Raw genomic sequence first — 72089 nt, 5'->3', positions numbered from 1 at the left:
TGGGTTGTGCACTTACTGGTGTTGATGGGGTCCTGGTTTCCTTGTCCTCTTTTGCTTTCTGACTCATGATATGAAAGTCCAGCTCTGCCGGAAGATGCTCTCTCCAAAAAGACCTCAAATAATGAGGCCGTTTAAACTTAGGTCAGGTGGATCCAAAACTGTAAGTTGAAATTAAGCTTTGCTCACTGTGAGTTAATTGCCTCAGACACCCTGTGGCATTAGTGGACCGCTAAGAGGCAGGGGAAATGAACTGGAGAGAGGGGGCTAAAGGTGAAGAGCTGACTCAGAGAGCAAGCAGGCTCTTGTCGGTTCTTTAGCTGCGCCAGAATTCTGTTCTGTGGGAGAAGAATGACAGACAGAGTTACCCAAGCTCAGATCAGTGAGTCTAAAGGATCTGGAAGGATGACAAATTACAGTTAGAACAGAGCATGTGGCCTTCGCCAGTCCTTGGAGGGAAAGGCAAACAAACAAACAAAAAGAGTTCCGTGTGTTTACAAATGCAGGAAGCATTCTTTCTCTAGACCCCTGAGCCTACAATTAACAAGACAAACTGCCAGCCTTTGAACTGAGCTGACCAGGCCAACTGAAGGGGATGCTGTCCTGAATAACGCGGGGCACAAGCCCACTGGTTTCTGAGTTCCTTAGCCAGACTCTGTTTTTCCTTCCTAGGTTGAAGAGCTATTTGTTCCCCGGGGGAAGCCTTTGTCTTACATTCCGTAATAAAACCTTCAAGTTGACGTTTCCTTGGGTTCCCAGTACACTTGAGGATTCTGCCTCTCCAGAGTCCTGATCAGTAGAGACTGGAATGCCAACTGTTGCCGGATGCCCACACCCGAACTGGAATACCAGCTGTTGCCGGATGCCCCACACCCGAGCTGAAGCTTGAAGCTGCCTTCTCTTCACATGTGGTTTTGACAGCATCTTCTCTGCCTCCATGGAGGGTGAGTGGAGGCAGGAGGGCTCCAGGGGACACGCCTGGCCGAGTGGCCATCGCTGTCCACGTTCTGCTATGGCAGCATGCTGCTCAGGATGGACCTGCGTGCTCGCCCTCTCCCCTGCGTACAGCGGGTGCTAAGGGGTACACTCGGGCTCTGCTTTATGCAAAGAGGCCACACAGACTTTCCTCTGCATTTGGGTTCAGTGAAAACCTGCTCTGCTAAGCCGTTGCTGTGTGTCTCAGGAGGCTACTGTCTTGAAGGTTACAAGACAAAGTGCAAGAAAATGTTGCATAGTGTAGAAAATAATAATATTCTTCACCTTATTTTCCAAGAGTGTGTCTCAGGGCTCTTTCCTCATTTAAAATAGGGTCCAATTTAACTGAGGCTGGACTTGAACTAACTGCTAGTCAAGTTGTCCATGAGCATCTGGCTTTTTTACTTCTACCTTGAAGTCTTGGGATCACAGATGTTAAGTCTCTATGCCTGAGTCCTCCTTGATCCTGCCTGTATAGTATTTCATCCTCTCATAGCTTCAAATATGTGTGTAGAGATATGCACAGGTATATTCTCAGTCCAAACTCTTTCCATGATTATAAAGTCCACAGAAGTTTAAAATTATCTTCTTACACTAACAGACACCCGAAAACCACTGTCTCTAGGAACAGGCACCCCTTCCTCAGCTTCCTATGCAGATTCCACTGCCAGTCTCCCTACGTATCTCTTGCTCTCCACCCAGGCAAGACTGTCATGCATTCTCAATTTATTCACAGAACCAATTCCATCTGAGAGTGCATTTTTGCTTCCTGTTGGTGCTTTTAGGCTGGGTCTCTAACAAAAATACCTGTATTCAAAAGCTCTCCTATTGGAGAAGGCCGTCAGATGAGCTGGGCTGAGACGGTAGCTGTGGCCATCTCTACACTCACTGGAGATTTAAGCCACAGGAGGGGGTGGAATATTATACAAGAAAGATAAAGATAGATTCAGGTGTGGTGCATGACACCTATAATTCAAATGCTTCAAAGTAGAGATAGGAAGGCCAGACACTCAAGGCCAGCTTTGGCTACAAGTGAACTCAAGATGTTTGGAGAAACAAACAAACAAGATTATGTAGATGCTTTGTATGTACAGCGGGAGACGCTGTGCTGTGTCTCCTGTAGGCAGCTTGTAATAGTGCACAGGGGCCCATTGTCAAACATTCCTTCAGTTATCAAACATAGCTGTGTTAAAGCCAAATGAAATCAATTCAAATTAAATAAACTTTATTAAGATGAAAGTAACCAATGCTCATCTCTCATCTCTAACTTACTGCATTATATCATTGTCCAAGCTAAGGCTGTTTATGGCACCTGATGATGGAAATACCCTCGCATTCTGACACCATTGTTTGAGCTATGAGGTCACCGTATCTGATAGACACCTTTGCACAGTGACTCATCTTTATCCTACTCTGCATCCTGCATCCTCTCCACACACACAGCCACAATGGAAGCGTCTGCTCAAGTGTTGTAAATCAGCTGGTCTTTCACTGGAGATACAGTTGTGAAACGGCTACCAGCATACTGCAAAGACCATACAAAGGCTGTCTTTGAAGGTAGAGATCCGTATAGTTGGAGTCAGGAGGACGATCCTCAGAAATAGTCACAGTGGGTTCAAATGCACAGGAAGGGTCTAAGTGGTTGCAGTGGATAGATCAAAAGCTCACAGGAAGAAGTGGGGCCCATGCCTCGACAGTGCTTGTGTGTGTTGGGAAATAGACTCTGAAGGAGGACATAGGCTTTATCCTGTAGGAACAGACACCAGTCACATGTGTAAGCTGCTCTGTGGTGTGAGAAACTGAAGGCATACAGCACACCCTCAGCAAGGATGCCATGAAGAAAACTGAAGGAAGGCTCCCACAATACTCCATGATCCACCAAATCTACAAAGAATTGGAACGATCGTTCAGAACGTGTGAGCCAGAGATGCTCACACACAAAGTGATGTGCTTCCAGGGCCCACAAGATTACTAGAGAGTAAAGGTGCATGCTGGGTACTCAGTCTGGGACTCAGTTCAGTTCTGAGGGCCCTGGGAAGGAAAGAACTGACCATCTGTGCTCTGACCTCCTCCCCACCCCACCTTCCACACTAAATAGTATAATAAAAATATCTTAAAATATAGGCTGAAGACCCCATATTTTACTTTCTTAGCAAGTCAAGAGCATTTGGGCTCTGGCAGGAGACTTTGGTTTGATACCCACAGCATAGCTCACGAACATCTATAATTCCAGTTCCAAGGGATCTGAAGGCTTCTACTGACCTCCTCGGGCACTGCACACATGTGGTGAACAGACATACATGCAGGCAAAACACTTATATACATGAAATAACAAAGTAAAACTACTTTTCAAAAATACATTGAAATGTGATATCAGGTAAATTTTACCCCTACAGGCTTGGGTGAAGTATATGAAATTAAAGTGAGCTATAGTCTGAGAACCTCTGGGCCTGAATATTAAAAACGCATGAAAGAGTCAAATCAAAATATAAAATAAAGGTGATTCCTTGATGAAGTTCAGTACAATTAAATCTCCACAGGAAAAGAAGAATCCTCATGAACCCCCCAACAACGCCCCCTCCATTGACCAAAAGCTCCCATGAGCCTGCTCTTACGCTCTCTCCACTGAGCTGAAAAGGAGTTTGCAGTGCATTCCCTTCAGGATGCGTTCCTTACCACTGTTGAAGCTCATTAGTTGCAGCTGAAAGTAATTAGAGGGCTAATTAAAACAGAGTAATAAGGTGGTTCAGCACTAATGATAGGAGACTCTTTGTTACCCACTCAATGGAGCTCTTTGTGTCTCCTTAACTGAGAGAAGAGCTTGTGTTCTGCCAGATACAGGGGTCTTGCCACTTTCATTTTAACCTCGAAATTATGAACACAGGGGTGAAGTCACAGAAGAAGAAAAACTCCATACTTGTGTAAAGCAAACAGTGCACCCAGCATGTGGGTGGCACTGGGCTGTAATGGCCAGACAGAGACCTTCGCACAGCATGGAGTGTTGTTGAAGGAGAAAGGACCAGCTCCAAGGAGAATGTAAGACCTTTGTCCAGAAAAATAACTGTAAACTACTGAGCACTGAAAAACATTTCTCGGTGGTGGTGGTGTTTTTGTTGTTGTTTTGGTTTGGTTTGGTTTGGTTTGTCTTGAGTCCTTTTGGTAATATTAATCTGACTTGGAAGAAAATGACTATATTCCAGGGAAAACAGCCCAGGAGCAGAGCATTTTGACTGCAGAAAATGACTATGTTGTAAATGTTATTTTTCCTGGAGTGAGACATCTAATAGAGAAAATGATACCATTAGTGGTTCAAAGCAAATGTTTGCATATATACTCGTAAAAGCCCACAGGACTATTTGAAGATGGTGATATGGATGTCTTATTATAATTTCTAAGAAAGTATAAGAATGTGATCGAAATACAGATGCCTGCCTGTTTGGGGACTGATTCCAAACCAGTTGACAGTACAGATAGGAAGCCTTGGGGATAGAAATGTCAGTGCCCTGCCCCAGTTTATTGGGAGTTTGTTCTCTAACAGAACTGACTATCATGGTGACCCAGGTCTACTTGTGTCTGTCTCCAGTGCTGCCATGAACACTTGGCTTTCTGGTGTGACACCCAGTAATCTGTCTGTTTCCATGGCTTGGTCAACCCCAGGATGACTGACTGAAACCATGAGTAAGAATAACCCCTTGACAGTTATGTTTTTCTGATAAATATTTGGTCACAGAAATGAGAAAAATAACTCAGATGTCCCTAGTGGTTAGTTTAAATCTCTTGCCCTATCTAGAGCTAATGAAGTGAAGAAGTTCATCTGTTTTCCCCAAGATGTTCTTTCTGCCTTGGCCTCTGAACTCTTTGATTATAGAAATGAGCTGCCATGGTCAGCTCAAACCAGGCTTGTGTATGATACAAACACTGCTGAGACTTGAAATCCTGTAACCACGTGTTGTTCAGTGTACCGTATGATGTTCAGTAGCAGACCTGAGGTTCAGCAGCGTCTTTGGCAGGATTGTTTAGCATTGCTGCTCTCAAGGAATGGTGATCATTAATATCTCCAGTCACTGCCAAGTGTTCTTTGGGAACAAAATCTGAAAAACCAGCGATACAACCCCCCTGCGTTTGTCAGCAGCAAGGGCTGGGGCCCTGTGCCCAAGTTCTTTGTCAGGCAATTAACAAAGATTGTCACTCTCTGGTCTTGCTCAGAAATATCGAACAAAGAGCATCAGCCTCATTTACACCTGGGAGCAGGGTTGGTAACTAATGCAAGGTCAAGCACTGGGATGGTAGAGAAGTCCTTCTGACTCCAGAAATAATACAGGTAACTCCAGCTGCCAAGGTTGACCAGATTCCTACCAACATCAACTCACATCACTCACGCATATCACCACTTGGCTTCTCTTCCCTGCCAGGAGCAAGAGGTGTCCCCATGTTCACGGGGGCACCATTATTGTGATCCCCAGAGACTCTAGGACCTGTGTCCCCTCCTCATAGGCTGGGTGTCATGTCCTTGTGTCTCTTTATGCATAGGAATGCCAAACGAGTCCTGTGCCATCCTCTGTCACCCCTGCCTAGGTGGTGGTCCCCACCAAGCTTCCCAGTGTAGGGCATTTACCTTTTTTCTCTCGGTCTGCCAGCCAGCATGGTGACTGCTTTCTGAAATTGAAGTGCCTATGATTCTTTTATCTTTTATTCTTGTTGTTATTGTTATAAAGAAATTCCACACATGCACAAGAGTGTATTTTGATCATACCCACCCTGACACTCCCCTTCCAACTCCTTCCAGATCCCTCCAGCCTCCTGCAATTTCATACCCTCTTTTTTTTTTTTTTTTTAATAACTCACTGAACATGAGATTAGTGCTATCTGAATGCATGTGGGTAGGAAGCTATCCAGTAGTGTCATCAACTAGCCCAGGACCATATCCCTGAAAAGAACTGACCCTCCATTAACAGTAACTGCCAGTTGTTCCTCAGCTGGGGAGTGGAGCAACTTGCCAGCCCACCCTCACCCATCCTAGGGAACTCACAGGCTTGACCTTGTCCAGATCTAAGACCAGTAACCACAGCTGCTTCGAGCTCTGAAGGGCAGCAGCCTGTGCTGCCCAGAAGACACTCAGAGAAGTCCCCAACTCTGCCTCCTACAACCTCCTTCCTCCTCTTATGCAGTGCTCCCCGAACTTTCGGGCATCAGGTGAGATCTCCGTGATTCATAATTGTTTTCTCCTTACTGTTTAATTAATTAATCAGCATGTCTTTATACCTAATTAGGGAACATTTGTATTGTTATCTCTCTTATAGAAACAGTTGACTTGATTCTCATCTCCTGGTTGAACCCGAACAGCAACAGATGCTGGCTAACATTCATGAAGACCAATCACTGAACATCCCTAGAGGCAAAAGACAGGGCTGATGACATTTATTATATATGACTTAAACGATATGCATGCAAAGCTTTGCATGAAGTCTTAGACATTGTTAACATGTCTGACCTGTCCATGTTATACTCATGAAAGAAAAGAAAGCAGAGTTTGCCACAGTGGTGTGATAAAGACTTACCTCTAGCTTTGACTCCACTTTCCAAGCGAAACAGATTAAAATCTCTGTGCACTAGAAAGAGCAGCAGAGCGCATCTAGTAAACTTTTAAAGAGGAAGACATTAATAAGGCAATAAGATGTTGGAAGGAAATTAAATTGAAATGTGAGAACAGGAGTCCCCTGGGTCAGTGCTCTGGGGAAGTGTTTGAAGAAAAGAAGTCTGTGAAGAACAGAGTTCTGGGTGACAAATCCCAATGCTTCATTCTGATTAGCAAATAATTTTCCCTCTTAGACACAGAATGTGAGCAGCAATGAGTTTTAATCCCAGGAAAGACATGCTTTTGACTCATATCCCAGCATGCAGCTCTAATGCCTTTCCCAGGTACTATTCTGTGACGTACATTCTGCCTCCAAAGTGTCTAAGGGCTCTCAATTATGCCTCTTGTAACAAGACCCATCTTGATTCAAATGTCTAACCTTCCATCCAAAGCATCCTTAGTTCATTGCATTAGTTCTAGACTACCCTTGGGGTTTCCATTACCTAGCCAGGAATAGCAATTATGTACAGGAGATCTGAAATCTGACAAAGACAGCTTCCTGTAGAGACTCCAGTCCCTCTAGCCCGAGTTCTAGAACCTCTGCCAGGACCCCTGCAGTCCTTGGAAAGACTGAGCTACCACAAGGGCCTCTTCCTGTTTCAACCACCACTCAGACTCCTACAGGGACCGTCCGTTGAGAAATAGCACATCCAGGCGAGGTTGCCAATGTCCTTCTGAAATCCTTTTGGGTGCCTCTTTTCCTCCATAGTAAGATATCCAACAAGTTTCAATGTTTATAATCTCATGATTCTCATAACAATACCTGGAAGTCGATAATAAAGAATTCTGAAGCCCGGCTGCCTACTTGAGATTTCTTTTAAATTGTTCATTATACTTTAAAATATGTGAGAAAAAACTTTGAGTGGAAACCATTTGTTCTTCTTTCACCAGTGAAGACTGGAAGCTGAGATGAGTTTCATATTCTGGGTTGGGCCGAGTTTGCTTTTTATTGTTGTAAGAAATATTATGACCAAAACAACTTGGGAAGAAAAGAGTTTATTAATCTAACACATTACATTTCATCATCCAGGGAAGCCAAGAAAGGTAATGAAAGAAGGGCCTTGAAGCAGAAACCCTAGAGGAAACTGCTGACTGGCCCGCCCCCTGTTCATGCTCACCCCCGATCTACATGCCTAGGGATGGTACTGCCTGTGGTGGGCTGAGTGCTGTCACATCAATCAAGACATGGCCATAGGCCCATCTCAGCTGTCCAGTACCTCGGTTCAGACTCCTTGTCAGGCAACACTACATTGTGTCAAGGTGGCAATAAAAACTCATAAGTACAGTGACAACCCTGTCATTCTCCTTGGGGGCATGGCTGTCTTCGGAGCTGGAAACATCCAGAGGTGCCTGGGACATCTTTAAACACCAGGAAAGGGGAAAAGTGTGCAACAAAAAGCCTAAATTGACAGGGATATTCCAACAGAGCAGTCTAGGCATTTCTGAGCAGCAAATAAAGTGGAATTAGATTAAAGTCCAACCTGAAGAGTGAGTTTACACTTGCATAAGTAAATGGGTGTCAAAGGAGAAGCAAGAGGCAAATCCTGCCTGAGAATTGCAAATGATAAGTGTAAACAACAAAATTTGGCAACTTAACAGTATTTAGCAAAATAACAATAGTTGGTTCTACCTCTGTGCCCTGGACCCCCAGCCTTGGGCTTTTGATCGGGGTTACAGTACCAGGCATAGAATCCTCCCCTGTGTAACAGACCTAACAGAAAGCTGTTCCTTATTCCTTTATAGTCATGCCCGTGTTGTCCCAGTGGGTACGTCTTGCCTGGCAGGTAGGAAGCATTCAGAGACCAGCACTGACTGCTCTTAACCTGGCTGCAGTGAGTATGGAAACAGAAAGCTGGTACGGCTAAGAAGACTTGAGTGTTCAGCCCTAGGTGGGACATGTCTATCAACAAACCTCCTACCATCTGCCAAGGCTCGGGGACTGTGGAGAACATTTTTGGCACCTCTGAACAGTTGATGGCGGAGTAATATTAATATTAATATTATCCCAGGACATCTTGGGGCTGGCCAAGGCAGGAATCTGGCTTTTGTGCTACTCCCTGTAAGGGCTAGTATCAAGCACATTGGCATCTGTAGCTCGAGGTAGGGCTCTCAAGAATAAGGCTATAAGGAAGTACATATACATCCAAGTTTGGGGCAGGGCTTTCAAGAATGTGGCATAGGGAAGTACATTAGTATTTGATGCTCCAAGCAGTATCATTAGAGATACAGCTCAGGGCTGGGCAGATTTCAGGATGTAGGCACAGCAGTATCCATTTTTGTCTCTGACCTTTTTACCTGACCTCCAGTATGATGTTTGCAGTATCTTTGGTTGTTATCTCGATTGATCCCTGTCTCAGAACTAATGTTACCTTTTTGCATGTAATTAAAATGATTTAAAAAGAGGTGAATTAAACCAAGCTTTGCTTCAGCCACGAGGCTCAGGCCTCAAGTCCAGCCAAAGTCATGCTGCAACTTTAACTAACTTGTGTTTTTTCTTTCAATCCTCACTCTGGCTTCGAGAGGACCTGTTGGGTGTCCGAGCTGGCCTCGGACAGGGGACTATCACAGAAGGCAGGGAAGAAAAATTGGAAAGCAAAGAGTGTAGTGAAATCCTCTTCTGAACATGACTATTGAACTCATAAAATCATACTAGCTGTGATTGCCTATAAAAGATGGAGATCCATTTAGCCAGAACCCCAACGTAGATGGGATAGAAAATCTGCAAGCCCCACCCTTTACTTAGGAGCTATTGTCAACTGAAAGGGAAATGCATTTTCTTTGAGGGTTTGGCCATTGAGAGGCTTCTTCCCATGCTTCTGTGAGTGAGCCCACATCCAGGCACATAAGAAGCACCAGTTGAACGTAGGAGTTATCTAAAAAAGGAAGACATAAAATTAAAAAGTATTGGTGTAAATGGAAGTGTTGGAGGGAACAATAGGGGAATATGTAGCCATGTTTCATCGTACACATGTATGAAACTCTACGTGAATTTAAAAGTGAAAAATCAATGTTTGTGATTACAGACACCTCCAGTCTCAGTGTGTGGATTTCGTGCTCCTTCTGAAGAGTGTTTGTATTGAGAGCAGTTGCAAGAACTTTTGTCATTATGAAGAAACTCAAACCCCACTCCAGTCAAGCTGAGCAATCACCATGATTAGTCATGTAAACATCATGGCCCCTTTCATGATTTGATAACAGTGACCCTTTACTATGTTATCTTCTTCCTAAGAATCATTAGCCTTAGTTAATGGAGAGAAAGCCAGAGGGTGCCTGCTGCTTACAGCCTGTGATTTGGTGGGAAAGGGACGGATGAAAATGTGCAGAACCTAGACTCTTTCCCATTGATGTTTTCTTCTTCAGCCTCCACTCTGGGGTGCTGAGAAAAGTGCACCCTATGAATCCTGTTCAGCCTAATTCCCTCCAAGAGTTATTCTGCATTAAATGTACTCCCTTTTTAAACTGACTAGGGGAATCCTAAACATGCGTTGTCAGTAAAACTTGAAACTGCCCCAATCATCAGAAATGTTGAGAGACCATCACAGCCAAGAGAAACCCAGGGAACTGAGGAAATCCAAGGCAATGTGTCTCAGAATTTTCTAGAATGGCAAACATATTTAGAAAAAGGGAATAAGTAAACTTTGCCCTTGAATTAATGAAGTATGGGAAATGGGGTGAAGGAGCTAATTAAAGACTCTCTGTTACCGTTCATTTTTCAAACTTAAAATTACTCTAACAAATAAAATTTATTTTTAAAAATCTTCTTAAAAGATTTATAAATCACTCACATAAAATAAACCTCCTAGCTGAATATAGAGGTGCACATCTTTTAACCACAGCAGTAGGAGGCAGAGGCAAGCAGATCTTTGTGAGTTCAAAGCCAGCTCGTTCTATGTAGCCAGTTCCAGAAGTGGGGCAATACAGTGAGACTTTGACTGCATAATAATCCAGAAATGGCATTATGCCTTCCTTTAGGTTTTCTAAGTATTAAAGAAAAATACAAAGGTTATGTAGCAAACATTGAATTACTTATCTAAAGCCATGGTTCTTTCTTTTTTGTCTTTTTGTTTTTTCTTTCTTCTTTCTGTTCTAATAATTTTGTTCAAGATTTCAACATGATAAAGATCACAGAGCCAAAGCCAGAAGCAACTGTTCTGAAAATTCCAGCTTCATCTTTGCTCAGGGGGAAAAATATCTACTAGCAACAAGGCTCTCTTATGAGAAGAGAGGGAGGAGAGCTTTTGGCTTCCTTGGATTCCAGTTAAATACAGTCATTCCTTTCACAAGGGCACAAGCTGGTTCTGATCACAGCAAAGCAATTGGTCAGTTCTGTCAGTCAGAACAAAGTAGGAAACATTTGAACTAAATGAGCCAGGTAGGTCTGACATTTACCTCCTCTTCAATCCAGTCTTCGATAGGCTGCTACACTGGAGCCTCACACACAAGGGCAGAGCACATCAGTGGGTGGGAAATGCTGCAGCCAGCATCACACACCACAGCCCAGGGCTTCCTCCACACTGCCATCTGAAGAGCTTGCAAAATGCCTTTCCTTCTGATAATGGGATCGCCTTTCTGCCTGGGCTTCCTGGAAGTTTAGAACAAAATGATATGCTAATTACATTAGCCAGGCTATTACCAGGAATTGCTAATGGTCTTTTTCCCTATACATTTTTTTTCCTTTTCTAATTCCATTACCTAAAGGAATGTCTTTTATTATGAACTACATTAAGATCCTTTCAAGTCCTAGATAGACTACAAATAGCATTGCTTTCTGTCCACATAGCTTGGGTCACAGAGCAAGCTCCGGCAGGCAGAGCTTTGAAGGCTAAGTTACAGTCACAGAAACGAGCGAGCGCACACAGCTGCCCTCCCAGGCCATCTGTTCACTCGTGTTTATAATTCAGGAGACAACATCATAAACGTCTCCAGGAAAGTCAGGCAGCCCATGGCTCCCCACAGAGAACAGCTCCAAGGCTTCCATGGGTTTTCTAGAAAACAAACATATAGGAATAGCAAAAGGGGAAAAGCCATTTATTTTCCCGACTCAGGAATGAACCCATTGCCTGGTTGTTTTTAAGTTGAGCAAATTGTCAAATGTTGCTTCAAATATCCCTTGATCCTCTTCTGTATCTTTTTGTACTGTTATTTTTCACCGTTTCCTTGTTTGGAAACAAGACTATAAAGTTTAGCTTTGGGATCCGTGAGTTAATTTTCAAGGCGACCATATATAGACAAGTGTTGACAGGGACCATTATACAGATGAAGAAACTGAGGCGTATTCCAAGACTGAATATTGTTGTAGTATGCTTTCCATTGCTATCAAAGACACTTTCAGAGGAAAGCATTTGCTCATCACGGCAGGACGCAAAGTAGGAACCTGGAGATGAAGCAGAGGCCATGGAGGGACACGGTTCGCTGACTTGCTCTCTGTCTGCTCAGTCATATACACCCCGGGACCAGGGGTAATAGTGCCTACGGTGGCCTGCAGTGGCCTGACACCTCTTACAGGAAGGGAACATCAGGCACAGGTGACATAAAGGGGAAAGGGGGGAGACAGACTGCAGCTTTAATTAGGTGGAGGGAGGGGTCAACGCCGAATGAAAAGGGAGCGGAAAAAGGACAAACAACACTAAAGTTGTTTGAAAAGCTTTAACTCCTATTGTTTTATATTTACCGTATAAAATTCACACACACAGACACACACTCACACACACACTGAAAATGTGTCTCACACGAAGCTTAGTTTTACAAAATCCCCATTATCAGGCATGAGGAACCACCTTTCAAGTTGTAGATCAGGATAGTCCAAGAAACTCTCAAAACAGTCGTCCTTGGCTGCCCCCCAGAGGCTGAAGGTCAATCCCTAATGCTGAAGACACCGCACACTTAGGATGTGGGATTTAGAAGATTAGAGCTGGATGTGACCTAAAAGCCTCGTTCTTCAGGTCGAGCTGTCAGAAGGTGCCAGGCAAGATATCAAGGGCGGGAAGTAATCAACAGTCCCACACAGCCGTGTCGCTATCTGTGAGCGACAGTAACTAGCATGCAAGACATCAGCAAGGTGAAGTACTGTCACTCAGATCTCCATGGTGACCAAAAGCAAGCTGTCTCTGCATTTAAGGCTCACTCAGCAGGGAGGAAATCATGCTTAGTACTAGCAATCTCCGTGGAGTTAGTGAGGTTGTGGGTCTTAGAGGACATACTATTGCCACTTCAGCAGACCAGCACAGTTCCTAATTGGGTATTCCTATACTCACACGTGGTTCTGCATTTTGCCCAGCTGCTGGGGTGTGGGAACACCCCTAGACAAACAAAAAGCAGAGACACTAGGCTGCATTTATCCGATACCCACTGTTGGGTGGCTGGCTTAGGGAAAGCACAGATACACTGCTCAGGGAGTAGGAGAATGCAGTCTTGGATATGCGAGGCCAAAGCTGGGGTTCGCTGAGTCCTGGGTGTCCAGTCGCCTCTGGAAACCATGCAGAGGAATTGGGAAGTAGGGTCAGGGGTCCACAGACCTGAGATGAGGAGCCCAGGGCCAGGGCTTCCCAAAATCCTGGACCCCAAAGATGCTGCTGGGTCACAGGGAGTTGGGAACAGATGAGGCCCACGGACTGAGGAGCTCGGGGCCCAAGAGAGAAAAAACTCCAGCTCAGCTCCTCAGAGATTGTTCATAGCTTAGCACTGTCTAGAAGCATGGAGGACCCTTCTGTCGGAGACTTGGATATATCGCGGCTCTGTACATGAAGGCTTCCTTCATGATCCCTAGGGTTGTTCTTGACATGAAAAGGTCCCTGGTACCAAACTGTTAATTGATTGTTCATTGTGGAAAATGGGTGCATGCCACCTTCTGGGTGGACCAGAGATTAAATACCTTTTACAAGAAGAAGTGTCCAGAAAGGGAAGCTTATTAGGTAACTCTCGGGACATCTAGATACCTCATTAGCATGGAGAACTCAGTTCTGATCCCACTGCCCACACCCACAGATCAGTGTAGCTCTCACCCTCTTTGCAGCAGACATTCTCTGAAAATCGTAACTGCTCTAAATGCACAGATCATCTGCTCATGGGATGCCCAGCTGCAATGGATCCATGAAGCTCAGGAAACGAGGTAAGAATGGGGGTGAAAGGACTGTAGGAGTCAGAGAACCGGGAAATCTGATGTGAGATTCTGAGTTCTGGAAATTACTGGGAAGCTATACCCATAATATCTCATCCGGCACTCTACAACGACAACACAGGTGGGGCAGCCTTCTGCACACACATCAGCTCCTCACAGATGTGCCTGCTCATCGGAAGACCCTATGTTAGTTATCATTACATTTTTACAGTCAGACTCAACACTTATCCATGGACAGTGTATTTTTTCCTACCCTTAATTTCCATATCCACAGGAACTGAGCTGGTAGTACTAGAGACTTTATAAGATAATGACTTTTAGAGGAGACCAGACCTTGAGGAGACTATTCTGCATAGGAGCAGCTCCACTAAAGATGTCTTCCAGAGGACAAGCCAGTCTGAGGCAGTCTTACTTTTCTTGGACTCTGCACATACCTAGTTGCCCCCAGACTTGAAGATTTCAAGGACGAACAATATTTCCTCTTGGTGTATTTGTTCCATAGGTTGCCACAGCTTGGGATAAAGTTGTCTACAGACTAGAAAATCTGTTTCCTTCTTCCCCTCTCCCTTCCAACAACACCAGGTACTTGTTGGCTTATGGATGGCATGAAACCCTGATGAGCAGGCTTAGAGCCCTTGTAAGAGCAGACACCACTACCCTCCCATCTCCTTCTCCCCTCTTCTCTCTGCCATGAAAGAATATAGACACGAAAAAATACTCAAACCACAACGACTTCTGAGCCTCCCAACCAATATTTGTTAAGTCACCAAATCTAGAGCAACAGATCACGGCAGCCAACATGATGGGCTGGGAAACCCTGCAGCAAACTGCTCTCTCCAGCGGGCATCGCGTTCCACTGCCATAGGACTCCCAGTCCACTAACACACTGCTGGGAAAAAGCTGCTGTCTAAGCCATGCCTTTCTCCTCTTGTTTTTCTTCCTCCACGGTGGTTACTTTTAATGTCTGTTCCATTTGAGCTTCTCACACCTTCAGGACAGATGAGCTACTTGTGGTTCTGAAGCAGCTTGTCTAAGCCAGTGCTCTAAGGTCAGCGAGATTGCTGCCTTCATCTTAGAAAAGGTGTACTTTACTAGTTTATATAGCATCATTTAATTAAGGAAGAAAGTAATAGAATGTGGCCTATGGGTTGCTGCCTGTGAGAGTCTATTTGATCTTTAGATATGTATTTTCATCTTGAATACATGTCTTTTTAATGAACTCTGGCCACAGAAAATATTTGCCAAATTATTTTAATTTTTTCCAGTATAAATGTTAATGAAAAAGCAATTCCTAAGGGAACTCTTCTTTGGATAAATCCTTACTTCTTCATCCTACTAAATCACAGACTGTGGGTGTGCTCCATAATTTAAAAATAGCTGAGGTTTTATGGCCAGCATTGCTCAGCAGGCCTGTGGCATGATAAAAATCTATATCTGCATTTGGTCTTATGTTTCTATCTGATTCCTAGAATCAAAATGTATTAGTCTCAACTTGGGGAGCTCATTTAGAGTCTGAGTCATACTGTTAAGGTAATATTATAAAATCCATCTTATATAGTTCTTGTAAATACTGAGTTATAGATAAAACCAAACCGGAAATGGGTCATAAGCTTAAATACTATAGATAAAAGAGTAATACTCAAGACTCTATCAAAATCATAAAACCTTACATTGTAATTAATGACATTAAGAAAGTGGAAGGTGGCTCCAGGGAGCAGCTTGTTACAAAAGCCTGAGGACCAGAGTTCAGATCCCCAGACTCCAAGTAAAACCTGGGTGGTCATTGCAATCGACCTGTAATTCCAGTTCCTGAAAGATACAGAGAATCCCTGAACAATCTGACTAACCAGCTGACCAGCCAGAATGACCAGCTCCGGGTTGGGTGAGCAATCCTGACTCAGTATATAGAGTATAAGACAATAGAGACAGGCACCTGGCACCAACCTTGGCCCTCCACATAATGTGTACACATATGTGCACTTGTGCACATATCTATGCCTCAACAAGTATGAACCCCCATATACAAATATATACATATACCCACACACAGAGAGATACACAAAAGAGAGGAAAAGAAAACTATCCATAAGAGAATAAGAACATTTTCAAGTCATAAATCTAATAAGACACTTATCCAAATACAAAAGAACTCTGTCCTTCATATTCATACACATTCAAACACATTCAGAAAACCTTCCACGAGAGTGCTCAGAACCAGTTAGGCACAGACAACCATGCTTATGATCCGAGAACCTCGGGAGCTGAAGCAGGAAGATTAAGGCCAGCCTGGGCTGCACAGCAAGAGACTTTCTCTAAAAGGGGGCAGCGGGGCTGGAGAGACAGCTCAGGTGCGAGCGTGTGCTGCCACTGAATCACGGTTTCTAGCGCCAGCATCTTATCAGGCAGCTCACAACCACATGTAACTCAAGTTTCAAAGGATCGTACATCCTCCTGGGGCCTCCTCAAGTGCCTGCATGCAAGTGGCACACACACAGACAAGCAGGTAGGGGCACACATGTGCTCACAAATAAAAATAAAATGAAAGCAAACAAAGGGTGATTGCAATGGAATCATTTACATAGCTAAAACATAAAGAAGAAAATCCCAATCAGCTTATCAGTGGGCAGATAAAATCCAATATGTCTCTGTAATGGAAGAGTGTTCAGCCATGAAAAGGTCTGAAATGCTGACGTATGCTATAATGTGCATAAAAATATGATACTAGATTTGTTTAAAGCCAGATGTTAAAGCCAGGTATTACGAAATTCCTCTTGTATAAAGTGTTTTTTGCAAAGGGTTAGTATATACAGAGACAGTGGGATTCTGGTTGGTGGTTGCCAGGGCCTGGCTGCCTGGGAAACAGTGAACGGAAAGGAAACTGACTGGCTGGGAGTCTGGAACTCCCCTGTGCAAGGACTTCTCTAAAGTCAGATCACGGCTGTGGCCATAGAAGCCTGGTTTGTGCACTCGAACTCACTAACCTTCAGGTCTATGCATGGTGTTCTGCTGAAAGAACGTGTAAATCATTAACCCTGCTAGCACTTGAGGTTCCAGATAACTGCAAGGCACTTCTCCAACTAGTTCTTCCCTCTGGACTGTTATGAAGCTACTTGAGGTAACCTTTTCCTGTTTCATTAGCTTCAATTAATAACATCCTTATTCCCCAACTTGCTGTCAATCAGTCTTGCCTGAAGTCCTGAGTTCCAAGTTAAGAGAATTTGTTCCAAACAAGAACAGGGAGAGTGAAGAGAGATTGATAAAGACACTTGGTGTCCATCTCTGACCCTCCCCCCCCCCCCACACACACACACTCTTAAACACAAGCATGTGCAGACAGACTTAATAAGAGAAGAAATGTACCCACGAGATGTAGAATTATACATTTTTTTAGGAATTTAACAAATATGAGAAAAACAAGGCTTAGCCCAAAGGACAACCCAAACAATATAGTGCCTTGGGCATCTGATCCCAAAGTTCCATTACACGTAGGAGACAGCTGAAGCTCCTGGTGTACTGCCTTCTTCTGATAGGTCCATCTCCCATCTCAACAAGCAGTACACCATCACCTTCTATGTGTTGTGGGCCACTGTCTCTACTGCCTGGTCCCAGCTAAGCCGTTTTGTGTGTGTGTGTGTGTGTGTGTGTGTGTGTGTGTGTGTGTGTGTGTGTGTAGAGCCTCTTCTCCCATTGTGCTCTGATTTTGAGACATGTTTCATAAGACTACTAAAAGCATCTCTGATTTTTATCAAATTAAATTTAAAATTGAAAGTAAATAAATAAACTCCCCAAACCCACCACTTTACTGTTCTTGTGTTATCTTTATCACTCATACATTTTTAAAACATGGCTGCTTTCATTCCAGAGACACTGTACTAAACACTGTCTATGGTTACTTTGTCTGGGTGCTGAATAAAAGCCATCAGAAGAAAATTCTGGGTAAGCCATGGGGAAGCTCTCCATTAGAAGAGAAAAGCAGAAGGTATGAGAGATCCCCTCCCCCCAAATGCCACAGGTCACTGAATGCCTGCCATCTCTTGGAAGCCTTTCTTTAATGTAACCCGGGGAAATTCATGACTGTGGAAGACTCAGATTAACATAATTTTAATTTCATCTCATGTTTTATTTTGAAGCAAAGTGAAATGTAACTAATTACCATATGTAATTGCTTCTATTTAATAAGATAAGTATTCCCTTTCTGAAGCTAGTACTCTGAAAATTGCATAATCCACAGCAAAACTGATCTTGGAGTCCCGCGCTAAAAGACAAAAAGAAAGACTTTACTGTTGAATCTTGGCCCTGAAGCAGGTTCTTAACAGTGACCTTACAAGACAGACAGACATCTCCAACAGATCAACACTGGATTTCCCACAAACAAACAAAACAGAACAAAAATTAGCTTCTGACAGGCTGGGAGATGGATCAGTTGGTAAAATGTTTGCCTTATATGCACAAAGACCTAGCTTCAATCCCAAGTATAGTGTCACAATCTTATAATCCTTCTGCTGGGAGATCCTATGAATTTCTTGGTCAACTGATCTAGCCTGCTTGGTGAGTCCTAGGCTAGTTGTAAACCTTATCACAAAACAAAAATAACAAAAAGGAGTACATTCCCAAAGAATGAAGCCCAAGATTGTCCTCTGTCCTCGCATATGTACAGAGCATAGGTGCACACACAAGTAGATAAACATACACACAAGAAATTAGCTTTAGGGGTAAGAATGCTCCTAAATTGTAGGATGGTGGTGGTGTAACACCTTTAATCACAGCACTCGGGAGACAAAGGCAGGCAAATCTTTGGGTTCAAAGGTACAGAGTAAGTTCCAGGACAGCAAGGGCTACACAGAGAAACCTGTCTGGAAAAATAAAAAAGACAAGAAAGAAAGAAAGAAAGAAAGAAAGAAAGAAAGAAAGAAAGGAAGAAAGAAAGAAAGAAAGGAAGGAAGGAAGGAAGGAAGGAAGGAAGGAAGAAAAAAAGAAAGAAAGAAAGAAAGAAAGAAAGAAAGAAGAAAGAAAAGAAGAAAGGAAGGAAGAGATGGGGAAGGGGGAGGGAGGGGGAAAGGCAGAAAAGAAGAAAAAAAAAGAGTGACCTAAATATTAAATGTTACCTTGCTACACAATCCCCAAATCCTATGTTGAAGGGATGAACTAAGTAACCATGTTCTTATGCCCTTCCCCTCCTCTCCTGCTGAAGACACAGACAGACAGCATGTTGTGAGGGTCTTGGAAATTGGAGTTATAATGTCTTATCAAGTTCACTCATTTTGGGTTTCTGAGACAGTTAAAGAAATCTGTTTGCAAGAAGGAGAAGGGGTAGAAGTACAACAAGAAACCATAATGAGTAAGGTTTGCTAGACACTCAGTCTTACTAAACTTGAGAGCTCTGGGATATGCTGGAGGCCAGCCCCTGTGGTTTTTCTTTCCTGTTTTTAGTTCTTCTTGAGGTAACAGAGGGGAAAGAGTATTGGAGTAAGACTTTCAGTTTCATATATTCTATCTCTACTAATGAAAGTCACAGAAAAAAGGGGGGGCACATGAAAAGTTATTTTAGCCTGTATTTCTAAAGTCTTCAATTCTCCAAAAAGTTTCTATAAAAGTTCTCCTCCAGATAATTATAAAAACTAGTCTCTTCTAATCTTATTCTTTTCTCCTGCTCTGATGTTACTATGATGCCCTTACTCTCAATACCATTACTTTCAGTGCTGTGCCTTTCCCTCTAAATTCTTCCTGCACTCTGTCTAAAAAGTTCTCTCTTGTATCCTAATCCATTCTGTCTAAAAAGTTTATTTTTTCCTCTTTATCCTCAGCACGTATACATCTTTTAGAATACATAACCACATGGTAAAAAGTTCATCAAAAGTTTACACATAAATTCAAATCATAAATGGAATAAAAAGTTTACAACAGAGAATGTTTACATGCGTATCCATTAGGAGTAATTATCTGGCTAAATATTCATCATCTGTCACCAGCTTTTCAGGTTCATGGAGAGTTAAAACCCATAACTTTTGTGACTCAGTTATTAGTGGAATTTTGTATAGATAAACCCGCTCAATATTTTATCTTTTGTTCTTGCATCTATAGTAAATTGTTTTATGACCTTTGGTTGTTTTACAACCTTTTGTAATATGTTCTAAATTATAGATGCCTGCTTACTATCTCAGAAGCAATTGATTTATAACACATTAAGACTGCCAGAGTTCTCATTGCAGTTTTGATTATCAGAGAGAACCCTAACAGCAGTCCAATTATGAAAAGCTTAATGATTACTAATATAATTTTAGAAATTTTTACAGGATCATCATTAAGAATTAAGAAATCATCTATCTGTCTATATAGCATTACTACAAGACAGTATGTCTTCAATGTACTGCAGAGATATGCTCAAAGGTGTGGGTTAATACCTAGTGTTTGTTAAATATTCATATACATATATGCATATTAATAGCAGGAATCTTTCCTTAAATGATTTTCTTCTGGGCCTTGTCTGTCAGAGCAAATCTATCATAGATTTTAATCTGAGGTGGACCCATCTCAGGAAAATAACCTGCAATGTTTTAGCTTCTCCATTATGGCTCCTGACAGCAATAAGTAAGAGAAAATGCCTCAAAATTAAGTGATTGATGAAGATGCTCAATGTCAACCTGTGACCTACATACACATAAAACAAAATCCAAACCCAGCAGATTTAATTAATAGTGTGGACCATCCCAAAAGGAAGGTGTGGTCAGGATTACTTTGCCTCTTTGCAAAAGCATTCTCCCTCTGAACAGGGATAGCTAAGAGCACTCAGACTTCTCCCAGCTCTGCTGACATGGCTGGAACTGTAAGAGCCATACCTATGCCCAAGTCTGAGCCAGGCCCTAACTCAGTGTACTTATTCAGTCAAGTGATGACTAGTCAGAGGAGGAGAGGAGAACTGAAGGAAAAGTATAAGAAAAGTCTAAAAGGAAAGAGGAGGAGAACGAGGAGAAAGAAGGAAGGAAGGAAGTCTCTTGTTACTAGGCATCATCCCCTCCCTTCCTACTTAGCAGGTAGTGGGACTCAGCACAGGCTCTCATACTAGAAGAAGGATGATGTCAGGCTCTGATTTAAAGCCAAATACAACTGTGGTTCTCTGTGATAATCCTTAGGAATGAAGGGTCTATGTACACAGCTGAAGATTTTGAAGTCTCTTTTCCTGCCCCGTCCCTTCTCCCCTATCATGTGAACTAAGGCCGTGAAGGCTGTTTTGCATCTCTGTTATGCATGGCCCACCTGCTACATCAGGCACACTGCCAAGTGACTTCTTTACTGTAAGGCCTCACTGTAATAGCAACCTTGCGAGGCAGGCGATATCACCATTTTACATATGTCTCTAAACCCATATTTATCTGTATCTTTTCGTCTGGCAGGTACAGTGTTAAGAACAGGTAAAATCTCATTTTATGTAGAGCAATATTCACATCCCTATATTGTGGAGATGAGCACACAGAGAGAGAAGCAAAGAAGACTGTCCAAGGTCTTATCTGAAATGCCCTGTCAGGATTTCCCAGCACAGTTGATAGCAAGGGAAATCACAGCCCAGCAGCCTCCTAAATGTCCTCCTGAGGCCTTCCCAGGGGATTCTTCCTAGCAGCTCTGTTTAGTGTTTCCCTAACATCACTGTTGACACTGAAGGCCCCTGCAGTAGTCGGTTTTATTGCTGCGATAAAACACCACCACCAAAGCAACATCTAAGTGGAAGAATTCTTTGGGTTTACTGTTCCAGAAGGGGAGTTCTCCGTAGCCCAGGAGGCACGCCAGCAAACAGCCAGAATGAGAAGCTGAGACATGGAATAGTCAGCCACCCAATAGCAAAGAGAATGAACTAGAAGCAGAGTGGGGATAAAAGCCCAGGCTGGTGGAATACCTCATCCAGCAACGTTTACCCCCAAAGGTTCCTTGGCCTCCCCAAAGAGCAACAGCTACACCAGCAGTGGACCACGTATACAAACACATGAGCCCAAGGGGGACATTTGTTATTGAAACCACTGCAGTTCCTATGCATGAGCTTGTCCGGGAAGCTTGTCTGCCCTCCTTCCCCATGCTAGACACTTATCAGATAGTGAAGACTAAAGGTCATGAGGTTACATTCAGTGGTAGTGGTGTACCAAACACTTGGACTGAGGACACGGTGAGTCTCATAGGTGGTATGTAGAAAGCTGTTTGGAGGTGAATAGTATGAAAGCTCCTGAGGTGTGTCAGAGGTCAGTGTGGCATCGTGGCTGAGCCTTTGCCTCAGTGACAAACAGACCAGAATTGCAGACCTGGCTCTGTTAATAATACTGTACGTATTATTAACTTAAGTAAAAAGCATACATACTCATTTTCTTATCTATAAAACCCTACTTTGTGGATTATAATGGACGTTAAATCCCATGGCTATGAAATAGCAGCAACTATCAGTCCAAGCATATAGACACATGGAAACAGGAGCTTCTTTGTGTTTTTATAACAAAGATAATTATTATCATTACTGTCACTTATACTACATCGTCATTAATATTAATACATCATACAAGGTCTCATATATCAGGACTGAAGAGATGGCTTAATAATTAGAAGCACCTGATTTTCTGTCATAATTGTCAGATATAAAATTTATGTCACGGCACCACTACAAAGTATACTGGTGTGCTTATAAAAGAGTTGTTTGTTTTTCTTTTCATTCTTTCTCCCCATAGCAACTCAGGAGTTCATCAAATTACATTTATCCCAGCAAAAGTAATAAAGAAGAAAATCATGCAACAAAATTTACATCTCATAAGAAAGTATGTTGCAATCTAAATTAAGTTAATATTGAAACCTTCTATTTTCTTTTTTAATAAAAACGTATAAAAATAATAATTAGAAGCACCTAGTGTTCTTCTAAAGAACTTGAGTTCAGTTCCCAGTACCCACATCTAGGTAGCTCACTCACAGCCACACTCTTACTTCAGGGACCACTGTTTCCACCACCACTCTGAGGTGTCTGCACACGAGTGTGAATATGTATGGAAATGCACATAAAAGTAAGACAATGCTCTAAAGAAAATCCTACACATCACAGGCTGACCCTGAACTTACTATATAGATGAAGATGACCTTGAACTTCTGATCCTCCTGAATCCACCTTGTGAGTCACGCCTTGGCTTATGAACAATTGGGATGAGACCCAGGGCTTCATGTGTGTTACACAGGAACTGTTCCAACTGAGCTGCATTCTCACTCTCTATTTTGTTTGTGTTGTTGTTGTTTGTTTATATTTAATAATATTCAATGTTGTTCTGTAAAATGGCTGAAAATGTTAATCAACTTTAACATAAAATTTGCTCAATTAAAAATCTTGCCCTAATGATTCTATTTTTGAAGAGGGTATGAGATGAGATCAAGAATCTCATCTGTAACAAGTTCCCAAAAATGATAATGGGGATTCTGGTCCCTGGCCCACAGCTGGAACAGCAAGAATCCAAGTCTTTCAGCGCCTACACCAAAATGCAAAGAGAAAATGACAAGGAAGGACATGAGCCCGCTTCACTTTGAAAGCACTGTCTCAGTCCAAGTCTCCGGCTCTGATAAAACACTGACCAAAAGCGGCACCACGGGGAAAGGGCCTGCTTGGCTTACTCTCACTAAGGTGAGGCCAGGTAGGAACCAGAGAGATGTGCTGCCAACTGAATTCCCCCTCTGAATTGCTCAGATTTCTTATACAATGCAGGACCATCTGCTCAGGGGTGGCTCTATTGGCTGGGACCTTTCATATCAGCATTAACCAAAAAACCAAACCAATCATTATACATATAAAGACATGTTTACTGTGTGTGTATATTTTGTTTTTAACTGATAGTAATTAATAATTACATTTCTGCTCAGATAATCATAATACAGTCTTATTTATAGTATTCTTATCCTGATGGGGAAATTGTGTTTTTTTCATCTGCTTATGTATCTTGTAAAAGTAATCAAAATGTGATTTATTTCTGATAATTTTAATGAATATGTCTCTTGTTGGACTTCTTTTAACTGTACTAAGGCAGATTTTATATAGCTTTCATCACTATACATAGGATGAGTTTGGGATGGGCAAAAAAGATCACCTTTGCACTAAATGCAAAAGACTCCGAGAGTTATTAATCAGTTCCACACAGCAATGACTTTCCTATGTGATTTCTACATTTCCATCAGGTATGAGTTAACCTCTAATAAACTCATAGCAGTATAAAATGGCTGTCTATGGACGTTTTAATTATAGGGGACCAGTGCCTTATAGTATCCCAGGCTCATTTTAACATTTCCTTACCATACTATGATTCATGTATTTACTCAATAAAAATTTTAGCATGTATTGATTTGTATCTGGAAGTCATAAATCTTATCAAATTTTTTGAAAATTAGCCTCTGCAGTCACAAATTTTAGTTGTTATTATTATCGGGATGTGAAATATAGAAGCAGCCTTCTGCTCTTTTGGTCAGCACAATAAAATAAGCACAAAATGCATAGGACTTAGCAACAAAAAGCTTACCTGAAATCCAACCCTGGCCCAGTGTCTTTTACATGAATTTATAATTAACTTGACAGGGACTCACACATTTGCTGCGTGCATCCATTGCTAGAGTTACAACAATGATAGAGACATCCACACAGTGCACCAGAAGGGTTTCAATGTTTAAAATGTGCATGGAATGTGGTGGAGCATCTTTTGTGTATATACACAGTAGTAGCATAGTTGGATCTTGAGATAAAACTATTCTGAGTTTTCTGGTAAACCACCAAATTGATTTCCAAAATGGTTGTACAAGTTTGCACTCCCACCAGCAATGAAGGAGTGCTCTCCTTCCCCCACAAACCTCACCAGCATGTGCTGTCATCTGAGTTTTCACCTTAGCCATTCTGATTGGCATAAGGTAGAATCTCAGAGTTGTTTTGATTTGCATTTTCCTGACAACTAAGGACATTGAACATTTCTTTAAGTGCTTCTTCTCCGCTATTGGAGATTCCTTTGTTGAAAATTCTTTGTTTAGTTCTGAACTCCATTCTTAATTGGGTTATTTAATTTGTTGATGTCTAATATCTTGAGTTCTTTATATATTTTGAATATTAGCTCCCAATTGGATGTAAAATTAGTGAAGATCTTTCCCCATTCTGTAGGCTTCCATTTGTCCTATTAATGGTGTCCTTTGCCTTACAGAAGCTTTTCAGTTTCATGAGGTCCCATTTATCATTTGTTGATCTTAGTGACTGAGCTATTGGTGGTTTGTTCACGAAGTTGACTCCTGTGCCAGTGTGTTCAAGAAATTCCCCTACTTTCTTTTCCATTAGATTTAGTGTATCTGGTTTCATGTTGAGGTCTGATCCACTTGGACTTGAGTTTGTGCAGGGTGTTAGATATTAATCTATTTACATGCTTCTACATGTAGACACCCATTTAGACCAGCACCATTTGTTGAAGATGCTTTTTATTCTCATTGTATGGTTTTGGCTTCTTTGTCAAAAATCAAATGTCCATATGTATGTGGGTTTATTTCTGGGTCTTTGACTCTATTCCATTGATCAACCTGACTGCTTTTCTGACAGTACCATGTGATTTTATTACTGTTGCTGTGCAATGCGGCCTGAAATCAGGGATGCGGACGCCTCCAGAAGTTCTTGTATTGTAAGGACTGTTTTAGCTAACCAGAGGATTGTTGGTTTGTTTGTTTGTTTTTTCATATGAAGTTGAGAGTTGTTCTTTCAAGATCTGAAAGGAATTAAGTTAGAATTTTGATAGGAATTACACTGAATCCTTAGATTGCTTTTGGTAAGATGGCCATTTTTACTATGGTAATCCACTGGCTCATGAGCAAGGACATTTACTCAACTATATTCACAGCAGTTTTATTTGTAATAACCAGAAACTGGAAACAACCTAGATATCCCTCAACTGAAAAGTAGATAAAGAAAATGTGGTAAATTTATACAATGGAATACTACTCAGCTATTAGAAAACAATGACATCATGGAATTTGCAGGCAAAATGGATAAAACTAGAAAATGTCATCCTGAGTGAGGTAACCCAGACCCAGAAAGGCACTTATGGTTTGTACTCACTAATAAGTGGATATTAGCCATAAAAATAGAATATAACCATGCTACAGTTAATAGACCCAAAGAAGCAAAGTAACAGGGAAGGCTTGAATCCCACTCAGAAGGGGAAATAAACATCTGATGTAGATGGGGGAGGAGTCTGGGTGGAAGGAGAGTGGGGAAATCAGGTATGTGGGGGCGGGGGTAAGAGAGAGAACGGAAATGGGGGGCATCTCTGGGACGAGCTGGAGACCTGGGACTGGGGAGGCTCCCAAGAGTCTATGGGAGCAACTCTAGCTGAGACCCCTACCGGGATAGGGGGACTGAAGTGGCCACCTCCTGTAGCCAGGTGGGCCTTCCCGTGCAGGAAGCAGGACATCAGCCCACCCGTTAAACCTTCTACCCAAAAGTTATCCTTCCTATAAGATATACAGGGATAAAGATGGAGTAGAGATTGAGGGAACAGCCAACAATGACTGACCCATCTTGAGACTTACCCCATGGATCAGAGCCAACCTCTGATAATATTAATGATACTCTATTGTACATGCAGACTGGAAACTAACATAACTGTTATATTCTGAGATCCTTCATCCAGCAGCTGGTGGGAACAGATGCAAAGACCCACAGACAAACAATAGGCAGAGCTCTGGAAGACTTGTGGAAGAGTTAGGGGAAGGATTGAGAGAGCTAGAGGGATCAAGAAAAACACAAGATGACTAACTGGGCCCATGACTCACAGAGACCAAACCACCAACCAAAGAGCATGCATAGGCTGGACTTAAGCCACCTACACATCTGTAGCAAATGCAGCTTGGTCTTCATACGGATTCCCTGACAACTGGAGCAGAGGCTGTCTCTGACTCTGTTACCTGCCTTTGAATCCCCTTCCTCTATCTGGACTGCCTTGTCTGGTCTCAGTGGGAGAGAATGCCTTAGTTCTGCTGTGACTCAACTCATGGTGATTGGTACCCATGTGGGAAGGAGCTCTTCTTCTCTGAGGAGAAGGGAAGGGGTTTATGGGAAGGGATATTTGAGGGTAGGACTAGGAGAGATGGGAGGGGGGCTTCTATCAGGATGTAATGTGAAGAAGAAAAAGGGACACAGACAGACAGACAGAGGGGGAGGGAGAAAGGAAGGGAAGGAGGAAGAAAGGAAGGGAGGGAGGGAAGGAGGAAGAAAGGAAGGGAGGGAGGGAAGGAGGAAGAAAGGAAGGGAGGGAGGGAAGGAGGAAGAAAGGAAGGGAGGGAGGGAAGGAGGAAGGAAGGGAGAGAGGGAGGGAGGGAGGGAGAGAGGGAGGAGAGAGAAATAAAACATGAAAAAATGTACTTGGGAAGGACAAGTATTTCAGAGCAAACAAGAGCGTTGTCTGCAGAAATCTGTCAAACACCACTGTACCTATCTGTGTCTCACTGGAAACACGCAGTGGTATTGTTGGATGAATGGGCAAATTCATACACCAGTGGCCATCCTCAGACCTCTAACAGCATGTCCCAGGAGCTAGCAACTGTATGGAGCAACAGCTGTCTTGAAGCCTGAGGGGTGTTGCAGATGTCTACTGACCAAGTTCTAAGGAAGTTGTGCAAACACAAGAAACAGTAAATTAGCTGTGGGTGTTTTACAACTAATGTTTTTATGAAAACAAATAAAAATTTAAAATATGGTAACACTAGTGAGGAAATGTATTAAATTTTTGATGTTTTAAAAGAGAGAATCTTGCTCAAAAGTTTGAACTATTTTTCTTAGAGAGCCCTGTTCTACTCTACTCTCTTTCTGAGTGTCCTGTTATAATACAAATATTAATTCTATTGACACAAACCCCTACAGATCCCTGAGGACTTCCTATGACTCAAATCTAGTCAAGTCTCTTGTGCTGTCTTCAATTTCACTTATTTTGTCTCAGTTGTTTCCATTCCATTTTTGAATCCTCTGGTGAGGGAGTTTTATTTCCATTGTTTATGACAAGGTTTGCTATAAAACCTGGGCTGATCTAGGTGAATGTGCTTAATGCCAACAAGTGCTTTTTCTCTATTGATCTGGTTGTGGTTTGGAGCTTTCTTCGACTGATACAGCACATTACATTAACATGTGACAGCTTAAAGGTTCTTGGAATCCCGGGACAAACTCCCCTTACTTATGGTGGTGGTTTGAATAAGAATGGCCCCATAAATTCATACGTTTAAATACTTATGGAGTGGCACTTTTTGAAAGGATTAGGAGGAAAGGCCTTGTTGGAGAAAGTGTGTCACTGGGGGTGGGCTTTGAGGTTTCAGTGGCTGAAGCCAAGCCCGGTGGTTCTTCCTGCTGCCTGCAGATCTGGATACTGAACTCCCAGCTCCTTCTCCAGGACCATGTCTGCCTGGATGCCCCCATGCTTCCTGCTCTGCTGATAGTGGACTAAACTTCGGAAACTGTAAGCAAGCCCCAATCCAGTGCTTTCCTTTATAAGAGCTGCTGTGGTCCTTGTGTCTCTTCACAGCAACAGCAATTAAGAAAGTTATTTTGCATATTCCTTTTGATGTGTTCTGGGGTTCTTCTTTCCGGTATTTTTGCCTCTATACCTAAAGGGAATATTGATTCTCAATTTTCTCTCTTTGTGTATCTTTACCAGGTTGTTGGATGAGGAATTTAGTGTCTGGCATCACAGCATAAATGATGTTCTAATTTTTGGAAGACTTTGTAAAGAGTTAGCTTCAGCTTTTTAAAACTAGGTCAGCTCTCAGAACTGGATGTTGAGGTGAACTGGCACGCACTGATCTTCTGAAGATCGGCTTGTGATTAATTTCCCTGCTCACTTTAACTTCTATAGCCAGAGGCAGCGAGGTCCGTGCTTCCCAGGTCTCACTGAGAAGATCTGTGTCTGCTCCCACAGCAGTGTCAGGATCACTTCCTTCACTGACCTTTCCTGCTGCTGTGTCTCCACATCTGCACACTTTCAACGACATCACATTTAGGAGTTCTCTGTTGGCTGATCCTCTCCTGCAGTTCTCCCTGCTTTCGTTCATTCGTTTCCTTTGGTATCTCCACTGTCCTGTCAAAGGGGTCTCAAAGAAGACAGTCAAATGTGGGCTTGCCATCAAGAAATGGCGGTCCATTTGGATCCTTGCCTAATCCCTCACACATCTACCTATTCTTGGTGTGTGTGTGTGTGTGTGTGTGTGTGTGTGTGTGTGTGTGTGTGTGAAGCAGAATTGCACTAACTCTGATATATTAACACCTAGGAAATTAGATTGTGTTGTGTAGCACATTACCTTAAGGTTTTCATATTTACAGAGTAAGAATATCATTTGATTTGCCTTATAGCCCCAAACATACAACACAAACTTCAGTGAGTCAGTTTTTCTATTTTCATCCTAATCATATATACATACTTTAGAGGAAAATAATCTATATGTGAGTGTATATGTGTTATGTGTTATCTGTTGTTGTGACTGTTGTTCTGGTTTGCTTTCTACTGTTGTGATTAAAGCTATGACTGAAACAACTTGGATTTATTTGGCTAACAGGTTCCAATCACAGCACAACACCGAGGGAAACCAAGACAGGAACTTGCAACTTAGAGTTGAAGCAAGACGCCGTGGTGGAGTGCCGATTACTGGTCACTCCTCCTCCCATGCTTTCCCAGAGATGCTACTGACCACCTGTCCAGGATGGCACCACTCACAGTGGGCTGGGCCACTGTACATCAATCATCAACCAAGAAAATGCCCCAGGACAGGCCCACAGACGTGATGGAGGTAATTCTCCAGGTGAGACTTCCTCTTCCCAGAAGATTTATTTGTTAACACAGGTTGGAGTCAAAAATAGAAACCAACACACACATGTACGAGTGAGTAAGTATGTGAGTATATGTTTGTGAATTGTACATATATGTATGGTGCATACATATACATATATACATATCTGCAATTGTAGCCATACTAAATTATTATTGATGTATTACATTATATGGCTCTCTTAATTTCCCTTAAACTCTTAAATAGCAGCAAAATATTATTAAAACCTAAATTTTCTAAATAATTCTTACATCCAGATAGAATGGGCATTGTTTGATACTCCCAGATTATAATCAAAACATTAAATAAATGTTATTAAGGAGCTGAATTTGAATTTATGATTTCCTCAGTAATGAAGGCCATTCAAGATTTTTAAAATTAAGGTAACCGGTTTCTCCTGAACTGTGCTGACACCTTTAAACCTTTTGAGGATGCTTTAACACATTCCATTTCTTACTCATAAATCTCCATAGTTATTACACTCCTAGGAAATTCTTCGTACATCTGACCTGCTCCAGTTTGAATTTGTCTCCCTCTTTTATCGGCTGACATTTTGAAGGAGACTAGAACATACTGCAGGCATCACGCAATCACCTCCAAGAAGTCCCTACCACCTTGTGTGACTTTTGAAAAATGCCAAGGGCTATTATCATTAATGCCATAGAATGGTAATTAATTCGATCTTTAACTGTTCCATGTTGACTCCCTGCGTGGAGAAGCAATGGATGGATTAAGTAATGTATTGGCTAAAGGCATGAGGTTTAGTGTGGGCCAGGTTGAGGGGTCTTTTCTCACCCCACGGGCATGCTGTTGAACCTTATTAACCCTCATTATCCTTTCTCGAAAACAGTTATAATAGTGCCTCCTTTGTGTAGTTGTAAGATTTAAACAGTTGTGATGGTGGCTAGAAAGAGCCCTGCTCTGACAAGGACATGGGAGAGATTTCTTCCGCTTGATCTGGGCTCTCAAAGCATCACGTCCCAGACTGTGCCTGTGGAGACAGTCTGAGAGGGAATTCCACTCTCACCTCTCCTCATGGGCAAAGCTGAAAGCAGGTACAGGAGTTTTATTTATTTGCTTAAATAGTTTTCTAAGCATAAAAAAAGGAGAGGACATTTTTTAATGTTCTCACAAACTTTAATTAGGTTTTTTATTGAAAATAAATATTTTTCACACAGTATATTCCGATCCTGGTTTTGTCCCCTAACTCTCCCAGATCCTCCTCCCCCATTATTCTTTGTTTTGTTTCTCTCTTTCACAGCAGCGTCCTCAAGGCTAGCTGATCAGGCAGCACTGGAACTCCTGTAGTGACTAAGCTACTATGGCCAAGTGTTTGTCAGGACTGAAGGGGCTAATCTGCTAACCTTTAGGTTTCATTCAGACCCTTAGACCACTACTAACTGAGTCCAATAGAAGGAAGAGACAGCAGGATAAATAACATGCAAGCTACAAAACACAAAGGTTGGACAGTGTTATTCTTGGGGTAGTGAGAGATTGTGTGTAAGGCGACACTGGGGTGTGCATGAGAACCTCAGCCTCCTTAGTGCTCACACAGAGGGTGTGTTGCTATGTCATGCTCAGCATGGACTCCTCACATAGAACCTGGAACTCTCCAGAAACAAGGCAGAATAATCTTTGTAAACTATACCAATCACATGATGGCCTATTGTGTTTGTTCATTTTGCGAGCCATGAGCAGATAAGCCAAATAAATGAATAGTTTCTAGTGAAAACTAAACACAGAAAAGCAGACCTTAGTCTGACTTGGATGGGGTCTCAGTTATGTTATAAAGGAGGTCTGGTTGTGTATTATCTCTTACTCTGGTAAGGCAAAATTCCAGAGATAAACTATTTACCAGCAAAGAGAGAGGTTCGTAGTTCACGGTGAGATTCCCAGATAATGTCATGCATGCACATGTTAGAAGCTAATAAGTACATAGAGAAACAGTGAGTCAGAAAGAGGCTGGATTCCACATCTCTTCTGAGGCCCTGCCTCCAATGACCTAGGCATGGCTCCCTCCACTACATCTCTTAAAGCGCCCATGGCACCACTCCCCAAACCAAGGGACCAACTCCCAACATATGAACCTTTTGGAAGAACATATTTAAACCATGCTCAAGCCACACCCAACAGTTTCTGCATTACCTAAGTCCTCCAAAAGTATTCTTTTCAATATTGTATCAAACAAGCTTTTTACTAAATATACAAAGCTTACAGCATGTAGCCACTTCCACCCATGCCATGATCAAGCTACTAAGTCTCTGCAAATAAAGTGAAGACTCAAAACAGCGGTTTTAATTACTGATTTTATCTTTTAAATGAATAATGGTGGAGCTTTGGGTCCTGCAGTGTTTAGGCGCTGCATCTGTTCCTCAATTCATCAAATGTTTATTGACAGTGTCTGATGCCTAGAAGGGAAATTTACATGCATCTCAGCATCTGCACTTCTTAAATGGTACTTTCATAACTCTGAGATTTGGGGGTTGAAACTGAAAAAGTAGATGCAAATCTCAGAATCAAAACACAGTGGAGTATTTCTCTGTATTCCCTGAAGTCAAGGTTTCTTTATTACTTGTTGAACTAAAATCTGAATAGAAGAAAGGAGGCAAAGTGAGGAGAGAGAAGGGCATGGGGCTGTGAAAGGGAACAGTAGACAAAGAACCTATATGAACACATTATGACGCCATGGGTGTACAGAAGGTACCACCACAGAGCCTGATGCTTTGCACCGCATTTGAACTGATCTGTTTTTATTGTTTATCTGACCCAACCCAGGGTTACCTGGGATGGGATAACCTCAAATGAAGAATTGCCTTGATCAGATGGCCTGTGGCCATGTCTAAAAGGAATTGTCCTGAGAAATATGGGAGGCCCCAGGCAACCGTGGACACTAGACTGGCCGGGCATAGGTAGCAGAAATACTCCTTAGTAGAATTCTCATCTGCCTAGGTAGATGGGCATGAACTGGTATAAACTATCAGGAGGTGACTCAGAGAACAATCCAGTAAGCAGCTATGATGATTTTAATGAATATGGCCCCTATAGGCTCATTTTTGAATGTCTGGTCCCAAGTTTGTGGAAGCATTCTGGGAGAATTAAGAGCAGGATCTTTATGGAATAGGTGTCTCTAGGGGATGGGTTTTTAGATCTAAATAGCTCACACCATTCCTTAGCTCTCTTACCTCTCCTGTCTTTCTTCTCTCTTTCCCCTCACCCCACCTCTCCCCACTCCTTTCTCTCTCCTCCCCACCACTGCCTCTGGTTTGTGGATTAGACACAATCTCTCAGCTGCTGCTCCAACATCATGTCTGCCTACCTGCTGCCATGCTCCCCACCATGATAGTAATGACCAAGCCTCTGAAACCATAAGCAAGCCCCCAATTAAATGCTTCCTTTTATAAGTTGCCTTGGCTGTGATGTCTGTTCACAGCAATAGCAAAGTAATTAACGCAGCAGCCCTCCTCCATGGTTTCTTCCCCAGCTCCTGTGGAGTTCTTACCCTAACTTCCCTCCATGACGGACTATGCTTTGAATGCAAGTCAAATAAAACCTTTCCCCTCCAAGTTGCTTTTGATCAGGATGTTTTATCATAGCAACAGAAAACAAGAGGTAGAAATTTAACTTTTTAAGAAGCTAAGATATCCAGGTTCCTTTCCACCTTATTGTAACAGAAGCAGGTCCTATACCATTGCCTTTTGGAGATCCCAAGTGGGTGTTTGGCTGCTAAAATCAGCATTCCACAGGTTTTGGTTCATCCCAAGTCTCTTATCTGTACAGCACAAGAGGATATGTGGGCAGGGATGCTCTGAGTGTGGCCCTGTATGAACTCTGACTGAGATGAAGATGAACCCATACGGACAGCACAGAGGGAACCAGTCCTTGATAACTTCATCCCTTCCTCTGACAAGGATAAAAAGTCCAATGAGTAGTTTGCCAAAACAGCTCCTAGTCAGCAGTACCAATGAGTTTTTCCCGGGGTCCATGGAAAATTTCAAAACAGGATTCCTGAAATTCATACTTCCTTAGGAGCATTGTGCTTTAGTCTTAACTTCATTTTTTAAAAATTATACTTAATAGCAAATTTGCTTTTTGATATAAAACAATACTCTAACTGGGGTCTCATATGATGCTCAACAGATGTTTTCAATCCTCTTCTGACAAGTGTGCTGTCTCAGCCCCTCTCTGGACTGGTGCTGGACATGTGATTAGCTCCAGTCATTACCATGAAGGTAGAGAAGGCATCTCTCTATTCTGGTCCATGCTTATTTTATTCCTTCCGTGGTGGGTGCAGTGGTGGCACTGATGAAAAGTCTGGATGCTGCTCACATGGGGAAGACCAGGGTTCAATATAGTGTAACACAAAGCAGGATTAGACTCTTATTAAGTTTACTTACAGACAGTGGGACAAAGATGGGGACATCTCCCTACTTATTACAGTGGAGCGAGAGAAAGCCCTGTTTCTTCTCTTGTGAGGCAAACACACGGTCCAGGGACAAGGGACTTTTGTTTACTGGTTTGGTTTGTGAGCTAGGGTCTTCTTCAGTAGTCCAGCCTGGCCAGGAGTCTCAGACCTCCTAACCCGGCCTCCTTGGAATGCTCCACCTGCCCCGCAGGGCTTTGCTGCTATTCTGCTGTTCGTTTGCGGCTTCTCTCTTGGTGAAGCTTCACATATACTTCGAAATGTTCTTGTTCACAGAATCAGAATTCCTGTGAATCAAGATATAAAGATCTTTGTTTCCTTTGATGAGGGATAAGACGATGCTTTCTGAAGCCATTGTCCCGTTTTTATAAATCCAGTGATGTGGCTGGTACCTGGTTATTTCAAGGCTTTTTCAAAGGGCACATAAAATTCTACAGAGTTACAGAGCACCGCGTGAGGTATTAAAACACATATACAATGCATGGTGTTCAAGTCCCAGCGCTGACACGCCCATCATCGCAGCATCTGTCAGTCCTTCATGGGGTCAGGCATTTAACACATTTAGCTCCTCCAAAATAACACGCTGAGCCATGCATGTCACTGGGCACATGGCTCTCAATGTCTTCTCCTTTTTCTTTGACTCTTAAATCTTTGAGGCACTGAAAACCCATAAAGACTGCTCACACTATTCATTAAAAGATTCACACGTCTCTCTCACACATATACAGTAAAAAGAATACAATAAAACTTAAGTAACAAAAAATTGGTAGTGGACAGCAAACTGTCTCAGTGGTTAAAGAAGCTTGCCACATAAGGCTGAGGACCTGAGTTTGATATCTAAAGTCTCGTGTAAAGATGGAAGTTGTCATCTGATACACGCATTGTGGCACATGCAGCCATGTAATGACAAATAAAATAAAATTCAAAGCTTTAATAAAAGAAAATAATTTCCTTGTGCCATTTTCAGCTAGGATATCTCCTATATTATTTAATCTTATGAGTGGAAAACTTGAGGCAATTTATTAGCAAGCAAAATAATTATACTTTATTGACAACTCAGAAGTCACAGTACTTTCAGACATTTTCAAACTCTTACAAAGAAAAATAAATTATAAGAAACGACACAAGTCCAATGAAGGTCTACTTTCAATAAAGCTTACAAAATCATTTTTGAAAGACAAAAATCTATAGCCTGAATTGTTTGTGTCATGATTATGGATTTTCCTATATGATCATTGTCGGGTCCCATCTATGACACTCTAGTTGAATGGATTCCGATGTGAGTCCCCATGGGGTAACATGCATGGATGCACATAGGAACGAGCCAGTTCCAACAGGAAATCAGAACAATTTGGTAATTTGTCATTTCACTCATTAGGCAATAAATTCTGGACCTAGCCATTTCCTAAGGATATTTCTTTTTATATCCTGGGTTGAAACCAACGAAATGCAGAAAGTCATGTATGGCCAGTAACATGCAGCCACTTAATGAAAGGAAGGAAGGAAGGATCTGTTATCTGTGCTAAACAAACCCTCATATTTTCTCAATTAAGGGGCAATAACTGAGCCAAGCTGATCAAAACAAACATATTTTCCAACACTTTATAATTTTACACCATTGGTGCTTTATAACAGTGTTATTGCTCGGCAGTTAACATCTGCTGAACCATTCATGTTATATAAACAGCTACATTTATTATCTCCATTGGCTCAGTTCTGTATCGTTCCCATCTTGACTGAAGTAGGAGTTGCACACAAGGCCTAACGTATGCTCACAGTAACAGATGCGCTACATCTGTGGGCAACAAAGTGAAAAGGTGATCTACACAAAACCTATTTGGAAAGGGCATCGATATGCACTTAAGCTGACACTCTCTAGGACCACAAATAATATATATATATATAAGATCAAACCCTGTTAGGAAATTCACAAGTGCACTGCCACAAATGGCTTAAAACACTTTAAGTACATCATCTAAGAAGAACCGGCTTTGGTAACAGGTCAGAGAGAACAGGACAAGAAAGTACTGGAGCACCACAAACATAGCTTTGTTTACGTTAAGTGGCACCGTCTAATCTGAAAACTTCCCAGCTCCTACTTTTGCAACTGCAGAAAAAACGGCGCCATGAGGCAGGAAAGAGCCTGTGTGGAAAGTGAGAAGGGAACAGTGCTTTGACAAGAGGACTCAGACACCAATGCTCACCCCTTGGAGTGTCAGGGAACAGACACAAGGCGAATGGCTGGGGTGCCCATGGGAGGTGAGCCCAGCTTTCTGCTCAGTGCTTCACAGTGAAAACTGTACCCATGCAACTGACTAGCTCAGGGGAAAGTTCCCACTGTGACAGAAGTAACTGCTGGCTCATTCCAGCCACCGTGTGAACCAGCAAGACAGCAGCATGGGTTCAGCACGTGTGCCTGCTTCTCCGTCCTCCAGGTCCACAGACAGAAGGAACAGCTGCTACAATATGTCTTCTCCAAAAACCTTTAGAACATATAATTCTGTAGAACCAAATATCAGAGGAAACTGATCAAATGGTAAGTACGTCTTCAGGCGCCCTTAAACAAGTGTGTGTAAACAGTGCCTTCACACTACAAATGGGAACATCTCCTCTCAGCCTGCCTTCCTTTCTGCATTGTGACTCCTCTTGTGTTGATAACGTGGGGACTTCCATACGGGCTTCCATTCAGCAGTCTTACTACATAAGAAATCTTGGCTGATAAGATGCTGACAGCCTGTGTGTGGAACTTACAAAGCCCTGCAGTGACCCACCAGTTAAAACCCCGCTGCACTTGAATTCCACACGGAGCAAGTGAAGACACAAAACTAAAACGGAGCACACCACGTAGAAACACGACGTGGACACAGCTGACAAGAACCACATGCTACCTCCTGGGCAGGGAGTTTTTACCTCACCGCATTCCACTGGGCACTTTTAAATACCTAACACACTTCTCACAGTCAAATTCCAATGAAATTACTTTCTTCACAACCTCATCCACTGACTAAGACTGAAGTCTTGAAGTAACAATTTAACATAAAGTATCACAAACAATTACTAGAAATAGCTAACATAAATGGTTTTAAAGTTTTTGGTTCTTATGAGTGCATAGCAAAATAAAGCTTCTGATACATTTATTGGCTCACGTCTGAAGACAAAGTACATAAGCAAAGCTGCACCTGGATAGGTTAGCATTTACATAAAAAAATAGACTTCCACAGAGAGCTTGGTGACATTTCCCAGTTAATGCATTCTACAGCCAGTGGGCAAAGACGTTCAGAGCTGACCCCAGCCACTCCTTCCGACTCCCCAGTTCTCTTCACCATCCGATGAGCTTCGTTGCTTTGGCTGGTGTGCTTGACGACGGGGTGAAGGTGGTATCTCTGGGCAATGATTGAAATGCCCCATATTTACTACACGGTTCTCTGTTGTCTCCAGTTTTCCCAAGCGTGCATCTGACGGGTCCTTTACTCTGCCCATTCAGATTTACTCTGCCCATTCAGATCAACTCGAGACTGCAGTAAGAACGCCATGTGGCTAGGAAGATACAGAGTTCTGTGTTCTCTTGGGTATCTACAATGCCTGCAAACTTAGGAGACAAGGAAGCATGTGACTAGAACATGACACAGTTAGCAGCTGTCTCCTACTGTTTGAGGGGCCTCACCGCCTGTGACCTCCACCCTACAGCACACACTACAGCAAGCCAGTCTTCTGCTGTTTAAAGGACTGTTAGCTGTTTTCCCTGTCTGAGGTCTATGAACCCACCAGGCAGGTTTCCTGGATTTCTTTTCTGGATTTTTTATCATTTTATATAAACTAGTCAGAGATAAGACACACTCCCAAAAGATGAAAATATACTTAGATTTTACACTAAAATTAAGCTGAATGTATTTTATCATTTTTACTGACTGTGATATGAAAAATATTTTTTTCTGGTCTCTGTATTGAGTCACGTATCAGGTTCTCTTGACTCAAAGCTAAGTCATCTTGACCAAGTCACCTAACATTTCTGGGACTCCATTTCCTACAATGGTAACCATCCTGGCTAGTGTCATGTCAGCTTAACACAATAGAGGGTCATTTTGGAAAAGAGTCAACCAAGAAAATATCTCTGCAAGTCAAACCTGCAGGCAAGTCTGTGGGGGCATCTTCCAGATTGGTGATTGGTGTGGGAGGGCTATGCCCACTGTTGGTGGTACCTCCTCTGAGCTGGTTGCTCTGGGTGCTATACAAAAGCAGGTTGAGCAAGTCATGAGGAGCAAGCCATGGCAGCACCCCTCCACGGCCTCTGCGCCAGCTCCTGCCTCCAGGTTCCTGCCCTGACTAAACTGAAGCCCTCTCCTCCATGTGACGACTTGTTGTGGTGTCATGTCACAGCAACAGAAACCCTAACTCAGACATAACTAAGGGAGCGATATCCCAGATACCTCAGTGACCTTTTCCCCTGCGGCTGGAACAGGAAGTCAGAACCTTGTTCAGTGCTTCCTGGTGACGATGAAGCTCTACTCTCTGTACAGCTGGACAGTAAAGTGATTCCGGCTCTGGGAACTTGCTAATGCTTGCATGCTGGTCACAGCCATCCACTCTACCTCTAGCGCCGGTCAACAGCGTCATCCAGGGAATCAAACACAGTCAATGCATTTCTGTCAACACTACACAGGAGGTGTACTTTGAAAACTATGTCCCTATTTAATTTATATAATGTTGAAATCCTTTGTCGTCTCAATAGTAGTAAAAAGAACAACTCTGACTCAAAGCATTTCTTACAGAAACCAAGGATAATGGGCTATGCTTGTTGTTTACATTTTGAATTTTTAGGTTTTGTTTTAATTTTCAAATTGAAATTTTAATTTAGTTTTAAATTTAAAATTTTTTCATTGTCATTAGATAAAAGCAATAATCTGCCATACTTTATCATAGCTGCAAAAGATGTCCACTTCACAGTCAAATTACCCTGCCAACACAAAATAGCAATTTGGCACTGGTTAGTGTACAGTGACACACTGTCTCGATGACTGTTAGGTTTGGGGTGACTCCGCTCTTCTCCCTCAATTACAAGCCACTTGCTAAGCATGCAGAGCTCACATTCAGAGAGGGACTCTGTGAGGTGCCAGCGACAACTGCTGTAGTTGGATAAATGATTTCCTCAACAGTGACATACGTGCCCAACAAGAAGCCCACGACTCCAGTGAACGCTATGGAAATGTTTTTCAGGATCATCCATATGTTGTAATGGTCCTTAGAGAACGTAAGGATTTCCACAAGAGGGGGCAGGATCAGGGCGAGCGTGCTGCTGCTCACAGCCCCCACAAAGGAGATCACGATGTCCAGGCGAGGAATGAGAACTGCCCCAGCACCTGTAAGCAGGAAACGAAAGACACAGCTCCTGTGGACATGGGCGCTACACACGTGGGGACTAAAGCAGATCTTTCTCACACAGTGAGAGTAGTTAGCGGAAGTCGCCACTTACGGGAAAGTATAGAATTTATTCTCATCTAAGGAAGATCAGAGCAGATAAACATTTCCTGGACTCATCAGCAACATTTCTCCTGTAAACAACTCTTAACTTTCTGCTTCCAGATTACAGCTTCTATTCAAGCACTGAACTCCTCTGCCAGCCACACAGCAGAGTGTGACACACGAGAGCATGTTCTGCCATGAATGCAGGGCACAGAGAGCACAGGTTCCCACAGCGGGAGCTAATCAGCCACTCTTCAGGACACATGTGCCAGAAAGCCATTATCGAGAGGACACTCCACACTGACTGAGAGGGAGGAGTCAGTGAAGAAGATGGAAAGATCAGTGGACAAAGCAGGACGTGCCATGGTACAAGCTTCAATCCTGAGTCAGGGCGTCCAGAAGATTGAGGAGAACCTCAGCTACACAGCAAGGTTCTCCGAGAACTAACCCAGTGTGTGGCTGGCATGCTGTGAGTTTTTTTCCAGTACCAAAAATTTAAAAATTGAGTGAGCCCTGGATATATGTAGTCACATTACCTCCATGAGGTAACTGTGTCTTTGCCGTAGAGAAACACAGAGGCTACTTTATCCAAGTGAGCAAAGCCGAGGTGCTGAGCTGACACACTGAGCGGCGCCCAGATCACTCTCGGGCAGCTCTTACCAACAGTTTGCACTAAGCCAGGAACACTGGCATGAATCTATCATCTTGGGACATGGGAAGCTGAGGCAGGAGGACACTGAGTTCAAAGCTGCCCTGATCTGCAAACATAGAAACATTGTCTACAAAATATGTAATTTGAGCAGTTGTCATTTGAACACATGCAAGTCAGCCATGTGGCAGACACAGATACTTACAGGTGATACTAACCAAGAGGGACCGTATCCCCAATTCACAGATGCGTTTCCATTTGGCATGGAGTCTAGCGGTGACTCCAGGGACAATGATCTCTGCTGGGACGTAGAACTGAATTGAATAGGTCACAAAAATGCCAAAGGAATACAGAACTTTCACTGCCTGGTACAGCCTGTTGGGAAAAAAAATGGCAGCATCTAGTTCCTCTTAATATGAATCTGACTTTACTCTTTTTCTAATTTTCAGAGGGTAGATAAGAACCATACACCAGAAGCCACTTTAGAAACCTCTTAATCAAAGATGCTTGTCTGTGCAAAAGCCAACCAAGCTAGATGTAGTGGGGTACAACTATAATGCCTGCACTCAGAAAGCCACTGCTGTAAGTTCCACATCAATCTTGGCTACATGTGTAGCCATTTCCAGACCAAAATGTGGTTACAGAATGAGAACCGTGTCTCAGGGAATTAAAACCATGAGTAACCCCGTGTCTAGGCCTCATGCAGACTGAAGAGCCTGGTGAGGCAGAGCAGACGTGGGGACGTGGTGCTCAGAAGACTGCATCCGGGGCCAGCCAGTGCGCCATGCTCCTTCTCCGCCCAAGGAGAGACTGTCAAAGCTTTTCAAAGCAGGACTATTTTTTTTCAACTTTGTAAAAACTTGAATATCCCTGTTACTTCTTTAAAATATTGAGTGAAGCCTCAGTGATCTACATATAGAAGAAAATATCATATTCGGTTCTGAATTTAAGCTCTTCTTGCTTGATATTTTTGTTAGCCAAAGGTCACAGGGAGAGCATGTGAATCATTTCAGCTACCAGAGTTCTCTAAGGTACACCTGCTGCATGTATTAAAATCACAGCGCTATGGGAAAAGATCTGTTGCTCTTTGTGTTGTGGTATAAACTCATCCCTTCCAGTCAGGGCTTTAAAACTTCACATTGATGTTCAGCCATTTAGCCATCTTTAGAATTCTTCAATGACTCACTTTATGTGGTGCACAGGGCTACATATATTTACGGGATCCAGTATGGTGTGACAGGGCAGGGCAGCTATTCAATCCATTGTACTGTTGCTGAGGTCATATATGTTTAGCTACAATTTCATCTCCTTGATGGAGGACCCCGTGGAAAAGTATCCAGCTCTATTCAAGAAACTGAGGTCAGGATGACCCAGCTAACTTATCTTGGCTTCTGTTAAACTGCCCGCTTGTGTAAACCTCCCTCCAGCTAACTGCTTGTCCTAGCCCCCATTAAACTGCTTGCTTACATAAAACCATCCCATGTAGCTGCCAAGCAAGATACCAGGAGCATGTAGGTTTTACCTTTAAAAGTCTCTTGCTCTAAATGCTCAAAGTTAAAGCTGGGTGCCCAAATATGTATGTGTAGTCCCAGCCAGCTGGAATAAAGACTTAAGCTGGCTATAAATTGTGTTTGAGTGGTCATCTCTGGAGGAGGCCCTGTAAACAGTTGTACTCTGGTAATGTATAAAATGTGACTGTCTTTAGATGTCTACCTTCGTGATGGGCCCCTGCCAAAATTCAGCACGCACTTTGTTTTTTTATGTTTTTAGTTCATTGTTTTATCTACATGTAAGTCTATGCACCATAGGAATACCCGGTGCCTTTGAGGCCAGAAGAGAGCATCAGATCCCTGGGACTGCAGTCATAAATGACTGTAAGCCATCATGTGGGGACTGGAAGAGCAGCAAGTTCTCTGAATGAGCAAGAGCTGAACCATCTCTCCAGTCCCTCAGCATATCTGAGTAAATTCCTTATCCAATTCTCTTGTCTAGGGAAAGGGACGTTTTCCGTTAAACGGAGAGAACGTGCAGACGCAGGAAAGTTGGTCAACAATAAGCCCACGCCTCTCCTCTGGGAACGGTAAGGTTAGTACGCTGTGTCTCAATACTTTTAACGTTTGGTTTGTTTTATACTTTTATATTTAAAATTATCAAAAAAATACAGTCGCATGTTTTAAGAAACAGACTAGAAAGAGGCTAGGGGGCTGTGACTGGTGCGGGCTGCAGTTTGGGGCAGGAACAGCTCCCGTGTTTCCCCCTGTGGAAGCATCAAGCCCTACAGTCTCACCAAGAGTGGAACACGTGGAAGAGCCTCTCCTTGGAATGAATCCTATTATCCTAAGAGGATATAAAGAACTGTCCTTTCAGCAGGGGACTAATCAGGGCTTAAGCTTCCTTCTGACACCTTAAGCCCTACAGCAGCAAGCACTAACAGCTCCCTAGTCTGTGACCAGGCAAGGATTCCGTAGGCTTTTGCCACAGCACATTCATCTTAGGGATGAGCAGACGAGGTAAAAGTAGATATGAAATGTGGCAAATGATGCAATTAGGCCTGGAAATAATAAATCTTAATTTAAAATTCACTCAACGATACATTTAGCTAGAGCCTTAAAAGTTAATCACAAATAATTGCCGCTGAAAATATGCAAATTTACTAATTTGTTCAAATATTCTGATAAGCAATTACAGAGAATTAAACATTCTCATTAATTCATTATTCATTTAAAAGAGGAACACTGCTTTTTTTCTAATTATAGTTTATTGTTGTGTTTTCAAAGTATGGCTGATAATATACTTTAAAATGAAAATAGGGCCACAACCAGTTTGCATATAAATATAATTATACTGCACTAACATTAAGCTGGAGTTACACAGGATAAGCAGTTAGTGTTAATATAATTCTATCTGCACTACTATCATTTAGTTATATGGAACAGTTTCTCCGTAGATATGTGCTGGAGAACTGAGCGCCACACTAACTGGCTTTTCACCCTGGAAGAGTAATCCAGGAATGACAGTGTTCGCACGGCCCATTTCATGTTTACCGATCTCCTGTTTCAAAAGCCCATGTATTCCTATGGTTGGCATGTACTTTCAATAACAATTAACAGTTTTCCTCAACTTTCACCCTCTGTTCTCACGTCAGTGGTCAGTCTCCACAGAGCTGTGCATTCTGAGTCACGCACAGAAGACATGCGGGAGCACATACGCCCAGGGCCACCCTGCTCTCTGACTTTCCAGAACACTCTAACCTGTGAAAGACAGCTCCACCTGTATCTCGGCCATGGACCACAGGTCCACAACCACACATGGGGACGCAGAGGGCAAAAGGGGCTCAGAAGACCTCTCTACTAGAAACCTCTTTACTCTGACCTGTTCTTTGGGATGGCTACTGTGTCCTGGGCTAATTTCTGAAGGCTTTTTTTGCTAGCTGAAAAACTGGGGTGACTTGCAAGACTTTCTTGAGGCTAACCTATGATTGGACGATCTTTGAGTCACAAGTCCCAACTTGCTCTGTTCTAACTTGAGAACCACAGCAAGCAGGGTGTGGGTGAGGCCGCACTATACAAAGTGGGAGGGACACGTCAAGGAAAGGCCACCCACAGCCAGGCCTGAACCGGGAACATGGGAGCATTGGAAAATTCCACAAGACACAGCTGGGACTGATGTGTCGTCTCCACCTACCACATGTCCTGGGGAAGATTCAGTGTGATGCTGCCTTTGATGTCGTCACGGAAACACATGTAGCCTAAAGTGGCCAGGCTGATGTACAGCACTGTGACGACGGCCATGCCGATGTTCAGCGCCTGGGGGAAGCGTTTGGACTCTCTCATTTGGTTTTCCAGTGGCAGCACCTAAGAGGAAAACAACATTAGCTGCTTTTAAAGGAACGGGTACAGGAATCTCAGAATAACCAGGGTCTTGTTAGAGAGACAAGTCGGTTCGTCTTTTGTAGTCTGTGTGGAGAATCTTACCTTCTATCCACACATGAGTACCATTTTTCTATGTGATATGTAGACATGTCTATGTATGTAGGCTTGTGTATGTGGTGTGTGTACTCTCATGTTTACATGTGTGTGGTTGATGTTGTGTCTTCTACGGCTTTCGTTCTCGGATTCCCTGTCCCTTGGGTTGTCTTAGAGAGTTCCTCACACAATGTAGCCCTGGCTAGCCTGGACCAGCCTGATCTCAAACTCAGTGATTTGCCTGCCTCTGTCTCCACATTCTGGGATTAACAGTGTGCACCATCACACCATGGTTCCAGCTGTTCTCTGAGAGATTCTCACTGAACCTGGAAGTCACTGACTAGGCTTGACTGCAGGACTGAGTTCCAAGAATCTACTGTCTCCACTTCCCGGCACCAGGATTACAGATGCACTCTACGCCACCTTCATGCAGGTGAAGAGCTCACCCTTGTACTGCAGACATTTTACCAGCTGACCTGCCTCTTCAGACCCTGGTTCTGCAGATTTTGATACTGCTGTTTCGTTTTTGTTTTTGTTTTTTTAATTCATAAAATAAGCTCTGCAGTGGTAACCTGTTGGTTATTTTTTAAATATATTTTTAAAGAATTATTTTATGTATATGAGTGCACTGTAGCTGTCTTCAGACACAGCAGAAGAGGGCATCTGATCCAGCCGATTGTCCAAGAACTAGGTGAGAATTATCTATACCTTCGGGAAGGAGGCTCTACTAGGGACTGTGCTGAGCAGCTATTACTCCATCACTTACGCCACTGTGGACCTGGGGACATGTGTTATGTATACAAGCAGCTGGGGACATGTGTCATGTATACCGAGCAGCTCTCGCCACTGTCATGCCCTCCGTCACTCAGCCTGTTCCAGCCTCTGTCACTGTGAAAGGACCAGGCATGTGTGCGTCCCTGATTGTAACTGCCATATTGTCCCTCCGAGCATCCCCTTCCTCTTCGGCCTACAAAGAGCCCCATATTTATCTTAGACTCCATGGTTTCAATCTTCATCAGACATTTGTCTCCACAGAACTTGGTTTTTTCTTGGAGCACAGCACTTATAATTAGCTTCTGTCCTGAGGGTGCTGTGTGAAGAACACTTCTAACCCTCAGGAGACAGCAGTGAAAGATAACATGCATATGAACACACACATACATGTCCATAACTTCTCTACATTACATGTGCGTGCACATGCATGTGTGTGGGAGTTCGAATGTGTGTATTTGTGTTCAGTGTGAATGTGTGTATGTTTGAGTTCAGTGCAAATGTGTGTGTATAAGTGGGAGTTCAGTGTGAATGTGTGTATGTATGAGCTCAGTGAGAATGTGTGTGAGTCTGTGTGTGAGTTCAGTGTGAATGTGTATGAGTGTGTATGTCTGTGTGTGTGTGTGTGTGTGAATTCAGGGTGAGTGTGTGTGTGTGTGTGTGTGTGTGTGTGTGTGTGTGTGTGTGTTTGGCATTAATGTATTTGTGTGTAAGTGGGAGGCATGAAAGTAGAAAGGAGACTGGAGAGAAAGACCAAGAGCTCTTGAGAAGGTGACTGGAGATAGTAAGGGCTGTAGTCCATGAGGGAGGAGGAACTACATGGTGAAGGGGGACAGGGAGGACAGCAGGAGGCAAGGAAGAAAGGATATGACTTACAGAAATGCCATGGGAAACCTTGATTTGTGTCCTAACGAAGGCAAAATTTAAGAATTAAAAAAGGGAAGGAGGAAGTGAGGCAGGGAGGCTGGTTTTGAATGAGAAACTGTAGGCTGGACTAGGCATTTGCTGAACTGAGATGTCAGAGTCACATTCAACTAAATATTCACTGCAAAGATCCTAAACTAAAAACACATACATTAAAATCCACAGCTCCAGCTACAACAGCAGTAAGAGAAGCTGAAGGAATTTCTAAGAATTTGTAAGAATTCAGCCAGCAGACAGCCCACGAAGTGGGAGAGGGGTCTGCTTTGAGATTCATCCATTGCAATCGCAGGAAGAAGTATGTAAAGTGCTTTTGTTCTGATACCACCTCATCCTCCGACTGTGAGACGTCAGCCTTAAAGATAGGTGACATCAATATTCTCATTCCCTAAACCTACAAATCACAGCTTATAAGTACTGGAAGTACTGACTAGAAATACTTAAGATGTTAGAGGCTCAGGATTCATCTCTTGGCATTGGCATCTCAATAATATTGTAACTCAAAACAAGTATGACGTGCCTAACCTAAAGATAGAATTATCTCCGAGTTTCACATGACTAACTTCACAATTACTTTCATGACCTTCAACTATAGTAGGTTATAAAATGTGATGTGTGGTTGGCCTGACGACCTGAGGTTGATCACCAGAAAGGGAGAGCGAGGTGTTGCGGCTCATACCCATAACCGTCACTCCCGGGTAAGATGAGAGTGGGGAAAGGGGGTCACCTAGGTCTCTGCCCATCACCCTGCAATACCTCGGAGCAGAAAAACACAGGACTTTGCCCCGTGAAGGAAGAGAGCAACTCCTGGAAGTTGTGCTCAATTCCCCAACCTACACCATATACACCTTCTACAGATGTGTTATTACCGGGCCCAGTGATCAAGAGTACTTAGGTGTTTGGTGTCTCACATCTACCTGGAACTCCAGTTCCGAGGTCTCAACACCTCCTTCTGACCTTCATGGGAACTAGGCATGCACTTTATTGCACAACACCCACATGCATAATAGAAATTTTTTTTAAATGCTGTGTTTGAGCATGCTTGAATATGACACAGACAAAATAAAACTGTTCATGAGTTGTGTTCCTGAAGTTCTGATAATTTTCAGTATGCGACCTTAAGGCTTTTATAGGCTTATACTCACAATAATCCTTCCCAATAATGCTGAAAATCTAATCTAATGCCGTCACTTAATCTATCAAAGGAAAAAGCCTTAGGCCCTAGGAAACAGGTCTAAGATTAAGTAGAAAAGCCAAACAATAGTTCAAGTCTACCCCACTGACTGTTAGGTCTCAAATCCAGGACAAGTCTCACTTGATAGCACCTGTGGCTCCTCCCTGAACCCCTCACCCCGCCTTACCCTTGATCCCTCCTCCCAGGCTGGGTTTCCACTTCACTTCCCCCCAACCTGATCCTTATAGGACACAGCATTCTGGCTACACTGGTCTCTCCATCTCTTGGCCAAAAGCCTATTGCTCCCTGGTTAGAGGCTCCTCTCTTGCTCTCCCTCCCCATCTCCTCTCATTTAATCTGCCAGCCATGTTCATCTGGGACTCTTCCGGCTGCCTTTTTTCTCTCTTATATCCATAATAAAAATCATCCCCGTGTCTTCGGAGTAGTCACAGCCCCCACCTTTTATTTCATTTTCTCATTTGTCCACCACACTGGGCATCATGGTTTATGAGGACAATAAATTAAATCACAGAAAGAAAACATGTATTTTTATACAGTTTGACTATATAAAAGCTTGTGTTAACTTTAAGAGTTTGAAATCAAACCAAATAATGGCTAATTCTTACCACTCCTATGCCTTCAAAAGCAAACACAGCTGTGCCAAAAAACAGTGGGTATTTCTTCCAACCGGCCACTATTGGAAGGTTGTGGGGATCTGGCATGTTCTTCAGAAGACAGAAAAGAAAAAAAAAAAAACAGAAACAATGTTATAGCTTTATCTAATTCAAATTATTTTAAATTAAATAGCAGAAACAGACTCTCAAAAGCTTCACAAAGCACATGGGGTTATGACATTTATGTATCCTATATTAAGCTATTGGGCTACAGTTGCTGAAGAAACTGTTTCCCTGACAACCACACAATCCTCCTGCGTACCTATGTCCACCAGTCAGTCACAGGCAGCACATGAGGCAAATCTGTATACCATATAAGAAGTATACAGGAATGCTCGGAGACCCTAAATCACCAGGGACTGCTGTGGTCTCCATGTGTCACTCCTCCTTCATTCTCCTGAGACATCTGGCTCCTAACTCCCTCCCTAGCTGTCCCTGGCACAGGTCTCCTGGGGTTTCAGTGTGTGCTCTGACACAGCATGTAAAACCTGTTCCTCACTGTGGATGGCCCCACTATCCTTCACTACTTGGCACCAACTCACAGTAATGCTTCCACTCTCCTGATCTACACAAAGTCACTGCAGCACGCCTGGTTCAAACTACTGACTACAATGACCTTTCTTCCAGACACCCTAATTCTAGCCTTCCTTGCCAACACCTTCTTCTCTGCCTTGCCTACTGAAGTAGAATTCAAGGCCAAGGAAAGAAGATCCACAGACAGAAGTGTGAGGCACGTGGGTAGTCTGGGGAACAGTTGAGGCATGTGTAGAACTTCATAATATGAAGATGACGTGTGATGGGGAAGCAAGGACCAGCCGCAGCTGCTGAACTGTTCTGGAGCCCACAGACACTGTCGTGCCTTGTGCTCTCCTGGGGGAGGCACCTTTCTTGCTTCACCATGTCTAACGTGACCAGCTAAGGAGTTGTGAGCCTCACAAAGGCTCAGGCAACCCTCCTTCCTCCTGGTGTGAGAATTCAGAGAGAGTAAAAAATGAAGCAGACACAGCAAGAGTGTGTCTAAGCTGATAATGGGAGATGTTAGGATTATCTTAGAAGTAATACATTTAATTGATTAGATCATGAGGAGATAACACAGTGATCCTCAACTTTCTTGAGGTCACTTGTCTCTGCCTGATGTAACTGAATTGAGTCCTGAGACTTCAAAGAGTGACCTCAGTTCTCATGACTTCATTACTGTAAGGTATTCAAACAAAGGCGTCACAAACTTGTGCTGTGGCAGCAAGCACCAAGCTTAGAGAATTATATACACACCCGTCCTTGTGACGGGCTCAGATCTCAAAAGCACAAGCCCAATAACTCAATGAGCTGAGCCTCAGGAGGCTGAGTAAGAGCGCAATCCTAAATCTCACAGGAGCTCTAACAGGAAAGACGAGATGCTTGGAGACAGTGATTCAAACCCACAACATCATCATCATCAGTGTTAAAACCAGACAACATCTTAGCACCTACTTCATGCTTTAACATTACATCCTGAAGGGAAATCAATGTTTATGGCCTATCCGTGTGCCACATGTGTGGAACAGGTCTCTCGGCATCACAAATCTCACCTGCAAAGAAAGCTTTACCCACGTGGGAACACAGTTTGGTTACCAGAAAGCACACTTACCCTAATCACATACTGGTAAATTATCACAAGACTGGCAGCCATGGAGATGTTGGCAAGGAATGAAAGTACAAAAAGATTCTTCAGCTCTCGGATGAAGACCAGGAGAATTATAAGTGGGAGAAAGCAGAGCATGTACACCCGGAGGTCCACACTTCTTCTCTCACAGGCATGGGGCAGATCCGAGCCGTTGGAAACTTTCACTGTGCTCTCCAGGAAGCCCTCGTGAACCTGCAGTAAGTCACCAGGAGAGGGCAGAGGAAGAAAGTTTCCCATCAGCTTACAGTCACAAGAGAAACAAAACCCACACCCTCTACAATCAAGCCCTGTGACACTGGTGACCAGTGAGGTCATCCCAGTGTCTCAGTGTGACATTGGTGACCAGTGAGGTCATCCCAGTGTCTCAGTGTGACACTGGTGACCAGTGAGGTCATCCCACAGCATTTACCTGTGTGGTGGTGGTGGTGAGGAATGAGCTGTAATGAGTGTGTTCGGTAATGTGCATGGCCACCAAATAGAAGGAAATTCTTCCAAGAGTGACAACTTCCAAGTCCACACTTCTGTGACTGCTGCCTGCCCTGCCTGCGTGTGTGCTCACTGCTGCCTCGGGCTGTTCCTTAAAGTCTGACTCCATGTCTTTTTCTGTGCTTCCCTTTATGCTTCTAAAAGGCTTTCATCTTCTAGCTATAAAAGACAGTTTCTCTTTCTAACCACCCAGGGAGCAACTTTTCTACTTCATCTTCTCATGACTTAAAATTCCCATTAAACTCTGGAACTTGAACTTGAAATTATGAAGAAACAGTGAACCGTACCACAGCCCAAACAGACAAGCATTGATAGACTGTCAGGCGTGGGAATAAGCAACAACAGCATCAGAGGGAGAACATAACAAATGACCGAAAGTGAAACACCTTTATCTTCAACCATGGCACCATCCACTGTGTGAAAAACAAGGCATCGGAAGAAAGCAATGTCACAAAGCGGAAACGCACTCACCTGTTTCACATTCTCAGCGAGGAAGACAATGTAGACACTGCAGAATCCCAGCTGTGTTATCACCAGAAAGAAGTCGACCACGCTCCTGAAAACAGTGCCACAGGCAGGTCACTGGGAGCTCTGAACAGTCAGCAAAGCTCTTTTTTCTTAACTATTTTAGGACTTTATCAATAGCATTTTCCTTGTGCCTCCTGAGATAGTGACAAATATCGGGATCCTGTGGAGCTCATGTCACAGTCGGTAAGGCACTAGACTAGGACAGTAAAAGCATGCTTCATTCAGCTTAAAGGCAAAGATTTTTACATCACTTCCTACTTGTGCAACTCTGTAAGAATAGCTGCTTATCAAACAGGTTTACAGAAATATGTTCAGACTAGGGGTGTTGGGAGTTATGCCCATCCCCCAGCAGCTAAGGGTTAGCTTGCCTTGACTTTGGGAAATCAACACGCCTTCCCTTGTGATAATACTAATTGGCCCAGTCACAAGCCTACTCCACACCTGTTCCTGTTCCTACTTTTGGCTACCTCAGGATATAGACTTCACCCCAGGGGGTGACACTTCTACGCAGCAGCTAGGGAATTTGCATACTGCCTTTGTAACTACCTTTGTAAGTTTATATATTAGAGAGCTGGAGCCAGTTGAAGTTTTGGAGTAAAGCAGCATTTTCCAGTAACACGAATAACTGATTGTGTCTTTCTTTTTAAACCCTCAGGCCTTCACCCGATTCGGAGTAGCTGTTTGTGGCTCCAAGTGGAGCCTGTCTCCAAATGTGCCCAGGGACCTTCATTCATGCCTCAGCGCTGAAATCTATCCCTCCCACTTCTCTGATCCTCCTCACACCAAGCCAGAGTATTTCGACCCAGCCAGCCTCCAGTCATTTGCACACATGGTAAGTACACTTCCTACTTCCCAAATGATAAGAACGTAAAATGCAGGAGTTGGGGAAACTTCTAGGGACTTCTTTGGTAAATTCTGTTTTATTTTTTTCGTGAGATGCACTGAAAAGGTCCAGAACATAAAGCAGTTATGTCGAAGGAGGGAATAACTGTTGCCAGATAATATGTGATGTCATTTGAACATGGCAGGCCCCAGGCACAACATCTTGCATACTGGACTTGGGGCAAGGACAGAGCACACAGTCAGACTGCCTGATTGATCGATGAATCCTGTCAACTGTCCTCAACCCACAAAACAGCTAGAAGCAGAGTGTGTCCACTGTAGAGATGAACTCCATTCCCATCACTATGTCATGCTTTCAATTATGTCTTATTTGATGAAAACGGTTGAAAATGAGAACAATCTCAGTGCAGAAACATTAGAAGCAAGGCCAGTGCTCACCGCCCCCACGCTGCCTGCCTCTGAAGGAAAGTCCACGGGCTAGCCTCCATGGCAAAACTCACGGTTTCACTGTACCCCAACGTTGACTTCTTAAACCTAAAATTTAAGGACAAACATACACAGAAAACTATTAAATTGGTCTGTAAGGTCATTTCGTGAAAATAGCATAAAATACATACAGATTTGAGAACCCAGGGACGTACATTAGCAGATTTGTTTTCAAAGTGTAAATATCTGTGTACTCAAGCATGACTCGAGAAATTTCCAAATATCACTGCTCTGTGGTGGGCATACAGTTTTATCCACTGCTGAAGTTTTCTTATCTGTAGATTTCAGACAACCCTGTACTAGTGCTTCATTGACTTAAAAATGTTAAGCACCCAAAACTACCAAGTACACTGTTGTGAAGATTCCCCCATCCTAACCACACTGTGTGACAGGGTGCCAGGCTCTGAGTCCCGTACACTGTCTTGTGATCTTCAGAATCTATTCTCTATTCTCTACACTGTTTCCTTCTCTAGAGTGCACACCATTATTTAAATGACACAAATGACATAGGCTGTTACAAGAACATTTAAGGAAGAGTTGGGTCCAGACCACTTATCCACTATAATCTGAGGCACTTCTAAAGGCTGATGTATCGCCCAGTAGAAGCAGCTCATTACACAAAGCTAAAGGGAGACTTATTATTCTTATGACTGTCGGCCCATGTCAGGAACCATCACTAAAGGAGCTTTGCCCCAAACTGACTCACTGAGGACCCTAAGAGCTGGAACTGCCACTGTGTGCACAGCTCCTCCACTTCCTTCACCTCTTCCCATTCCTCTTCTACTAAATGGAAGAGCACACCCGTCTCCCCAGTAGACATTTACCCATCTTCAATAATGGAGGCCAGCGTGATGTGCCTGCCATAAAATCCTGACAACCTAAGTTTAAGCCCCAGGGCTCCGTGCTATGGAGAAAATTGTGAAAGCCACACAGCTGTCCTCTACTTCACGTGCGTACCGTGTTATAACATGTGCCCATGTATACACATCACATACAAACAGACAATTATGAACATTAAAAGGAAAAAAGAAACTATACTCATCCCTCCATACCCACAAGTTCCTCATGTGTGGGCTAACCAACTGCATGTGGAAAATTTATGGGAAAAATGTCTGTGCTGGCTTCATACACAGCTTTACCTTTCTTGTCATTATTTGGAAACAGTATGGAATAAGAGCATGCACAGAAGATGACAAGCATCTGAAAGGCTGGACAGAGGTCTCATTGTCGATATGAGGGACTTGAGGATGTGGGACCCATGGGAACACTAAGGGATAACTGGGACCAGATCCTGACTAGTTAACCTGTCCCATGGTCATTATCTTAGCTGTGTCATACGGTGGAAGGAAATACAACCTCTGGATTGTAAGCACAACAGATACAGGAGTAAACAATGCTGTAAGCAAACATGAAACTTTACAATTAATCAAATAGACTTAATGAGTCCACATTTACCTCTGACATAGAAAGTGACTGCAACGTACCAATATGTGCATACAGTGGACGGAAATAATCCCTATAAACACAAGGCTGACTGGTCCCAGCTGTGAAGAAGAAAATACAAAGATATAAACATTTATTTTTAAAAACGAAGTGAACTTAACAAGCAATGAGTCAATGAGCAATTTATTTACAATGCAAAAAAAATCTTTGGATCCATAGATCAAGTCATCACGGGCATGGAAAACATTGGTACATAGAACTTAGTTCAGGTGACATCTTAGACAACAATGCTACCTTGCTGACTTTGCAACTGAAGCCTGTGTTAGAATACAGACACTCAGCAAAGAATACAGAATACAACGCCATATTCAACACAAGACAAACCCATGGTATCCATGTCTCACAGCATAATACATCCCTATCTAGACAAAAAAAAAAAAAAAAAAAAAGATTATTACCCTTCTATAGATCACTCTCAGAGAACCTGAACATGTTTCAGGAACAATTAGAAAATAATCATTTCAAAAAGTGGTTTATGAGAAGTTTCCAGTGTGTTCTCTCCAAACTCAGTAGTGTCTGGGTTAGAGCAGGGAGACAGAGCAGGCAAAGCTTACTTAGACAATCAGAATTCCACGGTCACTCTACATGCAGACCTGTTAAACACGGTGCGGGGAGAAGGACAGCTACACCCTCCATGGAGACCAGTCCATTTTAAAACAGCTATGTCTAACTTTCTTCCGCCACGAATCTGCCTCCACAGATTCTCAGAAGCAGACACTACAGTAGCTGTCTCTAACACCCTTTGATATTTGACTTTAAAAGACACTGTTACTCATTTCAACTATTTTTCTTAGCTATGAATGCTGCATCTAAACTTATTCTGACTCTAAGATACTAAAGAAGTTTCACCGTAAAAATAATCCATTCCCTTACTACATTAGTCACTAACGACTTATGCCCCCAAAAACCCAAAAAAATGAGACAAACCCATCTTTGGAAAGGTTTGTTGGGTTTGAGAACTTGTTATGGTTATTGTTGTTGAATATTAAAATAAGTAAGTGTACAGAAATGAAAACAGTACACATCACTCTGGGCTGGGTACGATGATTCCAGTTCACATAACTGTATCAGGACAACAGTCAATGGCCACCTCCATGTCACCTGACCAGGTTCTATTACATGAGGCTATATGGCACCTAGAAGTCATCTTTGCAGACAAACGACTGTATCTGGAGTGAAGGCACAGACAAGCTTACCACAATGCCTGCGTTCTTTATTGCCAAGGGGAGCCCTAAAAGGCCAGTTCCGATGTTCCCCTTGAGAAGATGCATCAAGGTCTGCATGAATCTGGAAAGGGAATATCGTAAGTTATGATTTAAACATTCAACCTAGGGACCCACACACCGAAGAATGGTTCCCAAATCAGCAGCAGCACAACATCACCCTGAGCTCCACCGCCCTGGGCTCCCTAGGTTCCATCACCCTGGGCCCCACCATCCTGGACCCCACCGTCCTGGGCCCCACCGCCCTGGGCTCCCTAGGTTCCATCACCCTGGGCCCCACCGTCCTGGGCCCCACAGTCCTGGGCCTCACCGTCCTGGGCTCCAGTTCTATCTTTATTCAACAGAACCAAGCATAGAAATTTATTGTGGAAATCAAATGAAATGTTTAGTGAAAGTGTTGTGCAGATAGAATAGCAATTTTCTCATAGGATACTTTGCTGTTGTGGTGGCAAGAACACTCAGGGTCTGAATGATAAAATCCAACAACTTGTACTGTTTAATTACAGTTCTAAACATCTAATCTGTGACTGTCATCCTAAACGGAGGTTACTGACGAAAATATGTATACAGGTTTTAAAGCTATCCTCAGGTAAAATAACAATTTATATTATAATGAACTCCCTCAGGACTTGTTGGAAGTTTCTACTTCGCTAGAGTTACTTTCCATGACCAAGAAGAAACAAACTAAAATTAAAAAGACTATGAAATTCAAACTTATGAACCCAGAATACCTGCCTAGAATTACTTGTTTGGGGGTTGTTTATTTGTTTACACTTTTGATCAAATTTCAGGTGATTGTGTTTAGTTATTAAACTACAATTACGACAAGACTTTAATGATCATAACAAAACAGGTTTATAACATCCCCATGATGTTCAGGAGCCTAATGTCCCTCTCTCACAGACTACAAGCATCAAGGAGTCTGACTCCTCAACATTTTCCATCGTCTCTGTGATCTGCAGCACAAGCACTCAGAGCGACGGGAAACAGACATGCACGCTGCGCTAGCGAAGCCGGGACACTCACGAAATCCCATGCTGCCCGTCCAGTTGGTAGTGCTTCTGCATGGGCAGGAGCGTCTGTTCCGGCTCCTCGTCGGACGACCCCTCGAAATTCTGCTCGTTTATTAAAGGCCTCATCACGTCCATATCTACAAAACAGAAAAAGGTCCTAAACCACTGCTTGTAAAACTGACATATGGTTGTGACTTGTATCAGGCTAGAGAGATGGCTCATTGGATGAAACATTGGACCCTCAGTTTAAGGACCTGAATTCCGATCCTGACACTCCTAAAGAAGCTAGGAAGCCAGGGCAGCTCCTTGTAATATTAGCACTTGGGAGGCAGAGATGGGCAACAAGCTAAGGGGCCGGCAAGGCTAGCAAAATATCACAAACTCTGGATTCAGTGAAAGGTCCTGTCTCAACAAATAAAGTAGAAAACAGCCAAGCAAGATATTCAAGTTCCACTTCATACCTACATACACACATGCAAGCATGTATACTCTCTGCACACTATACACACTTAAACACACATGCAAGAATTTATCCCCTGGGCAGGCACACATGCACACCCACATATGCAAGCATATCTTCACTCTGTGAACACACACACACACACCTACACACACACACACACTGAAATGCCATTTGTATTCACTGTACTTAGTTCCCCTTAGCCCCCAAGTCCTGACATTATCACAAAGAAACAATGAGACTTACTTTATGTATTACTTGAATTACACAGTACAGAGGAAAAAGCTGGCACAATAGAGAAACACTTCTTGTTGGATCCACATGAAGATCACGGGACAAGAAATGTAAAAAAAATGATCAAATATATTTTCTATATCTGACCAGTTTCAAATCATACTGGAACAGGTAAATAATAATGACATCTTTAAGTACTTAAAATTACATCCTTCCGAACATTAACATTTTAGTATCAGAATATTGTCTTCTTCCTAATGATATTTTCATGTGGCTATTCACTACTGTACTACTATAATAAAAATTTAATAAATCTGAGTTCATTAAGACTGAAATACAGGGACCAGCCGGTGGCTTTGGGGTGCAGAACAGGGCTCAGACCATCCGCCACTAGGACCAGTGGAGACCCAGATATACAGGCCTGGTGAGAAGGGGTTCCGACTAGCCAGGGGGCAGAGAGATCTCTGCTGAGCACGCATGGAAAGCGCGCCCCTGCCCTGCCTGATCCAGGGACCAGGAAACCAGCATTGGGCCCTCTGTTCCCAGCTGGCAACTTTGGGGCGCAGAACAGGACTCAGACTATCTGCCACCAGGACCAGCAGAGACCCAGAGATACAGGCCTGGTACAAGGGGAAGGCAAGAACCAATCACTGACAACAAGATAAAAAGAGAAAAGGTAAAGAGCATACCCCAGGGAAACAAAGACAACAGGGCAAGACTAGAACCTAGCTCTCCCATCACAGCAAACAGCAGAATGCCAAACACTCCAGAAAAAGAAGACTCCTACCTCAAGATGATGATAAAGATCCTTAAACAAGAACAGGAGGAAAAGCATGAAGAATTAGAAGCCTTTAAAGAAGAAACAAGAAAAACACTCAAAGAACTCAAAGAACTAGAAGAAAACAGAACCAAAGAGATGAAGGAATGGAAGAAGGAATTCAAAACGGAAATGGACACAATAAAGAAAACACTAAAAGAGACAACCCTAGAAGTAGAAATCCTAAAAAAAGAAATCAGGAGTCACAGATGCAACCATTTCCAACAGACTACAAGAGATGGGAGAATCTCGGGGGCCGAAGACAACATTGAAAACATAGACAAAACAGTCAGAGAAGATGCAAAAACCAAAAAGTTCCTAACCCAAATGTCCAGGAAATCCAGGACACAATGAGAAGACCGAACCTAAGGATAATAGGAATAGAAGAGGGAGAAGAGTATCAACTAAGAGGCACAGTAAATATCTTCAACAAAATCGTAGAAGAAAACTTCCCTACCCTCAAGAATGAGGTGACCACGAGTATAAAAGAAGCCTTCAGAACTTCAAATAGAGTGGACCAGAAAAGAAATTCCTCCCAACACATAATAGTCAAAACACCAAGTGCCCAAAGCAAAGAAAGAATACAAAAAGCAGTAAGGGAAAAAGGTCATGTAACATATAAAGGCAGACCAATCAGAATCACACCTGATTTCTCAACAGAGACTATGAAAGGTAGAAGAGCCTGGACAGACATCATGCAGACACTAAGAGAGCACAAGTGCCAGCCCAAGCTGCTATACCCAGCAAAACTATCAATCATCATAGATGGAGAGATAAAGATATTCCAAGACAAAACTAAATTTACACAATATCTGACCACAAACCCAGCACTACAACGAATTATAGGTGGAAAACCCAATACAACGAGGAGAACTACATTCTATTAAAAACAAGAAAACTCCTAAGCAAGAAAACCAAAAGAAGAAAGAGACACAGGCACAATTCAACCTACAAAAGCAAGAATAGCAGGAAACAGCAACCACTATTCCTTGATATCTATTAACATAAATGGACTCAACTCCCCAATAAAAATATATAGGCTATCAGACTGGATAAATAAACAAAACCCAGCATTTTGCTGCATACAGGAAACTCATCTCAGAGACAAAGACAGACACTATCTCAGAATAAAAGGATGGGAAAAAAACTTCCAAGCAAACGAGCTGGAGTGACTATTCTAATATCAAATAAAGTAAATTTCCAACCAAAAGTTATCAAAAAAGATAAGGAAGGACAGTTTTTACTCATTACAGGGGAAATCTGTCAGGAGGAACTCTCAATCCTTAACATATATGCTCCAAATACAAAAGCACCCATATTCATAAAAGAAACCCTAATAAAGCTCAAAAAATACATTTCACCCCACACAATAATAGTGGGAGACTTTAATACCCCACTCTCACCAATGGACAGATTATGGAAACAGAAACTGAACAAGGGCACTGTAAAACTTGCAGAGGTTTTGAACCAATTGGAATTAAGAGATCTCTACAGAACATATCATCCTAAAACAAAAGAATACACCTTCTTCTCAGCACATCATGGCACCTTCTCGAAAATTGACCATATAATTGGACACAGAACGAGCCTCAATCGATATAAGAAGATTGAAATACTTCCATGCATCCTTTCAGATCACCATGGTCTAAGGCTGGTCTTTAATAACAACAAAGACAACAAAAAACCCATATACACATGGAAACTAAATAATGCTCTATTAAACGATAGCAGGGACAAAGAAGAAATAAAGAAAGAAATTAAGGATTTTCTAGAATTCAATGAAAATGAAAACACGACATACCCAAACATATGGGATGCAATGAAAGCAGTACTGAGAGGAAAACTCATAGCTCTGAGTGCTTCCAAAAAGAGAGAGCATACACTAGCAACCTGACTGCACAATTGAAAGCTCTAGAACAAAAGGAAGCAGATACACCCAAGAGGAGTAGACGGCAAGAAATAATCAAACTTAGGGCAGAAATAGACCAAATAGAAACAAAAAGAACCATCCAAAGAATCAACAAAACCAAGAGCTGGTTCTTTGAGAAAATTAATAAGATTGATAAACCCTTAGCCAGACTAACTAGAGGGCAAAGAAAGAGTATCCAAATTAACAAAAATCAAAAAGGAAAGTGGAGAAATAACTACTGAAACTAAGGAAATTCAAGAAATCATCAGATCCTACTACAAAAGCCTATACTCAACAAAGCTGGAAAATCTGGAGGAAATGGATGAATTCATAGACAGATACAAGATCCTAAAGTTAAACCAGGACCAGGTAAACTATCTAAATAATCCCATAACACCTAAAGAAATAGAAGCAGTCATCAAAAGCCTCCCAACCAAAAAAAGCCCAGGTCCAGATGGGTTCAGTACAGAATTTTATCAGACATTTATTGCGGACATAACACCAATACTCTCCAAACTATTCCACAAGATAGAATCAGATGGAATACTACCTAACTCATTTTTTGAGGCTACAATAACCCTCATTCCTAAACCACACAAAGACCCTATAAGGAAGAAGAACTTCAGACCAATCTCACTTATGAACATTGATGCAAAAATACTCAACAAAATCCTTGCAAACCGAATCCAAGAACATACCAAAATGATCATTCACTGTGATCAAGTAGGCTTCATTCCTGGGATGCAGGGATGGTTTAATATACAGAAATCTATCAATGTAATCCACCCTTTAAACAAACTCAAAGAACAAAACCACATGGTCATCTTACTAGATTCTGAGGAAGCATTTGACAAAATTCAACACCCCTTCATGTTAAAAGTCTTGGAATTTTCTTTGTACAAGGAGATAAGAGAGGGTCTATTTACATTTTTCTGCAAGCTGACTGCCAGTTGAACCAACGCCATTTGTTGAAGATGCTGTCCTTTATCCATTGAATGTTTTTACCTCCTTTGTTAAAGATCAAGTGACCATAGGTATGTGGGTTCATTTCTGGGGCTTCAATTCTGTTCCATTGATCTATCTCCCTATCTTTGTACCAATACACGTTTTTTATCACAATTGATTTGTAATATAGCTTGAGGTCAGGGATAATGATTACCCTGGAACTTCTTTCATTGTTGAGAATAGATTGCACTATCCTAGGTATTTTGTTAGTCCAGATGAATTTGCAAATTTCTCTTTCCAACTCTATGAAGAACTGAGTTGGATTTTGATCAGGATTGCATTAAATCTGTAGATTGCTTTTGGTAAATGGCCATTTTTACAATGTTGATCCTTCCAATCCATGAGCATGGGAGATCTTTCCATCTTCTGAGATCTTCTTCAATTTCCTTCTTCAGAAATTTGAAGTTCTTGCCATATTGATCTTTTACTTGTTTAGTTAGAGTCACACCAAGGTATTTCATAGTTTTTGTGACTATTATGAAGGGTATCTTTTCCCTAATTTCTTTCTCCACATGTTTGTCCTTTGAATATAGGAAGGCTACTGATTTTTTTTTTTTTTTGAGTTAATTTTATATCCAGCCACTTTGCTGAACTTGTTTATCATCTGTAGGAGTTCTCTGGTGGAAGTTGTGGGGTCGCTTAAGTACACTATCATGTCATCTGCAAATAGTGATGTTTTTACTTCTTCCTTTCCAATTTGTGTCCCTTTGATTTCCTTTTGCTATTTGCTCCAGCCAGGACTTCCAGTACTATGTTGAATAGGCAGGGGGAGAGAGGACAGCCTTGTCGAGTCCCTGATTTTAGTGGGATTGCTTCAAGTTTCTCACCGTTAAGTTGGATGCTGGCTGTTGGTTTGCTGTATATTGCTTTTATTATGTTTAGAAATGGGCCTTGGATTCCTGATCTTTGCAAGACAAAGCAGCCTTATTTATAATAGCCAGAAGCTGGAAAGAACCCAGATGTCCTTCAACAGAGAAATGGATACAGAAAGTGTGGTACATTTACACAATGGACTACTACTCAGCTATTAGAAACAATGACTTTATGAAATTCCTAGGCAAATGGATGGAACTAGAGACTATCATCCTGAGTGAGGTAACCCAGTCACAAAAGAACATACATGATATGCACTCACTAATAATTGGATAATAGCCCCAGAAAGCTCTGAATACCCAAGAAATAACTGACAGACACTATGAAGCCTGAAAAGAAGGCAGGCCAAAATGTAGATGCCTCAGTCCTTCTTAGAAAGGAGAATAAAACACCCACAGGAGGAAATGCAAGGTCAAATAGAGGAGCTGAGATTGAAGATAAGATCAATCAAAGACTGCCTCATCTTGGGATCCACCCCATATGCAGCCACAAAACCCAAGCACTATTGCTGATGCCAAGAAGTACTTATTAGCAAGAACCAGATATGGATGCCTCCTCAGGGGGTCTGCCAGAGCCATACAGATACAGCTGAGCATGCTTGCAGCTAACCATCAGACTGAACATGGGAGTCCCCAATGAAGGAGCTAAAGAAACGACTGAAGGAGCTGATGGGTTACAACTTCATTATGAAGAGCAACATTATCAACCAACCAAACACTCCACAACTCCCATGGACTAAAATACCAACCATTGAGCACACAGAGAGAGACCTATGGCTCCAGCTGCATATGTAGCAGAAGATGGCAGTATCTGGCATCAACAGGAGATGAGGCCTTTAATCCAGTGAGAGCACGTTTTCCCATGGTAGAGGAATGCCAGGGTACTGAGGTTTAGAGGGTGATTAGGAGTGAGTGCACCTTTGTGGAGACATGTGAAGGGGGGGATGGGTGAGGGGTGGGGGAAGGGATAACATTTCAAATGTAAATACAGAGAGTAATAAATAAAAAAAAAATTTAAAAGAACTACAGGTGGTTGTAAGCCACCTGATGTGGGTACTGGGAACAAAATGGGACTTAAGACAACAGAAATCCATCATCCCAAAGGTCCAGAGCCTGAAAGTGCTGGGAAAGCAGGTTACTTGGGGGCTGAAAGGCTCTGGCCTCTGTCCATCTTGTGTGTGGTCATTTCATGGATGTGTATCCCTCCCATAACTGAGCCTGTGTCCAAGTCCGCCTCTCTGTAAGGACAGTCATATGGCCTTCTACCGCGGTCCCAGCTCCAAGTAAGATCACTTCCTGAGGTACTGCGCAGGACCAACAAATGGCTTCTGGGGAAGTTGGCGAACCCACTTCAGCCATTCCTATTCTTTTCACTGGCTTTGGTTTTATACCTCAGTGCACCCTGCTGCCCTGTGGACTGTTGACATCATTTGCTTTGATCAGCTTAGCTTGTCCAAACTACCAGCTACGCCCACTTTCTCATTGCTGCCACAGTGAGTTCACTGGGTTCTCCATAAAGATAGCCATCACTAACAACATTTCAGAAACCTTAACCGTCTATTATCTGAAGCCCGCTACCGGAGAGATCACAGCAGCCAGGAAATGTCTGGAAAAGGTAAGTTCCCTCAAGACTTTAAAATGTACCAACTCTAAATGAGAAACTTGCTTTTATTGGTAAGGTTGGTGAATTTGTTTTCAGTATCTTTTTAGATAAAACCTGCAAGTATTAAGATGGCTGTAAATAGCAGTTTTGTAGTTTATGGTTGGCTTTCAAATCAGCATCACAATGCTTGCTTGGCTCCCACAAGGTCATCTGGGCTAGCACTCCCTCCTAAGGTAAGTTTTTTAGTAACTGACTATTCTGTGGTTCCAAAGTCATTCTCAGTGTTATAACCATCTAGGAAACATGAGCCCAATGCTTACTGAATAATATTTTAATATATTTCTTTGCCTTCAATCAATTTTCTTACCCCTCATGTATGAACATCTTAATTAGTTAATTATTCCAGGACACTCCTCTAATCTTCTCAAAACAGGATTTAAAGAAACTTCTTTATAAAATATGAAGCTGAGAGAAAAGTACTTAATAGGTTAGAAACTCATGAGTCTACATTTATGTCTGAATACTCTACATCAAGTAATTAAAAATTACGTGAGCCTATGTAGTTTACACATAATCTGTTATTTGCTTACGTTTTATTTAATTTTTGGCAAGCAATAAATTAATCAATTCCTATAAAAGCTGGGATAAAATGAATAAAGTTAATCATTCCTGATAAAATACTATTAAGCAGTGGATTTCAAACTACTCGGGCATAATTATTTCTATTTACAAGTGTTTAACATGTAGCAAAAAACAGCTGACTAAATATTATACACCTTAGATATAATGCAATGTATGTATAAGTAATCAAGCTTAAATTCGGGGGAATACAAACTCCCTGTTCTATCACCCCAACTTTTGGTTCAGCCTCAACTGCCTATCCTGAAATCAGCTCCAGGAAAAGCTAAGAACTGACAAATTTGGGAACACATATCAGAGTCTTACAGTGCTCACTATTCCCTCACTACACCCATCCAGGAACTCTACCTCTGGCAAGCTACCAATAAAGATGTTTGCTGAAACATAAATTCTTAAGTACACAGCAGTAAGTAACTTACTATGCTCACTACGGTGTACCCACCCTAGAAAATACAACCCTGCCTTCACAGTGTGATTGTGAAGGCTCAGACAAGGGCAGGCAGTCATCCAATGAGTCAGGAGAGTGACTGAGTGCTCACACTACACCGTGATGTTTTAAAAAGCAACCTGGAAACAGAAAGAAGAAAACATACCAAAGTGGGAACCAGCTAACAGTGTAGGTAGACCACAGAACCATCTCTAGCCTTTCCTCCCTATGAAAATATTAAAAAAACATTTAGTAATGCTATATTGCTCTTGCTATTCCCACAAGATAAGAAACCACCTATACATTGGCAATGGGAATAAAATATGGTGGAATTGTTTCATTTGTGAAAAACAGCACAATGTTGCCACCCAAACCTATGAACCACCACCTTGATCATGAAAGCAAACTTCTTTATTCCTGTGGTTGAGAGAAAAGAATATGTGAAACAGGCTAGAAACTCTTTGAGTGTAAGAAGCCCATCCTCTGTCTCCAGCTGAACCCTCCCAGATGGCCAATGTTAAACCTCGTCCTACATTATGTAACACTCAGCCACGGTACAAAACCACAAAGCATGAGTAACAGTAACAGTGCTTTCTAAAAAATTAACTATCTCATCACCCTGAATCTACCTCAGGAACTATTCATATATTTTGTATTTCTTCTCTGTCTCTTCCTCCCTCTCTTCCTTTCCTGCTCTTCCTTCCCTGCCCTCCCCACAGCTTCAGGGATACCTATATGCTGACAACTTCCAGATTTTCCTCCCTAGACCTCATCTTCCAGTAACCTTACACATGAACCAAAACCAAATCCTCATCTTCCTCTCCAAACCCATGTGATTTCACCCATCTCAACAAGTCTCCTTTTACGTCTAGGCTTTTGGGGATCACTTCTATGGTTGGGTCATGTCGAGAAGTCTCTGATCACTGTCTTTGGGCAGCCTGAGTGTTCTCCAATATGGCAGCTGGCTTCCTTTCAGTAGAGAGTCATCTTGTCAGCCAAAAGCTAATCATCAAAAGTATGTTTAAAGAGGGAAGCATAAAACTGGACAAATTATAAAGTTGTCATAAGCCCTCAGCCCAAAGGCACCTTCAGCCTTCAGACATTCGAGTCTCTGTAGCCATCCTGCCTGCCTTTACCCGGTCTTTTTGGAAATCATGCTGGTCCATGGCTGCCACCATGCTGGTCTGAAGAGCATGCTGAGCTTGTGGAATGCCCTACAGTTTCCACTTTTACTCTGAAATCCATTTGTCACATGCAAACCATCATAAGCACACGTTTTTGCTGTGTTTCTGGTTTTTTAAACAAGGTCTCATAAAGACCAGAGTGGCTTCAAACTTATGTAGCAGATGTTGATTCTGAACTTCTAATCTTCCTCCCTATACCTCCTGGTTGATATACCACCATGCCCAGTTTGTGCAGGATGCAGATCAAACCTAGAGCTTAAGGAACTGGACCAACACACCAGCAGCTCAGCTATAGTCCCCTCCCCTTCCCCACAACCCTTTTAAAACCTAACTCATGCAGGACCCACCCTGGAGGCAGAGGCAGGCAGCTCTCCGAGTTCTAAGGCAGCCAGGGCTGCCTTAGTATGACCCTGTCTCAAAAATACAAATAAACCTAAGTCGGCCAAGTTACTGTAACTGCTCAGCTCCTTCTCCCTTCAGAGGCCCTTACACTGCTGCTCCTCCTTCAGCGCAGCCTTCACTGGGCAGATCGTATAATTACCTGAGGTACCTCTGCTGCTCACCCTCTGTCTGCTTACTACAGCATCCTGACGTGTTGTTTGACTGACTGAAGTTTGGGGGCACTGGGGTGGTGATCTTTTTTTATGATGTCCTGTGCCCTGAGCTACAAAGTGAGACCTCACCTCAAAAACCCAAAAAGAGGAGGGGTGGGGAGGACAAAACTTCCTGGGGAGGAGCTTTTCCAGTTAACAGCAAGTTCCTATAACACTTTTAACAACTGAGCAGTATGGCTGTACCGCTAAATCACATCTTAGCTCTTGGCTTTTCATCTGACACTCAGACAATAAATACCTTGTCACTTACACATGTGTGTGAGTCAGTGTGCCAGACGATAACTCTGGGGACCCTCTGCTCCCTCCCACCTTGCTTGAGGCAGGGACTCTCATCTCCGCTGCTGTGCTGTGCGGCTGGCAGGAGAGCACATGAGTGATTCCCCTGCCTCGGTCTCCCATCTCAGTGTCTAATATGACTGGCTCCCATGTTCCACTGCTTGGCATGGGTTCTGGGAGTCCACGTTCAGGTCATCAGGCTTGCAGGAGAAGTGTTCTTACTCACTGAACCATCCTCTGAGCCTGATAAGGTTTAATTACATAATTTACTTCTTTGAGAAATATTCTACACATAGAATTGCTGAGTGAAAAGATAAACTTTTCCAGAGGGTAAGGGTAGAGAAAGGACCTCACTGTGTGAGCTGCACTGGCCTACAAGTCACTGTGTGGCATAGGCTGACAGTCCACTTGCTTCAAGCCCGTGAACAATGTGTGTGTGTGTGTGTGTGTGTGTGTGTGTGTGTGCTCTCGCGCGCCTCTAATGGGATCAACTGCAAGACAAAAGAACTTGCCTCCCTTGATTCTTGTGAGGATCAAGTAGACACTGGCTGGCATCGCATACAGTACCCTGTTTGACAGTCTGTTCTCAATGAAAGTTAGACTTACAGTTTGTACCTTTGTTGAAAACAGCCATGAAGTTCTGGCACATTATTACAGGAAAGCCAGTCTAAGAATTACTTCAAAGTGTGTTTCAATGTAACCTCTTTCTTCAAGAAACAGTCCTTAAGACAGTGTGCCAGTGGGAGGTCATCCCTCTATCTTGATCCTGATTTCTGTTTTCTTTCTGACAGCAGTAAACAGAAGCAAGGCTTCCAAAACCATCGAAACAGAGTGTTCGGCCTGCTGGCAGTCAGAGCCCAAGTATGTCCTGTTCTCCAGGTGACAACATCAAATGAGGCTTCACCTAGAGACGCCCAGAGTTGAGATCCCAGACTCAGAAAAGAAAACAATGGCAACTTCCTCAAAGCATCCTGGAAAAAAACCAGAGAGGCAGCAGCTCCCGCCTCCCTTTGACGTGGACAAACAGGGCGACTCCCCGCGCTGATGCAGGCCCGAGGGTCAAATAGATGGACTCGAAGACAGTCATACAATGTTTGAAGCCTCACACGCAGACACACACGGTGCAGCGACCTACAAGGCCCCGCCAGGCCTGGGGACCACTGTGCAGGGCTGGCCCCAGAGGAACTCACGCCAGCCAGGGTCCTGGGACCCACCAACCTTTCCCTGGGGTCTCTTCAAACCACGTCACCCCGCCACCCTGTCATCCCGCCATCCCGCCACCCCAGCGCGCGCCTGGACACCCCCGCCTGGCGCGCGAGACACCGGGAGCCCGGATGCCGCCGCGGAAGACGCGAAGGCCGACGCGCCCTCCCCGCGAACGCCAGAGACGCCCACGCCCCGGGTCTGGCCCTGCAGACACCCACCGAGTTCCTCGCATCCTGCCGCCTCCGCCGGCGCCGGCGCTTCCATCCCTCGGGGGTCTCCAGGTCGCCGCCGCCCGCTCTGCCAGCCTCACCGCCGAGCATGCGCAGAGCCGCCCCGAGGGGCGGGGCCCGGCCGGCCTTGACCGTAGCCCACGCGGGTCCGCGCCTTGCGGGGTGACAGGCGCGGCACCTAGAGGCTGCGGAGCGAGTCCCTGACCTCCGGGGCTTCTCGTGCCGGAAGACAAGGCCTCGGACCGCGCAGAAAGCAGGCAGACTGCAACTCCGACGGCTGACTGGCAGTCTTCCTCCACCCCAGTTGACCCTAGCAAATACACCTCGATGTAGGCTTGGCACTGGCATCTTAAAGACAGCTGATGCTAGGGTTAAAGCTAATAGGGAGGTGCTTCACACTGTCAAACACTACACTACAAGTCATCTCACGGGAGAGACAGTGCAATGCAGTCTGTAAGCCACTGTGCTCACCGTCCACACAAAGGGTAGTCACTCCACCACCACCACCCCACCGACAGTAAACCAATGACTGCAGGGGAGGAATCTACCACTACTGCGGGGACTCTCAGCCTGCATGCAAAGCTGGCCTCGAGTGGACACCAATAATGTATCCACAAACCAATGCCTAATTTTAAGATTGAAGACTTCATAGTGCCCCAGCACTCAAGAAAGGAGACAGGCAGGTTTCTGTGAGTCCAGGGCCAGCCTCTGCTATGTCGAGAGTTCAAAGATACCCGGGGCTGCACAGAGATGCTGCCTGTAATCCAAGCACTTGAGGGGCAGAGCCTCGAAGATTATAGTTTAAGGCTATCCTTGACTTCATATGAATTTCAAGACCAGCCTAAACTGCATGAGATTCTGTCTTTAAAACAAAAATTAAGTAAACAAATAATTTAGAAATTACCTATGATTTTTCACATCATAGTTAGTGTCAGAATGCCACACAAGACTTTTTTTTTCTTTAATGTCTGTGTTTGGAGGTCATTTTAGGAGAGGGGTGTGTATGTTTCCATGGAAACTGTGTAGTCTGGGTTCAGGCCACTGATACAATCAAAGCCTGCTAGACATTGAACTTCCCAGATTAAGAAAGAACAAGTTCCTCTCGGATCCACATCTTTCCTCCTCTTGAAAAGCCCCAAGGCTTTCACTACATAACTAGGCACAGTTGAGCCTTTGCTCAAACCCGATTTCCCCTGAAATCGCATACACACTGCAGGGAAATTCTAATTCTCTACGAATAGCACGAATGTAGCAAAGATGGTGAACTACCTTGGGGGACGGGAGGACAGCCGAGATCTGCAGCAAAAGTGATATTCCCGGTTCCCGGTTTATATCTGAGTGTTGAAAGCATCAAAAACCATTGTCTCTTAATCACAGTGGGCAAAGGGCAAACCAGCCTGACTGTCCTCTGAGGCCTGGTTAAGACAAACTTCCTGGTAGGGATAACCAAGTGATAGTGAATCGAGATCTTCGCATTCAAACACAGCTGCTTGAAAATGTATCTCCGCAGGTCAGTCCTGCTCCAAGTCTTATGAATTGGAAGAGGCAATAGTCCCAAGGCCGACAGAATGCCTGAACCTGTGGGTGAAATAAATACGAAACCTTATGCAGGCAAACATAAGGTGGGATTTAACCAATGAAACATGGCTCCTGCGAGGTGGGCATTGGGACACTGGGCTTCCTCCTAGGGGTCACTGGACACCAGTTCTGCAGTACTGAGGTAGGGGTAAGATAAACTAAGACACTAAGGGAGTAGCAGGCAGATGTGTGAAGTGTATGTTCTGCTTGGATGCTCTACATGAAGAGGTGCTTCACAAACAGGGCAGAGGAGGGTCGTGTTAAACTTCATCACACTATTCAGAGTGTGGCAATCATTGTAACGTGTGACTTCTTTATCTCTAAGATTTTCCATTTTCTAGTTTCAGACCACAGTTGACAAGGAGTAACAGTAGACTTAGGAATTGAAATTGTATATAAGGGAATGTATGCTGGTCCCTGCCACCCTGCCCTGAACTGTTACTACTGTTGTAGGCGAAGGCGTGAGATTGTCACTGCCTGAGTCTACACAAAACTGAAGGTGCCTTATCTCACTGAGCCAAGGAATTAGAGTGTCCTTGTGCTGTGACTGGAAGGATGCTCTATGACTTCCATGGCCCTTGGCTCTTCTGGTTTCTATCATACCATTAAGGACAGTAATGCTGAGTGAGAAACCTGAGCTCAGGGGCAGGGCATGCTGGCCACACCCTTAATTCCAGCCCTTGGGAGGCTGGGAAGGATCTCTGAGTTTAGGGCAGCCTGGTATTCATATCAAATTCCAGTCCAGCCATGGTTAAATAGAAAGAGGCTGTAGGTAGATAGAAGAGGAAGAGGAACAGAGGAAGGGAAGGAGGGAAGGAGAAAGAAGGGAAGGAAGAAAGGGAAAGAAACCAAGCACATCTGAAGAACCCTGTGCATCTTGTCATGGTAACTCTTGTGCACTCTCAGGGCACCAGAACATTTATTTCACTGGATGCCAGCTGAAGGAGGATCATGAACTGGAAGAGAGTCTGAGGAACGTAACAATTGAGGGAATGGGGAAGAGATGGGAAGGGAGGACAGGGAGAAGGGGGAGCTGATGTAGGAAATGACAGAATGGTAATAGGAACCCTGGGTCAGATTGGGGAGGTTGAACAGTTTGACTCTGGGCATAGTTAACTGGGAATGTGGAAACAATTTTAGCCTCCCTGTTAAGTGTTGCCTACTTCCCATTAAAGTGGCTTTATCATCTGCTGACTTCCAGAAGGAGAGGCAACCTTCTCCCTATCTTCTGAACAACTCACAGTTCTATGAGTGGACCTACAAAATAGAGCGACAGTACCCAGACATCCCTCACTGTTGCTGACAATATGACCTTTACTGCAATGTCTTTGCTTACGTAGCTCTTCATGGCTGACTATTCCAACTGAAAGCTAAGAAAGAAGAATGGTGCATAAGTTTAACTTATTTTGAAAAGGCTCCAAACTGTCCTCATACAGTTTTTTTTATAAATATATCACATCTACTGCTTTAGCTGGTGTTTCTATTGCTATGATGAAGCACTACTGACTCAATGCAACTTGGGGAGGAAATAGCTTATTTCACTTTAGAACTTGGAAGTTTGTCACTGTGCAAACCCAGGGCAGGAACTCAGGTCAGGAACTGAAGCAGAAGCCATGAAGGAATGCTGCTCACTCGCTTGCTCTCTGTGGCTTGCTCACTCTGATTTCTTATATCACCCAGAAACACCCCAGGAGTGTCACTGCCCACACTGAGCTGGGCCCTTCATCAGTGAAAACAATACCGCCACAGACTTGTCCTCAGACCAATATGGAGGCATTTTCTCAGTCAGAGTCCCCTGTTTTCACAAATTGTGTTAAGTTAGCAAAATACAACCTGCACATCTACAGAAGAAAAGTAGAATGCCTCGGAAAAGTAAAGAGTGTGGGAACAGAAAGTGGAACAACCAAAAGGAAAACCAAGGTCTGGGATTCGTCCAACAGCTCTGGAATCTCTAGTCAGAAAATCAAGAGATGAAAAGCAGCAACTGTACATCAGAGCTGAAGAACACTTGTCACCCAAGGGTATTTGTTTCCAGAACTCAGCAGACCAATGACCACCCAGTGCAGCAAGTAAAAACCAGCTGAAGCAAAAAATATATATATATAAAATGTTAGAATAATGAAAAATAGAAACATACTAAAACTTCTGCCAGTTTAAATTCTAAAGGCCAATGGGAACAGCCTCCTTGGCTTAAAGTTCACCTGCCTACCAAACATCAAAGGCAAGGTCTCCATGAAGTGTTGAACTCCACTTTTTCAAGGAAAACACACTCAACTTAAAGCTATCAAAACTGTGGACACAATGAAAGAAGAATACAAACACACTTTAATATGATACAAAGCTCAGCCTGGACTTCTCATGTACATGTCTTAGTCCTGGAGGAATGCTTTACCAGAATAAACCTACCAGGAGTGAATCTTCCAGGAATAAACCTGGTTAGAAAACAGGTCAACCAAGAAACCAAGAATCCTATGCAGAAAAGGAGATCCTGAGGGAGTCCCAGACCATGGCTGTACCTCGAGAGATGTCCGTCTACCTGGAGTACCAGGAAGAGACATAAGAGATACTGGCATTATGGAATAATCTGAAAATGTAGAATTGGGGAAAGAAATTTTTCTATGGTTTGGGAAACATCAAAAGACTTTGCTGTAGTCAGGGCAAAAGCCAAGAAGTGATAGGAGAAGGTGAAGAGCCAGGGAGAGATATGGTCAACAACTCTGTGGAACCTGGTGCCCGGAATCACACACAGCAGCAGCCTCTGCCACCTCCACTAATGAGTCCAGCCAATGTGCACAAACCCAGGTTTGGGCGCATGAAATTGGTACTCAGCGGGGTGCGAGAACTCAGGCTTGAGCCATGAGACTAGTGCTCCGGGGTGCCAGGCCAAGCTGAACCAAGCTGATGAGAGGCTCCAGCTTAGGAAGCAAGAAGCTTTTGGGGGAAAATTTTCTTCCCAATGAGAGGTGTTATCAGCTCTTTAGAACAAAGGAACTCAGGCAGAGAAATGATTTTTACATGTGTCTTTCTTTGCTTTTGATCCAAGCTCCTGTATAAATACAGTTTTGAAATGGTTTGGAGTTTGACAACCAGCACTTCCTATTGGCTTGGCCTGAGGGCTTAGGAAGACTTTGTCTACATATTGGGGCTTCTCCTGCTCCTGCCTAGAGCTTTGGCCTAGCTTACATGACCTGCAATCACATCTACCTGCAGGGAAGGGACTTGGGGTGTGGCCAGTGCCCAAAGCAACAGTGTGGTGCCTATGGCAAGGGTTCCTGATTCACGGGAGTTCAGGAAGCTACCCGCTGTCTCATTTACCATTCCCCTGGCTTTGACGGGGTTCCTAATTATGGCCTGAGTTTCTGCCCAACCCAGCAGTGTGGTCTGAGTCCCATACAACTCCAGTTAACACAGTATTGATAGAGAAAGTATGGGAAAATATAATCATAGCACATAATATGCCTTGTTCATGAATAATGCGCACAGCCATAACAAGAGAGCATGAGCAATAGCGAATGTGTTGTTCTGCAGATGTAGGCTGATATAAAGAAGCTATTTTTTAAATTTAAGCTAAGTTCTTAATTTTCCTAGTTGTGGAGTAATGTTAATAAGCTAAGCTAAAAAAAAACAATTAGTATGTGCTTTCTAGAAGCATGAAGGCAAATACAAAATAAAATTACCAAGAGCTCTGAACAGAA

At 43.1% G+C, this 72089-nt stretch overlaps 1 protein-coding gene across 1 annotated transcript; it reads right to left on the bottom strand.

The window, feature by feature from the left end:
* Positions 1 to 35190: 35190 nt before the first annotated feature.
* On the bottom strand, positions 35191 to 66888 carry SLC36A4 (solute carrier family 36 member 4). Its single transcript, XM_080929832.1, has 11 exons — positions 66805 to 66888; positions 55354 to 55477; positions 54301 to 54391; positions 53057 to 53145; positions 51554 to 51649; positions 50216 to 50300; positions 49223 to 49450; positions 47548 to 47646; positions 43775 to 43944; positions 40296 to 40465; positions 35191 to 39338 (listed from the first exon to the last, which is right to left on the bottom strand). The coding sequence occupies exons 1-11, from the start codon at positions 66848 to 66850 to the stop codon at positions 39034 to 39036; spliced, it is 1503 nt and encodes a 500-aa protein (XP_080785958.1). The 5' UTR covers positions 66851 to 66888; the 3' UTR covers positions 35191 to 39033.
* Positions 66889 to 72089: the final 5201 nt, after the last annotated feature.

The sequence above is a fragment of the Micromys minutus genome, assembly GCF_963924665.1.
Source record: "Micromys minutus genome assembly, chromosome: 16".
NCBI lineage: Eukaryota > Metazoa > Chordata > Mammalia > Rodentia > Muridae > Micromys > Micromys minutus.
This window is presented reverse-complemented; position numbering and strand designations above follow the sequence as displayed.

Bases quoted from the DNA above. Each gene is read 5' to 3' on its own strand.
- SLC36A4 (XM_080929832.1), bottom strand. From the start codon at position 66,850: ATGGAAGCGCCGGCGCCGGCGGAGGCGGCAGGATGCGAGGAACTCG. The intron at 53,146-54,300 runs GTAAGCTTGTCT...TCTTCTTCACAG, and splicing joins TAAAGAACGCAGGCATTGTG to CTGGGACCAGTCAGCCTTGT. The intron at 49,451-50,215 runs GTGAGTGCGTTT...GACTTACTGCAG, and splicing joins TCGCTGAGAATGTGAAACAG to GTTCACGAGGGCTTCCTGGA.